The 71,547-nt window shown below is 46.3% G+C and overlaps 3 protein-coding genes across 8 annotated transcripts in view; all 3 read right to left on the bottom strand.

Moving 5' to 3' along the window:
* The window catches only part of LOC139049984 (zinc finger protein 28-like), a 16,498-nt gene extending 8,681 nt beyond the window's left edge, over positions 1-7,817 (bottom strand). Inside the window, exons 1-4 of one of the 3 annotated variants that reach the window (XM_070525958.1) lie at positions 7,496-7,804; positions 5,095-5,165; positions 3,549-3,684; positions 251-327 (exon numbers count right to left, since the gene is read on the bottom strand). In XM_070525958.1, the coding sequence (XP_070382059.1) occupies positions 251-327; positions 3,549-3,684; positions 5,095-5,165; positions 7,496-7,617 (406 nt within the window). In that variant the 5' untranslated portion in view covers positions 7,618-7,804. Of the gene's footprint in view, positions 1-250; positions 328-3,548; positions 3,685-5,094; positions 5,166-7,495 lie in introns of all 3 variants that reach the window. The other 2 variants (XM_070525960.1, XM_070525959.1) reach the window with 2 other exon arrangements.
* Positions 7,818-15,575: 7,758 nt separating this feature from the next.
* LOC139049985 (zinc finger protein 391-like) lies at positions 15,576-51,140 on the bottom strand. Of its 3 annotated transcripts, none has more exons than XM_070525962.1 (6): positions 50,929-51,140; positions 47,247-47,377; positions 38,252-38,378; positions 31,197-31,270; positions 27,209-27,335; positions 15,576-17,328 (listed from the first exon to the last, which is right to left on the bottom strand). In XM_070525962.1, the coding sequence occupies exons 1-6, from the start codon at positions 51,048-51,050 to the stop codon at positions 16,623-16,625; spliced, it is 1,287 nt and encodes a 428-aa protein (XP_070382063.1). In that variant the 5' UTR covers positions 51,051-51,140; the 3' UTR covers positions 15,576-16,622. The 3 variants fall into 3 exon arrangements, with proteins under 3 accessions (XP_070382063.1, XP_070382062.1, XP_070382064.1); XM_070525961.1 differs by having other exon boundaries at positions 31,197-31,273; positions 50,929-51,139; XM_070525963.1 differs by lacking the exon at positions 27,209-27,335 and having other exon boundaries at positions 31,197-31,273; positions 50,929-51,138.
* Positions 51,141-55,320: 4,180 nt separating this feature from the next.
* Positions 55,321-64,385, bottom strand: LOC139049979 (zinc finger protein 664-like). Of its 2 annotated transcripts, none has more exons than XM_070525926.1 (4): positions 64,253-64,385; positions 62,174-62,250; positions 59,552-59,678; positions 55,321-57,093 (listed from the first exon to the last, which is right to left on the bottom strand). In XM_070525926.1, the coding sequence occupies exons 1-4, from the start codon at positions 64,381-64,383 to the stop codon at positions 56,298-56,300; spliced, it is 1,131 nt and encodes a 376-aa protein (XP_070382027.1). In that variant the 5' UTR covers positions 64,384-64,385; the 3' UTR covers positions 55,321-56,297. The 2 variants fall into 2 exon arrangements, with proteins under 2 accessions (XP_070382027.1, XP_070382028.1); XM_070525927.1 differs by lacking the exon at positions 64,253-64,385 and adding an exon at positions 63,454-63,724.
* Positions 64,386-71,547: the final 7,162 nt, after the last annotated feature.

Raw genomic sequence — 71,547 nt, 5'->3', positions numbered from 1 at the left:
GCTTTATAAGCCCAAGAAAACAGCAAATTCATTCAAAAACTTCTACTTCATAGGGTACGTATGAATTTGCATATATTCAGAAGAGCACAAATTTCTTAGTAAGGACAGTTATAAGCTGGCTCATGCGGAAACCATTTTGGCCGCACTGGTAAACTGCATCTTTATACGCAATATAAGCACCACTACCAAGGTAACCTTAGGGGCTATCTGCCACGTTTGTGGTAAGGGCGAGGTACAATCACCTACATACCGTCGACGTTCCAAGTATCGTCGGTCATAGCCATGTGCTGCCTATTCTCCTGGTAATGCGAGGCGTCGTCAGAAATCCTAAAAATAATAAAGTATTGATTAGACAGTTAATATCTGTGACAGAAAGAAAGGTCACATTATGCTTTCTTAAAGCAAAGTACGGAAAAAGCAAAGTCGTCTTTTGTAAACGCGCTGCTCACAATGGCTCGTTCTCATTAAGTACCGATTATGCTGGCTGACATACGACGAATGGCACATCCGGGTCAATACATGGCGCTGAGCACTCATCCACCATAGACGAAACGGCGCATTCACTTGCACGAATACTGTCAGTTTAAGTGTTAAAGTACTTACAACATCTCGTATGTAGTTTGCTATATAAAATTCTTGCTCCACTTCCTACAGTTACAGAATCCCAACAACAATTTCGGAATAAAATCTTTTAAAGCGTGTAACATGTTTTTGCATCAATAAAACAGGTTGAAGTATAACAATGACACTGTGCAGATCCGAGCTTGCCCATGACCGTGCGCGAGATTTAACGCGCCGCGGCGTCATATAGGCAGTATGGGGACAGAATGAAGTCCAGCAGAGCGATCCGCTCCTTACTTTTCAGGAAATAATCTGACTATCGGCTTAGTAGAAGGGCCTATCCTGTTCTTCACCCGAAGTTAAACAGGGGTCAGTCAGTTACACTTAGAATGCTCCGAATAGGCTCATTTCCCTCGCGGGGCTTTCTCAGCCGTATCTCCACAGACATCGATTCAAGCTGCCCGGACTGTAATGAGATTTATTGTTCCTTAACGCACAGGCCCCGCGTTACCTCACGGCCCTCTATCCAGAGAAGCCGACTGTTAAGAGGCACTCCGGAGCCAATCGCTCGAGACACAACTACAGAGAATCCAGACGGCACTAGAAAGGGCAGTCGGTCGGTTGGTCGGTCGGTCTTTTGATTACTTACCAACAAAATGACGAGTTCGAAAGAAATAATGATGAACTAGAATGGAGTTCATAAATATTCGTATTCAAGAGATCTTAAGTTTGCTTCTACGGCACTCGCTTGAGCCAATCTAACAAGTAATTGAAGGATGTAGTTTATCGTGAGAACGTCATGAAAAATATCCTAAGAGTGATGCAATTCTTAGCAAGAAAATAGCTAAAATTTGAGGAGCAAATGCATTTGCTCACAAATGGTAAAGGGTACCCTAGAAGACCATGACATTTCATTTATTTATCGCTGTAGTATAAAGTCGCTCCCGCTTCCTCTTTTGAAAGAAAAGGCGATATAGAAACCAGTAATACGAATTTGTTGTAAAAAAACATTAAAAACATAAAGCAATACCTTCATTGGCCCCGAAACTCAAAGCGCGAAAAGTGTGTTTTCTTTTAATGCGTATTTGTTGCCCTTAAGCAACACATGCAAACAAGAAGGGAGATCATTTTAAACCAAGTTGTGGCTTTTCATGTACCGCGGTTACTTTTTAAGAAAAAGCACTGTGCAGACAGTACATCTAGGTCGCACCTTTGTGTTTTAATTGCTAATTCACAGCATTGTGGTGCAGTTTGACAAGTTGTCTTGAAAACACGGTCCGGCACAGCAAGTGTTCACGGAAGATAAAACTAATTCTGAGGCTTCTTGTGCAAGAACCACGGCTGTATAAAACGCATGTCACCGTAGTGATTTGAGCATAAAATTTTACAACCATAGGTTCGGCCACGAGCACGCAAATGCAAGGGAACAGAGGCCTTTTTGCAGTGTGCTTTCATCAAAATTCCACGGTCCCACCTGGGATTGAACCCGGGACTTCAACGGCTATATATCATGCCGTGGCGGGTGTGCAATGCAGTCTGCATACATAAACGAAACGTATTTGCTTCTGTAAGTATGTTCGCTTGATGTTCTGAAAAATCTTATACTAGGCGCTAAACAGCGCACTTTGCGCTGAACATGGAATACTTTCGCTCCGCCCATGCATCGACGCGTCTTGACCTAAGAAAGCCTCCGATTTCAAAGCTCTAGCTCGCTGTCAAAAAGACCCCTTTCAGGTGAGAACAATCGTACATATATTAAAGCCTATTATATGGATCGTGTCGAAGAGTAAATATATTCAATGACAAATTAACAAGCGGTAACGTACGCGTTTTGTAGGCGCCCAAAGTAGATGAAGCATCTTCGGTATCGTCACGGCTTGTACCTGTCACGGTAGTGCAGTTCTATACGTGTTTTCATTCCGCGATATATTGGCTGGCGCGGACAATCTGTCTCGTGTGGCACGTTGCAAACGGAGCCAAGCGTGGCGGGACTGCCTCGCTAAATGGGAGATCGCGAGAGGCAGCGCGTGGGTGACGCGGGGGCGCGATTCACAGCAGCCGCCACAGTTGTCACTTCAGTGTCGTAATCCCATTATCGTCATGCGGTCACACCACCCTCTTTGATGCGTCGACGTAATTTTTTTTCCTTATTCTGCGGCAGTTGTCACCATTGTGTCGGGATTAGGCCGTCGTTGTCATGCCATCGTTGTAATTGCGTCGTCGTCAAAGAGTCGCTATCATGCATTCCTTGTCATACCGTATAGTCATCACGTCACCTTAGCGGTGCGGTCGTCGTCATTATCGCTTTTTCATGCGGTGGTCTTACCGTCGTTGTCACGTCGTCCTTTTTGTACCATCATCGTGACTTAAGAATGCGCCTGTCATTGTCGTCATGCTGTCGCCATTGTACGACTTTATCATTACATCAATATCATTCCTTAAAATTAAAAGTAAGTTATGAGGTTTTGCGTGCCAAAACCGCTTTCCGATTATGAGGCACGCCGCTGTGGGGAACCCCAGAAATTTGGACCACCTCAGGTTTTTTAACGTGCACCTAAATCTAAGTACACGGGTGTTTTCGGATTTCACCCCCATCGAAATGGCCCAGGTGGTAGAAATTTACGAAGTCCTCCACTACGGTGTGTCTCAAAAAAAGAAAATGGTTTTGGCACGTAAAACCCTATATAATATAACTTAATTTTTTCTATAGACGGACGATTTTCTCTTTATTATCTTTGTAAACGAATATGGCGTAGTACGTACGCATTTCACAATCCTGCAAGAGTGCTGAGCATGACAAGCATGTTAGCACCACCTCCACCATACCGCGTGCTTAGAATAACGGTTGACATTGTGCGCGTTTCCCACATCAGAGCTCTCTTCCATAGAAAAATTTCGACAATGGAGGCATAGTTGCATCACAGGCTGCATTAAGCACCATCTGTGAGCAGCTTTGTGCAAGGAAATATTTGAAAACGTGGGCGCACCTAGCAAGGGTTTCCGGAATGGCCGATGCTTCCTCCATGCAAGCGCGGCTCGTACTGGGCTGTGCGTGATTGATGCTGCTGCTGGATGCCATAGGCGGCGATGTGGTGATTTCGCTTTCGGTGACATGTGTATGGCCTGAGAGAATCACAGAGGCGTTAATTCGTCACTGTGCAAGGGTAATTCAACGAGCGTCAACATTTCGTGCTAAGAAGAAACTCGAAGATTTAGTTGAGGTTTAGTGATAGGGCAACCTGACTTCAGTGCTTCCGCATGTGGTGCTCTTTCTGGAAATATGCCTCAAATACATAGGACAAATGAGCGGTGCGTGACGGAATTTATGCAATGTTGAATTTCCCCCAAAATATGTGCTGCATTTAGTACACCAGAATAGAACACCACAGTGTTCCATGCTGAAGGCGAGATTGCGCATTTCAAACGCGATAGCGTTACCGGCCCCATGTTGCAGAAAATGCGGTGTCTGCGTCCGGCGCCTGCGTTGATCGTCGTGTGAACAAAAAATCCTCCCGAACTACGCATACGGAACCACGCAGGCCTTCAGTGTAGCGCAAAGTTGGTACTGAACTTAACGAATTTCTCAACGTAAAATGCGTCAGAAACATCCTAAATTACGACTCGCACACAACATAAAGACATGATAGCACAAGATTGTAATATTAATATACGAGAAAGCATTCTATTACGCGGGGCCTAAACCACAAACCAATTTTACAGCGTTTGTACCACTCTTGTACCACAGGCAGTGACGTGCCCGACTCCGTGCAGAACCATCCAGGTGGCGCTCGCCATCGAGAACCCGCGGCCCCCGCAACCAGCCGCGCTTCTACCAGGAAGCTCGCCTTCGTGCATAGCGTTCGCCACCAACGTTTACCGGGAAACATTACGGTTACATAAGATGCAGTTACCGGGAAGCGAGAGAAGCAGCCAGGGAACTTTTACTGCTGTCGTGTTTCACTCTTAAAGGCGAAGCTAAAGCGTCCTGCAAATTTCGTTGTTTATGCAATCGCAGTCAAATCTTGGCTCTACATTTCCAGCAATAAGCATATTTCAGGCTATACTAAGGGGCCCAATGGAAAATACGCAAAATTGCGTGAGCAAGCTTTTGCACTAACGTACCTTGCCTTAACCATAAAGGCAATGAACCGAAACTTGAACCAAATTCATGAACCGAAACTGGTCGCCTTAGGTGTTATAGCACATGCATTTCTACAGAGCTGCGATATCTACTTTATTTCTCTAATTTCTTATTCTCTATCTCTAATTTCTAAACAATGCCCTTTTCAGTTGTGTTGTCGAAGTATGGCTTGCACGCTGTGTGACTTTCACGCACTAACTTACCCAATCAGCCATGCGGTTAATTCGCATAAGGAGTGTTCATACGGAAACCGACATGGTGACGCTCGTAAAGTGTGTCCCTTTGTGGAGTAAATGCACCGCTATGCTGCCTTATGTAAACGTTCTTTCCTTAGAGGATTGTTAAGAGTCTTCGCAAGTGGTATCGATGATCGAAGGCCATGCCGTACATACCAGTGACATCCGTGGCATCGTTCTGGCTGTTTATCGCGTTCCACAGGTCTTCGAAGGAGTCATCACAAATCCTAGAATTAGACATATGTATTGGTATCCTACTTCCAGGTAATGCGGGAAATATCTGAAGACTGTTTTGTCAAAGCACAATTTGTAACAAGCGAAGTGCTTTTTTGTTAATGAATGTGATGCATTTCATGTTTGATTTCATTCAAATGCTCACTTGCTTGCTGGCATAGGGCGAACCCGGCGTAACACGTGGAGTGGGGAGCGACCATCGACCGTAGAAGAATTTGCACGAAAGTTTTATGTACAGTTAATTTAGTACTTAAGTTTTAGTTCACTTTTAATAGTTTGGTTAGTGCTTTCTAGTTTGTTATATGCGCTGGTTTCCATTTGTCATGGCGTCAATAACTTGTGGGGCTGAATCGCAACGATATTTACCCATGGCTTCCATGAAACCTTATCTAATTATTCTATAAAATAGGCTGAGGCTAAAAGAAAAAGAGGCTGCGTGAACTTTTTAATGTTTTAATTCAAGGCAGAGCTGTAATGAAAAGAGATACTCCTTACGCGTCAGATTGGATTGGCAAACTTCGTGGTGCTACTAGGTTTCTGACAGCGATTTCAATCAATGACGAGTCATCGATCCATGACATTAGGAACCTATCTCAAATTATTAAAATTACAAGCAACATGGCTTTCACAGAATCGTAGAGAACCGACAGTTGCCACTGAGGGAAGACTCATTTTGAACACTTGAGAAGAGAAGGACGCAGTCGGTTGAACTTAAGCACATGTAAAAAAAAAATGTGTTCTTTTGAGTTTGCTTCACGTATGGCCCGTGCAGCTGCGTCTCCAAAAAAGTAAGTTACAGGGGCATGAACAACGCGCAATTGCAGACATAAGCCTCAGAAAAAAATACGGAAATGAAGGAACGTGCTTCTGCAGTTGCATACTGCAAATCATTCTTACTTGCGACTTCTTTACCGAGGCAGCAAAAAAAAAGTTTCTGAAGGTTAATCTTTAAATCCTGATATAGAACCTAAATATACTTATAAGTTTCACCTTAGCTAATTTAATATATGGGGTTTTACGTGCCAAAACCACTTTCTGATTATGAGGCACGCCGTAGTGGGGGACTCCGGAAATTTTGACCACCTGGGGTTCTTTAACGTGCACCTAAATCTAAGTACACGGGTGTTTTCGCATTTCGCCCCCATCGAAATGCAGCCGCCGTGGCCGGGATTCGATCCCGCGACCTCGTGCTCAGCAGCCTAACACCATAGCCACTGAGCAACCACGGCGGGTTCACCTTAGCTATAAAAAGAGACATCAAGGTGACAGCCGCGCGATGAGCGGCACGTGTGAACGGTTAAGAAGTGTTTTTAGGTTAGGCGTTAGACAAACTCTCGCACAGGTGGCGCATCAGTCGGCAGAGACAGTCACCCAGCACGAGATGACAATTCAGGAATCGCCCGACTTCTGCGCGCAGGCGCGAGTAAAAGCGGGTGCGAGAGAGAAAATCTGGCGACTTCTACTCCTTGAATATCTGATGTTGCCTAGATACTACGGAGGAGTAGTTTCTTCTCTCGTTTTGTATGCGTTTGTCCCTATAGTGCCGGCAATACGGAACGAGGTCGTGTGCGGGCCATGCCCATGCACTAGTTTGTTAACGCTCCGACACTAGAAGCCGGCGCGGTAAGTCAGGGGAAGCAGTGGGCACTGACGGGCCGTGTGGCGGTGGCTGTTTCTAAAGGTACGTCGGCCACAGCTGATTTCTTTCGTTTTCGATAGCTCTGCGGCTCCCGCTTACCGATTCTTTGCGCATGTTTTTGTGGAGGACGTTTACGTAGCTGAAACGGGACCACCAGAAAAATATGTGTTTGAAAAGTCACGGCGGGTATCATTCGAAAGGCCTTACACAAGCGAAATTACACATCACCGCCTGGATTTCTGTAACAGGCATGTAGACCCGGGGGGTTTTTGCATTCCAGCGTGAGGGATGATTAGCCATTGCTCCGAAAACTTCTTTAGGGGAGACCTCGAACTCTGGCAGCGCAAAGCCGTAGCCACTGGGCCACGGTAAAAGGTGGGCGATGCGATAACCGTACACGAGCGACAAACGTATTCTTCGATAAAAGCATTGCTTCCCGCAGGAACATTCATTTTGGCTTTAACGATAAACAGCCGCAGCTCTGCTTCCTGTGACGATATTTTCGCATGACACGTGCATCGACGTGCGAAAAAGCTAAGAACGTCGCCCACTTACCCTGGCTGAAGTTGGCCGTGAAAGGCCTGCTTTGAAGTAAGAACAAATCTATAGCTATCAAAGCCTGCGTTCCGGGTCATACCTACGGGGCAATATACATCTAGAATTTTTACAAGTGGCAAGACTCACGTAGTGCAAGAGTCGGAAGTCCATAAAGCGCCCTCGAAGAATTCCTGGCTTGTGCTCGGCGTTGCTTCGTCGCCGAATGTAAACGCAGGAGGCGTGTGTCCACTCTTACTTCCTTCAGTCATGGCTGTTTCGGCACCTCTGGAGAACTAGCGTCTCTTTCTTGACAGAAGCACGTGGAATCATAGAGCATGCGCAGTCAGTGCTGACGATGAAAGGGAACAAATAAAGCTTTTAGCTCTTTGGAAACAAGAAGGTAACCGTCGGGCTTATCTGAAAAAAAATAAATAAAGAGACGATAGCGTGCGCCACTACCTCGATGCTTAAGTGCTTATATTTTAACGCTAGAAGATGCGTCCGGTAGCCCGCGATGTCATCCCACCAAATGATCAAAGTAGTTTAACCCCCTCTCCCAGTTAAAAACCGTTAACATGAAATGCCGTTATTAAGGAGAAAGCCATAGATGGCTCACAGGTCGAAAATTTTTCCGTCCGGCGTTATGGCACCAAATTCAAGCGCACGCGCCAGTAGCTCTTTATCGATTATAAAAAAACAAAGAGATCGAACATCTTTCTTCGCGTTCAACGGATACCATTATAATTAAGCAATGTGGCACAAAAGTGTCTCCGTGTGGCTTCCACGGTTTTGTTTATGCCTGGGGAGTAAATGTACACGTGTCCTAAGACGTTTTGAGGAGTATCAGTACGTCTCTGTCAACTTGACATATATCTGTCTTATAAGGTTAGCGCTGTCTGGCTAATCTGCCTTTCCATGTAAATGCGCGTTAGATATCGTGATTCGTTAAATATTCGAGAACGCCTAAGCTCTTGTGAGTTGTGAATACGAAAACAGTGGTGCCCAGTTGAACGCTGTGGTGAGTGGTCCTTCGAGTTATCAATGCCACGCTGGAAGGCGAGTGCATTAAGACGCTTGGCCAACGCCTCCGAGATAGCCCAAGACCGAGGAACTTCGTTCCGTGACGTCATGTTACCTCGCCTGACGGCATAGAATCTAAAGTGCACGCCAACGAGTAAGCAGCAGTGATTTTCAAGTCCTCACATTAGTCATGCCGGGCTCGGCAAGGAAAATTTAGGTCCAAGTAGCCTGGTGTCATAATGCTGAGTGCACAGGCCTGTTACCTAGGAGGCGCTAGCATAACAGATTGGGTAAGACAGTCAACTTCGGAGCTTGGAGCCGTACTCTCGAAACTCATTATCTCGAACCCTTTTCCTTCGGATTTATTTTCTGTTTTTTTTTTTACCTTCACATTTTTTCCAGCGATTACCGAGGCGAACTTAGCACGCAGGCGAGAGCCTGACTTCGGAGAACGCAGGCACCGGAGAACGAGAATGACGTGGCATTTCGGTGATGCCCTCTCCCCTCACGCAACACCTGGCGCACCAGCGCGGCAGCAGGTGTTCCCTTCACCCGCTTTGCTCCATTGAGGCACGTACGTGACGCGCTGCTGCAGCAAATGGGAATATAGGTGTCGTTTCGCTGCTACAGACGCCGTCTATTTTCGTCAATGGGCTATTTGATGCTTTCGCATCAATATGCGATCAATCCTCTGAAAATAGTTCTAGCATATCGACATGCGGAAACGAGGCGTGTTGCTGCGTTGAAGTAAATGCTATTGGAATGTGGTCATTTCTTTAGGAATGTAACAACATTCCATTCCAAGTTGTTGAGAAGCGTGACTCAGAATCAGTTAGTCAGGAAGCGGGGATCAGGTAGGCAAGGAAAAGATGGGGTTCCGTATCCTTGTATTTTGTGTAAATAGCGATGGCAGCCTCCCAGCACGGGGTCCAACTAGGGGACGCTGCATGCAGTACTTGTAATGCAACAAGGCATACGCGAGCCGTTCATTGGTACTGTAACTCGATTAATTATACCCCAGACTAGCCACACTACAGCATGTTGAACTACGCCACCTGAGAAATACAGAACCATTGGGAAGAGAGGATATAAGAGGAAAGAAACGAAATACGAACAAAGAAACAGCAATCGCAGAGGAGGACAGGGAAAGGCGACCGCTGAATTGTTACGGATGGGTAAGTCCAAGGCATACGTGAGGCCTAAGACAAAAGCGGGTGATGGCTCCACCCACGGTCCTTGAAAAGCATTGGCACACTGAATGGGCTCCACGGTCCTCAGCTACTTTCGCCTGCACACGACTAAAGGCTGTTTCACTTGGCGCGATTGGGGCGAAAATATAGTTCTACCGCGCACGTCGCAGAGTGATTTTCGCTGACAGCTCTCACATGCGTTTGCGGCAGCGTGATTTCCGTCGCAGTGATGCGAAAGGTTGCCCCGTTCTCACGAAGTATCCGTGCCTGCATGGTTAAACAAAAACAAGGAAACTAGTGAAATATTCTAATTTTCTTATTATTATTTGATAAATAAGTACACAATAATTTAAAGTTTAAAAGGTGAGACTTTACGACAGCTTTCCGATGCGGTGAGTGAAACGCTCCACAACACCGCAAGTATAAGCGTGCTTCTTTTGCGGCTTCGGTGGGGCGGTTCTGTTAAGTACACTCAAGTTTCGTTGTTACTATGGAAACCACAACTTCTTTACTGGATGACTACTTGCTTTTGCAGAAGAACAAGCAACTATTGAGCTTGCATGTTTAAGCAGCTGGCACAATTTGCAGCGATGAAGAGGTTGACGACGCTGGCCACGCAAGCGGCGTCCTTCTATGGACCTGGATAGCGTGCAGCTTCTCCTTTCAAGCGAATTGTGCAAGCGGAAGAAAAAAATGTTTACGAAGCTCCTAAGCCACTGACGCTGGTGGGTACGCCTTACTAAAACATAACTAAAGCTGGCGTGCGACATTGGTCCAGAGAGCTACCAACGAGCGGTACGATAGGAAATCGCCAATTTTGATGGCGCTTTGTTTCGTAACACACTGCGCCTCCCAAGTCGCGCCGATCGCTGGGACTCGGCTACTGCGGAATGAACTTGCTGGAATGCAATCGCGGAGAGCGGACGACGTCAGAGCGGTCACTGAGCGACGGAATTCGCTGTGTCACCGACTGAAAATCACGCCATGGCAAACAGCCATCAGCCGCCCATGATGAGGCTCCGAAGGGTGCAATCTCCAGGTTCTAGAGTCCTTTGGTGTCACGGCACACCAAACACCTGCTGACACCTAAATACTTGCGGCGTCAACTGTGTGAAAATGAACGCTTTGTGTACACCCAGTGGAATAGAAAATTAAACGTGACGCTGAATACATGAGATACCTTTTTATGGTGGTCGAATAGCATCGAGATGCGAAGACTGCATGGCTGTTGGCGCTGCACTTCATAATTCCAGTTTTCCAAGACCTCCTCAGCCAGCGCTTTTACTTGTGTTCGCTTAGCATGACTCGCCGACGAACAAAAGTGCACGTCTTTTGACGTATTCTTTTAACACTTATATGTATTTCGTGCGCATGCGGTATCGCCGCAGTTTTAGTTCTTGGACTATAAGTGACGGTCTGCTACAAGGCTTTATATCTTATTGCGTAAAGCTGTAAATCACCTGTCTGGGGACACAAACTTCCCTTCAGTTTTGGACTCAATTTACTTTAAGGATTTGTTCTTTAAACCATCTTCTTATGGTGCTTTCTAATAACCAAGCTGGTGCGGCCCAATAGAAAAGTATTGGTTATTCCTCTAGTTAGATTGAAGTGCATTGACAGCACAAGAAAGATGCAGTTTCACTGTCACAGGCAGTATTAGAAGATTAAGTGGGCGCCGCGTAGTACGATATCAAGAAAGAGCTTTTAGTTTTCTTAGCAACTTGGCTTGGAGCCTCCAACCTATACAGTTCTTCGTAACACACGTCATGACGTTATTCATTTGGGCAGAATTATGTTGTCTGTTACAGTCTTGCAATTTAAACCCGATAAACATTGCTCAAACACATAACGATGACACTACATCACGGCACTTCCCCAGCACAAATTCGCAGCAATTCTACGATTCGTCTTTCCGTGCTTTGTACTATGCGGTATTCACATGACTGTTCGGTGCAATATTGAAGTGGTCAGTTATGTATTTCCCTCAGTTAGGATTCACAGCATGACCTCATACATATATAATACTGACAACCAAATCAACGAGTAGAATACGTATTCATCACTGAAACAAAATTTTCGGTCTGTCCGCATGCCATCCCGAGCTCTACTGGTGCTCTTCATGTTCCATGACATACTGCAGTGTGCCCGGTAGCATATGCGTAGGCATTTTCATTTCGCTGTACAAGTGGCGACCATCACAATCGCGGGAATGGTAAGCACGTGTTCTACAGAAAAATGTCCTTTAACCGTGAAATTCGACGTGAACGGTAGTCGCAAAACGTTTTTTTTTTTCGCTGATGAATGTTTCTAAATAGCATTATAACAATTCGCAAATCCAAGGAAAAGTTCTCGTTTTGTGCTTTACTGAGCATGCTTTCCAGATCCCAAAGTGTAGTGCAGCAAACTGAACAAAGCCTAGCTACGCGTCTCGTTGCCTTTCAGTCCATGTCCCGTATTCTCTCTTGCAGTAATGCGCTAAAATATTGTGCTACTGGCATAAAATGAGAGGCGAACAGTGGACAGCGCTTTCGAAGCATAACTGTAGGTATAGTGCGCGCCGTCGGCCAGTCACCACCTTTGACAGGTGCGCACACCCACTTGCACCACACTGCGCGATGACGCTCACCCTATACTGCAATATTGTCGCTTCTGTTTTCTTTGACGTTTTCTTTCTCGCTTGCAAATAAAAGCGGACACGCGCTCCGCCAGTCGCGCCTAATTTGACGAATGAAGCACTGCGACTGAACGTAGGCGCCTTCCACCTGGATTAGAGGTTTTTACGCGGAAGCGTACAAGCCCACTTGGTGAAATCAGCGAGGTCAAGTCGGGGGCTGCCGAGATGAGAGAGGGGACCGAGGGCAGGTAGAGGAGGGTGCTTGGAGGCAGAGAGGAGGAGCGCACAGTGGCGAGTGGAGGTACATGGAGGCGCGCTGGGTTGGTATTCTCTGGCTGTTGCTCCGGGCTTTGTGCGCGCTATTGACGTGTCTATTCGCCTGTCGATCGAGAGGCCGAGCGCCAAGCGGGAAGGGTGGACCAGCAGCGGAAGCGGCGGCAGGCCAAGCGTGAGTCGACCGACCCTGAAGGTGTCGGCAGGTGTCGGGCGCGAGCGAAAAATTACAGGCAAATGCGGGGGCTGGGCATGCTAATGAAAATCCCAAGAACGAGCCAATATGGTTTGTCTGGCAAGGCATCGTAGCCCCTTGAAACTCCAAGTAAACCAAATATATTTTCGCTGTGGTAAACGTTACACTCGGTATTGCCCCGTTGTAGGGCGGATGACGAACATGGTAGCAATAAGCGTGAGTCAGGGAACCAACTCTTTAATGAGCAAACGTGTGTCCACAAAAGAAGTCACACTCATGCAATAAGTAAGCGCCGAGCACATGAGCCGATCGTCGTAAAGCTGAATTGCGTCTAAACCACGTCGGCAATTTATAAATGATTAGTCGAAGATTCCAGCGTAATATCACGTGCTCGTGTGCGTTCCATAATGTACAACACTATTCGCGTCACGCATGGAATCGAACTACAAAAGGTGCCACTACAACATAGGCGACAGATACAATCACTGAGGATGACCGAGAATGTTCCGATACATGCGAGCGCTTGATACCTTTCCACTCAGTCCAGGTCGGTATATTGAGGTCCAAGCTCAAACACGAGAAATGGGCTGCTGCTTCTCATATCTTCGTCGAGTATTGTAGCTTCGGCTGTCCGTCCTTGGCTACTACGTGACGAGTAGGCAAGCAGGTTCTCGTGTTTCCTCGGCACGCTGCAGTAAGCTGGCCACGTCGAGATTTTCTTCTGCGGTGATGTGCGGTAGCATTGCATGTCGGTGTTAACAGCTGACCTTAAGCTGCCTGGTTCCGGAGGCCTTACCATATAATCATAACTATCACCCATGGCACGATGAACGATTCAGTCGTGACGGAGTAGTCGGCTCCTGTGTCTGCTAAAGCGGCCACAGTGTCTACATGGATGAACCCGCCGAGGTAGCTAGTTCTTGTTGCTGCGTTAGTTTTTTCGTGGCGTCGAATGAAGTGTGGATCGCATTGCCTCGCAGTTACGTCGAGTGCTCTGTAGGCGGCGTGTTTTTCCTTCGGAGGTTGGTTGAAATTGCAGCGTGTCGTTGCTACGTCGTGTAGATTGCTACGTCGTGCAGTCTGCTACGTCATGCAGTCTAGCGAATATGGGTTCATGAAAATAAAGGCCACGTATTGGGCCAGTGTACTGCGGGAACTGCAGTGAGAGGTAGTGCCGCGGCCAGGATAATCGGGTAGGTCTACGCTCTCCCTCCAGAAAATCAGCCAAGTATTTGGGAATTTAAGGTAGTCACTCGCCACGATGTGGACCTTAAGATTTAGCGTGCGAAACATCATAGAGCCATCTCACGGTACGGTTATCCACTGAATACGTGGCCTTGATTTCCGCTGTGACAGCAGAGCGGGCGGTGGTCGGGTGCACACCATACGTGTGTCTTCCTCGGGGAGTTGAGCGAGCAGGTGGGTGGCTGGGTTGGTGGCGGCAAGTGGCGACGGAATTAAAGAGCTCTGGTGCGACCTCGGAGGAGGACGCCGATGGCGGATTACAGCGACGTATGTCATCACATCCTCCATGAGATGCGAACACCAAGGGACTCATAATGACTGCAGGATATGCCCTCAGATGATGTACGCAATTAAGGCTACTTGAAGCAGTGTCGAACAGACCATCCTACACACGTATTCGCGTACAACGGCTACGATGGGTTTTGGGAGCTTGTCGGGGCCTAGTGACCGTATTTTTCACTTCAACGAAAGCAAAGATGGTTATGTTACAGAGTGGGCATTTCCAGCGTCTTGTCGATGGGGCTTGCGTTAGAAATTTCTCGATGGTCTTGGCTGGTTTACGAATCAGTCCGTCATAAATCTCTTGCCTCAAACCGCGCATGAGGAAACTCTCTTTCTGCTCTGACATATTTGGATCGGCGTGCTTAACAGACGGTTCATATGTTCCGTGAAGATCGAGACGTGCTCATTCGGTGGCTGCACGCAAGTTTTTGACCGGCTTCTTGCTTACGGCGCTCGTGAACGTTTGTAGGAAGCCCCTGCAAAACAGGTACCACGATCTTATCCCGGTGTCTTGCTTTTCGAGCCACGTCCTCGCGGTGTCTTTTATTGAAAAATAGTCATGACGCCACTAGTCGCACTTTCAGTTGTTAGACTTGGCTATTTATGCTTTGGTTTGCAGCCAGCTTTCCGGATCTTAAACGATGATCTGTGGAAGACCGGTGTCACCATTGGCTGTTGTAGCGTGATCGTTGCTGGCGCGCAAGGGTTCTTATGATGACTGCTGATTGGGCCATGATCTTCCTAGTATTCTTGGTCAAACGAGCGTACTCATGTGGTAGTCAGGCTGTAGCAAGTTCGCTGGCCGATGACAATGATTCCATTGTTTTCATCGCTTGCTGGGTGTATCCCGTCACGACAACTACCTCTACGAGATTCCACGTTGCAGTGACGGTGAACGATACACTAGCAAGAACCTTGAGTACCGCAACTAATTCTTTATTCAGGGAACGGGAAGGCACAAAACGAGTTACACTCGGGCAGAAAGGTGGTTGCGAGCGTAGACTTCAACGTATGTCGGATATTCATGCATGATTCGTTGAAGATTGTAGCGCAATCTTTGGTGCTTGCAAGCCCTCAAGAATGCATTTTCGTATTCGTATTGCCCGTGCAATTTGACTACGAAAGGTTCGACTACAGCATAGAAAAAATGTATAATTGGTGAGAAAGATCCAGGAGGTTCTGTTACAAGCAGGCGCGTCATGCGCTGAGTGGTGACATAACATTTGTTAGCCGGTGAAACGCGTTCACAGGAAAAATATATACTAGTAGGCGTGTAAACATGTACGAAAACTTGCTTGTTATGACAAACCTTTGTAGTCATTTTTGCACAGAAATTTTTGTCACATCAGGATAAAAAGATTTTACAGCTACAACTAGATAACTGTGCGAATAAAAACACACAACATCCAAGTGGATAAAAAACTGTCTATTAAACTTCAGAAGTTCTGCCACAATAAAACATAACTAAAAATTTTCTAGTGGGACACCTTGTTGTATAGTGAAGTTCCAAATGATTTCAATCTAGTACTGTCTCAGTACGGTCATCAGCTTATCTTATGGCATAGATCAAACATCTGCTGTGTGAATACATGCGTCAAATAACCGTCAATGCATTGAACGAAATTTCAAGCAAATACTTTTCATGCGCGTACAATGTAGTTATCTATTGCCGTAAGAGTATCTGGAAGTGCTTTCTCTCGAAGGCCACTTGGCCTTTGGACCTTATATAATGGACCTCAGAAATTACTTTTTAGTTGTCTAGAATACAGTACCTCCTTTCTCAAATGCTTCTTAAAGAGATATTCCATCCTGTTTACGCTGAAAAATCACTACGAATATGTTTCATTAAAGCTTGTTTGGTGGTACACTGTAAAAAGACCTGCGCAAGAGCTTTCTCTAACCAAGTAGGTGTTAAGAATCTTTTTGTGGGCATTTCAGTGCTTCACTCTTAGGCAAAGTTACTCCCTGTGGCTTGCCCCTTCTGCCACACAACAATAATCGTTATCTGCCTTGATGCGTTTCCTTTCTTTAAGGTTGCGAGCCCGGAACTTTCCAGTAACGAACGGCACGCGCGTTATCAGAAGGGGCACTCCAAAGACTGTAAAGTGTTCTATGCTGATAACGCGCGTGCCGCTCGTTACTGGAAAGTACCGGGCTCACAGCGTTAAAGAAAGGAAACGCATCAAGGCAGATAACGATTATTGTTGTGTGGCAGAAGGGGCAAGCCAAAGGGCGTAACTTTTCCGAAGAGTGTTGAAATACACAAAGCAGAATCTTGCAGCCCATTAGGGCTGGTCTTGAAATGAGTTTGATACAGCAACGTTCACCAACAACATAGTTCACGGAAAAGTGAGCGCTGGCCAGAACGTGCAGTGTTTTTCGACATTGAAGCACCCCAAATACTTTTGGCGACGAGGTCTTATCGCGCAATTTCAAAAAACCAAACGGCACCGTTCACATCCTTCGTTGCTTCTGGCACACATGCCTATCGTATGTTTCTTTGTCTGCAAAACGACATCCGCACTGCGTGCACTCATACGGTGTTTTATCCACGTGGTTTGTTCGGCGGTGACGAAGAAGACTTGAACTGTGCATAAAGAATCGATCACAGATTTCGCAAGTGTATGCGCTGTTTCCACATTGCGAGGATACATGTCTCTTGAGGTCACATTTGTTTTCAAATAATTTAGCACATTTTTGACATGCATGGTGGTTCTCTTTTGCGTGAGAGCGCTCATGTCTACGGAGACTCGCCTGGAACTTGTATGCTTTTCCGCATGTTTTGCAAAGGTAGGGTTTCCCACCTGTATGCGTGCGCTTATTGTCATCTTGCTGACCAGCTTGCCGGAACAATTTTTCACATATTTCTAACTTGTAGGGTGTCTCGTCTGCGTGCGTGCGCTGATGTTCAGCTAGATCATAAGCCCGGTGGAACTGTTTGCCACAGGTTTCGCATTTGGCTTTTTTGCCAGTGGGGTTGCGGAAATGTTCTACAGACTTAGACATCTTCACAGACGATTGATCCCAGGCTTTACAAATCTGGGCTTTGTCATCCATGTGTTCCTTGGCGTGCCCGTGTAAGGCATCCGGTCGACTAGAAACATTGCCACAGGCACCACGCATCTCTCGCTGTTCCCCTCCTCCGGTTCCAGCAGCATTCCTGCAAGGACATGGACATAGAAGCTGAAAACGGCCGACTCTTGTTACGAAAGGACAAATACACATCCTGCCAATTGTGAGGTTGCCAAACAATCCTGCGGTAATCATAAGCCGACTTTCTAAAGCTTAGCGTTAACTTGCAGTACTTAATTTTGGCGCTCGATTGAGGCTCTAGGCTGGCGTAAACTGAACACTGCTGCCTCTGATGGTATATCTGTGTGGCTAAACTTGAAAATATGAAACAGCCGTACCTATCTCACATAGGCTACACATAATGTAATAAGTAAAGTGTGGTTTTGGTATTTCTTGCTACTCGAACGGAAAGGAAATGCTTGGTAAGGGTGGTTACAAAAGAATGCTTGCAAGTTTAAACACAATGATATTTTTCTTTCACTGCACTGTAGAGCTGCTTTCTTGCCGGTATAAGCTATTGCAATTAGCCATTTGAGGCTCCAATTTAGGAAATGGAAATGGCGCAAAGGCGAACTATTCCCTTTAATTCTGACAAGTGTAGGTGGAATAAAGTCCTTCATATCGAATACAATGAAAAAATTCCAGGCTCAAGTTTGCCTTCAATGTTTGTACGAAGTCATTTAATATTTGAATCGCATTAGAATGGCACACCATTCCTACCGAAGGTATCGTGAGAACGATACACACGCAATCATTTCCCCCTAATGCTACCGGAGATGCTACTGGAGATGTTAGTACATTCTTTTGTTTTTCTCGGTAGGATAATGAACACTGCTAGCGTTGAGTTAAGGCATTGCTGGTACGACATCGCTTCTACCGGTAAGTGAAGAAAAATACAACGGGCAGAAGAGCAGAGACAGTGCGTATGGTGTATGTCTTTTGTGCAGCCTGTTGCTCATTTAAATAGCTACGCTAAGGACAAGATGAACATTGGTCGCTATTTTTCCGTTAATGGCTTTTTACTGGTATACTTTTGTTTATTCTTGTAATGGTTGTTTACATGACTCAGCATGCAAGCTGAGTCATGACTCAGCTTGAGGTGTTACCGTGTACGTCGTTTGTAATCATGCCAGCTTGGCCGCCATCAAGACAAGATTATTTATAGACGAGATTAGAACTATCAAACAATCAAATTTCGTTTGATAGAGCCATTAAATGCCGGCAAATTATCCATCATACCATTTTTTCCGGGCTAAATCACTAAATCACTAAATTTTAGAAGAATAGAAGCTTAGAATTTACGAGGTTAGCTAGATCAAAGATATATATATATATATATATATATGTCGCAGTTTTATTAGCTGCATCTCGTGGAGCATGCTAAGCTAACAACTTTCTTGATATTCATTTGCAGTTTGCTTGAAATCGGTACAATGTGGGCGAGGAGGGGCGATTGATCTACCATTAAAACAGTATATTTCAGAGCGCTGTGTAATACATGAACTCTGAGCGGTTTAAATATGATACTTGGTTTAGTTATTGCATCGTTCCGGTGTTTTCATTGAGTTATAAAAATGTGATTTTGTGCATGTGTTTGCCAACGCTTTCTTAAATATTTCACGGATCTAAAATGTAACTGCTTCAGTTACGATACTATCACATTTCTTTAAGTGCCGCAAGCTTCAATACTCGTACATTGTGTTGCCATGCACATACATTTCACTTTTCCAATGTATTTATGTACAAGGTCCTCAGCTAAAGGTTTTTGTTTACGCCGACACCATATTATCTGAACAGCAGTTGATATTTGTCATTTAAGTCATCACACCGTTTATCCCTCGCGCAAGTGCGTCACTGCAACTTTGAGCGTATGATTGACACCATCCTTAGAGGCCACAAATGGACAATATGTTTATGTTACCTCGACGACATCGGCAGCGACCGCTTGTGACATTGGTTTTTTTCATCCTTCGGAATTTTGTTCTTCGCCACGGCGCTCCCCCAGAACTACTTAGTGATAGGGGCCGTGTATTCCTATTGGAGGGCGTCCAAGCTCTCCTCCCTGAGTTCAGGATAATTCACCGCAAATCGACCGCGTACCATCCCCAAACCAACGTACTGACCGAATGGTTCAACCGCACACTTGGCGACATGTTGCGGATGAATATTGCAACCGGCCACTCCAACTGGGACACAGTACTCCCCTTTGTTACGTTCGCATACAGCACCGCGACACATGCGACCACCGGTTTTCCCCCCTTTTCCCTTGTGTATGGCCGTGAGCCTTCATGCCCTTTGTACACCATAGTGCGGTACCAACCTGACGCTACAGAGTATACTCCGCTTTCCGAAGCCGCCAAATATGCTGTAGATTGCCGTCAGCTGGCACGTGCCCTGACAAGTGAGACTGAAGAACGTCAGAAGACAAGACATGACCGTAGTCATCAACCACCGCACGACTTTTCTCCTGGTTCGCTTGTGTTGCTTTGGATACCAGCCCGCATTGCCGGCCTTTCTTCCAAATACCTGGCGCATTATCATGGTCGATACCGTATCATCGAGGCTTCCTCACCTGTCAACTACATCGTCGAGCCACTAACAATGTCACCAGACCTGCGTCGTCGTGGGCAAGAGACAGTACATGTCAACCGCCTGAAACCACATTACGACCTGCTCATCTTATCCGCGCCTTGAGTCGCCACGATGGCTACATTTTGCTCCCGGGCCATTGTAATGAAGCAGCCGCGCCCCTGTGTATGCACCGACTGAAGAGGAAGAGGAAGGACCGTGCAGAGATCGTGAGCGACCCCCTTGCTACGGACAGCCCTTGCAGTGCCTTGATATACCTAGCGTTCCACGACGTTGTCAACGACAATAAACCTCGTCGCAATCCTATCATCTCAAAGCTCGTCGTACGTAACGGCGACGCCCGTCATTTAGCGGTTGTTCATGGCGGGCACAGGCACAGAAATTTAACTATATGGGAGACGAAGAAAAGTCATTTCTCAAGCGTCCCGGCCAACCGGCTACAGCCGGTTTTGTCGCTCTAGGGCAAGCTTTCTTTTTTGAGCATCCGCTACATTCGCTCGGTAAACTTAGATACATTGTTTCATGTTATGAACCTTGATTTCGATTAACGTCTTTCTCCTCACTACCCGCCGTGTTCGATCAGTGACTATGGTATTGGGCTGTGGAGTACGAAGTAGCGGGGTCGAATCCCGGCCTCGGCGGCCGCATTTCGATGGGCGCGAAATGCGAAAACACCCGTGTACTTAGATTTGGGTACAAATTAAAGAACCCGAGGAGGTCGAAATTTTGGGAGTCCTCCTCTACGGCGTGCCTCATAATCAGAAAGTGGTTTGGGCACGTAAAACCTCACAATTTATGAATGAATGAATGAATGAATGAATGAATGTGTGTTGTTTAGGGGCGCAAAGGCCAGGTATGGCGAAAGAGCCCCAAGACAGCGTTAGTGATTTCGCGGTGGAATGATGAGTTATGTCAAGAAGATGTGTCTTGGCTGTATAGGGGCCTAAAAATAGTCTGTAATGTCCATAAAATATACGTGATATAAGACTATGGCAATGTGTAATGACGAGTACTATGAACCTTACACTGCATTGTGGAAAAATGATGTGATATGCAGAGCATGTAAGATGCAAAAATTGGCTACAGCACAACTGTCTCACCAGAGCCCTTGAAACACAAGGGCCTTGAGGCCTGTGCTATACAGTACAACTATCCCAGCGGCATCCTCTAAAGAGAGGAAGCGGTACGATTGTATGGGACTAATAACATGTTGGACCACATCTCTGAGGAAACCTAGGACTGTGTCTATAATAAAAAGCGGTTCTGGACCGAGAAACATTGCAGGATCTAGAGGAATGTGCTGCCGGTATGCTAACGAAGGATGTCTCTTTCTCTCAGATTCGCCTTCCCGACACAAAAGGAGGACGTGGAGTACGGTCCGCCTCTCCCCGCATGTACCACAGGTTGGAGGCTCACTTTCGGTGAGTAGAAAGTTATGGGTGTCAAATGTGTGTCCTATTCAGAGACGACCGCATAGGACATCTGTTTGGCGCGATTTTGTAGTAGAGGGCCAGAATTCTAACTGTGGTTTTATCAAGTGGTGCTTATTATCCGTTTCCGCGTCCCACATGCGTTGCCAGTGGTCTCACGGCCTTCTTCGCAAGAAAGGCCGCAGATCTGTGACAGGCACCTCAGCGGTAGGGTTAACAGCTTGCGATGCGATTGACGTGGCCATCTCGTCAGCCAGACCGTTACCCTCGATGCTCCTATGGCCAGGCACCCAGCATATAATGATATGCTGTTTAGATATGTACGCTTTGCACAAGATTGAATAGAGTTCATTAAGTACTCGATTTTTGTGTGCATAGAGTGATATCAAGGCCTTCACGATGCTTAAGGAGTCTGTATATATTGCTGATTTTTTAAGTTTTGATTTTCTTATATGCTTCACAGCAGACAGTATTGCGTAGGCCTCGGCCGCAAAGATACTTGTTTCCGGATGCAGTACATCGAATTCTGAGAACGATGGTCCAACAGCACCATAGGACACACTGGCATTTGACTTCGAAGCATTTGTGTAGAACTCTGCGAAGGAGTGCTTGTGCTGGAGTTCTAGGAAATGCGTCCGGATTTCAATCTCTGGAGGATGTTTCGTCACCTCTAAAAAGCATATGTCAGATTCTACGACCTGCCACTCCTAAGGTGGTAACAATTTGGTTTGATGCATTAGGCGAAGCTTGAGCAACGGGACATGCATTTCATTGCTAAGCTGCCTCACACGAAGCGAGAAAGGCTGTCTTAATGAGGGACGATTATAGAAAAGCGTAGTACACGTCATACCGTTAACGGTACTAAACCATAGACGTAGATGTTTGGAGTGTATTTTCAGGAAATATGTAAGGCTGATGTAAGTTCTTTGTAGATGGAGGGACCATTCATTTGATTCCGCGTATAAGCTTTCAATCGGGTTTGTTCTGAAAGCACCCGTGGCTAAGTGAATAACTAGATGGTGAACAGGATCTAGCATCTTCAGCGCGCTCGGAGCGGCAGAGTAGTATACTACGGCACCATAATCCAATCGAGATCGAATTAGGCTCTTGTACAGTTTCATGAAACGCTTCCTGTCACTACCCCATATAGTCTGGGATAGAAGTTTCATTAGGTTGATTGTTTTTAGACACTTTGCTTTCAGATATTTATTGTGTGGTATGAAGGTAAGTATATAGTCAAGTATAATACCTAGGGATTTGTGATCTTTGTTGATAGGTACTCGTTGTCCACACAGTTCTAAGCAAGTATCCGGGGCCAGGCCTGTCTTTCATGTAAAAAGTACACAATGACTTTTGTTAGGATTGATTTTAAATCCGTTTTATCTGCCCATTTCGATACTTTGTTCAAGCCATGCTGTACCTGTCTCTCACACGCTGCGAGGCTACAGGATTTGAAAGCTATTTTAATGCCGTCCACATAGAGAAAATAAAAGATGGTCCGTGGTAACGAAGCACGAAGCGCGTTCATCTTCACGATAAAGAGAGTGCAGCTGCGCACGCCTTCCTGGGGTACACCAGTTTCTTGCGTAAAAGCACATGACAGTACTTTGCCGACTTTTACCGGGAAGTTACGATTGGACAAATAGCTTTCTATTAGGTTTAGCATATTACCATGAATGCCCATTTCTGACAAGTCTCTCAAGATTCTGTAGCGCCACAATGTGTCGTGCGCCTTCTCTATATCGAAGAATGTTGATAGGAAAAAGTGTTTGTGTACAAATGCGTCACAGATGTTTGCTTTTGCTTGAATACGTACAAGATGATCAGTTGTGAAGTGCCCTTCCCGGAAGCCACACTGATAGGGATCAAGCATTTAGCTCAGTTCAAGGAAATGAATGAGTCGCCGAATAATCATTTTTTCAAATACCTTACACAGGGAACTTGTGAGGGCAGTCGGGCGATAACTTTCCACTGAGGAAGGGTCTTTGCCATGTTTCAAAACAGGGACCACAATGGCTTCTTTCCATGCGGTTGTAAGGCTGCAAAGTGCGAGTAGTGTAACTTGGGTGTCATTGTGTAAGTTTTTGATCATTTCATACATGATTTTGTCAGATGCCGGTGCAGAGCTCTTGCATGCGCTCAAGGCAGCTTTGAACTCGGCAATACTAGAAGGATGGTTGTATGGATCATTCTGTCGACATTTTATGATGAATGGCTTACATTCTTCTATTTGTTTGTATTTGAGAAAGGATTGCGAATAATTTGTTGAACTCAACATGCTCTCCAAGTGCTTCCCAAGTGCGTCTGCCTTGTCTTGCAGAGTATGGCCTTGTGTGTTTACCAAAGGGAGTGAATACGTTTGTCCATCTCTTATCCTAATAACCCTGTTCCAGACATTGGCCTCATCTGCATACGAGTTGATACTCGATAATAACTTCTGCCAACTCTCTCGTCTGGCCTGTCAGTGAGTTCTCCTTTCTTGGGACTTTACCTTCTTAAAGTTGATAAGATTCTGTGCAGTGGGGGACGCGGGTAGCAACCCCCACGCTTTGTTCTGTTTCCTGCGAGCGATCCTACATTCGTCGTTTCACCATGGGAGACGGCGTTTGCATGCCAAGCCTTTTACTTTTGATATGAATTTAGATGCGGCATCTATTGTGAAGGCTGCAAAATACTCAACAGCAGCATCCATTCCTAGCGTGGACATGTGATCGCTTGAAATACTAGTGTGAGTTCGGAACTTCTCCCAGTCGGTTGTACCAATCTTCCACCTAGGAGCCTGTGGTGGAAATTAGTTTTCTTTAGATGTTCTTAGTAGTATAAGGAAGTGGTCGCTCCCGCAAGGATTGCTGGTAACTTCCCATTCAAGTTCAGGCAGTATAGACGGGGAAACTATGCCGAGGTAAATTCAAGAAAATGTTCTTCGAAGCCCTGTAAGGGGAGTTTTGCCCTTTCTGGAGGGTTCCAGGGAGCCTCGCCACTCCTTAGACGCTTGGTGCGCCTTGAGGACAGGTGTAGTGTCCATTGCCTCTTGTGAGGCGCCGGACACGCGCTCCTGCGAGGGAGAAGTTACCCGAGAGTCCTGCCTCGGAAGGCAAGGCCCCTGCGCCCATCAGCCCAGAGGTCGATGGGGTTCCCTGAGGGATTTGGCTGTGCTGGCTGTTGCCAGCGCTGAATGAAGGCCTGGGAGGTTGGGGCAGCCTTGGCAGCGCCCGCCCTCGGGGACGATGGTCTCTTGTGCTGAGTTGATGGAGCAGCGCTAGCTGCACCGTCATCATTGCGGGGACAGATGGCGTAACTGCTGACTAACTGCTTATGGGTCGGACAGCCGCCGGAGGCCGTTGCTAAGCTGCTCCCTGACGCACCACATCGGCAAAGCTGCTTTTAGACAGGTATGACACACGCCTACGTGATTCCTCGAAAGATATGTTTTCTTTGATTTTGATTGTCACAATTTCTTTTTCCCTTTTCCAAGGTGGGCCGGACCGTTAGTATGCGGCATGCTCACCATCACAGTTGACACAATGTGGAGCGTTCTGGCACGTTTCAGAGGAATGTTCATTGTTACTGCACTTAGCACATGTCAGCTGGCCTCAAGAGTTCTGTGAACTGTCGCCGAACCTTTGGCACTTAAGGCATCTAAGAGGATTGGACACGTATGGCCTAACACGAAGTTTGATATAACCCGCCTCGATGGACTCAGGAAGGACACTTGAGCCGGAGGTGAGTATCAGGTGCTTTGTCTTGATCTCTTTACCATCTCACCTCATCTTACTTCGTTTAACATTTATGATATTCTGTTCACTGTAGCCCTCCAAGAGTTCAGCTTCAGTGAGCTCTAACAAATGATCATCTGAGACAACACCGCGGGTGGTGTTCATAGTACAGTACGGGGTTACTGTTACTTGAATCTCCCTAAATGACACAAGTTCCGACAGTCTTTCATACTAGTTCTGATCTTGGAGTTTCAGAGACCACCACTTGATATTCTCGACACCTTATATCCTGTACTTAGAATTGGAAACAAAGAACGGTGAAATGGTTCGCACTAGTTTGTCTGATTTTTTTGAGTGAATTACGTAGAATCGAGCGAAGTTGTGGACTTGTCGCCCGGAAAGCTGAAAAACTTCTTCGGTGCGCCCTCGTTTCTGAGGGCGATCAAGTAGTTTACGAGAAGCATTTTCCATAAGTATTGTTTGGTTTTCGGCTGCGATGCCAACCACCCACCCTGGAGCCCATCAGGGGGACGTGACAAAAGTTCCTGCAAGAGAAACCCTGCCCATGCCAGCCGTACATCGCTGCTTTAACCAAATACAGCATAACGAAGGCTGGCTAGCTACACAAGGTTAACCCTTGCCGTCGGGAAACTAGGAAGTGAGGAGAAGTGATGAGAAGACAGGAAAGATGAAAAAGACGAGAGAGAAAGACGAAGATTGGAGAGGAGGACAGGAAAGGCGACTGCCGATTTCCCCGGTCTGGGTCAGTCCGGGGGTGCCGTCTACGTGAAGTCGGGGCCAAATGGGTGTGTTGCCTTCGCTGGGGGGCCTTAAAGGTCCGAACACCCGGCCTCGGCTCAACCCAGAGGATCCCCCCTTTCCCCAGACATGGCTAAGCCACGCACGGCTACACGCGGGAGGGTCCAACCCTCGTGTGCTCGGTTACGTGGTGTCGCAACACACAAAGCTCCTGCTGATGCAGACGCCCCTGCGGGGCCTCAGAATTTAATCTTTCGCATCACTATCAATATGAATTCCTTCAGCTGTAGTGAGTAAGCAGGTAACGAGCATTCAACTGCGCCGCATATTGCAGCGTGCTAACAGGATGGAATATCGGGCGAGTTGTTGTAGCTTCATGATTGTGCCATTTGGTGTTCCCCTCCTTTTTGCCATAGTTTCATACAATAACCAGTAGAGGGAAATCTGGGGCTAGTTTCTACGGGAGCATGGGTATTAGGGGAGGTACATGGATTTGCCTAAACTTTCTCCTTGTGGCTTCAAACGGCGTAGTGACTTTGTAAACTCGTTATGTTGAACATTGTTCTGAAAAATAAATATTTGAATAAAAAATATTAAAATTTTCCGACGGCAGTTCGAACACAGGACCTCTAAGCAAACAGGTCGAATATTGAAAATATTACGCCACAGACGCATGCATCGACAAGCGATGTGAAACGTCCTCATATAATTATCGTGGGCAAGCCAGTGCCTTGATACGCTTGGCGCGTTTCCATTTGGCCAACTCGACAAGCTCAGTCGTTTCCATTAGTACCTATTGTACGTGTTTGCAGCGTCTCCTGCACTTCGAAGTGAAAAGGTTGTTCTTAAATCTACGACAATGAAGGCAGGCAAAGCTTAATAAATGGACCCATAACAACGTGCCAATATTCAGACATATCTATGTGCTTCCTATCATTCCGATGGTGGCTCAACGATTGCAGTGCTAGAGTACTCTCAAGTATATTCTGGGAAACCTTTAAAAAAGTATGGTGTTTTACGTGCCAAAAGCACTTTCTGATTATGAGGCGCGCCGTAGCGGAGGACTTCGGGAATTTCGACCACCTGGGGTTCTTTAACGTGCACCTAAATCTAAGTACACGGGTGTGTTCGCATTTTGCCTCCATCGAAATGAGGCCGCCATGGCCGGGATTCGATCCCGCGACCTCGTGCTCAGCAGCCCAACACCATAGCCACTGAGCAACCACGGCGGGTTATTGTGGGAAACCCTATGCTTTCTGCTCTGTCCATGTCGAGTCGTTCTCTTGCAACAAGGAAGTATGTTAACGCCAGCTCCGCCGGCCGAATGTTCAAAACTGCTGATGCTGTTCCTGTTGCAGACATCCGAGGTTGCGCTCCATTTGAACATATATAGGGAGCCGGCATAGATGCACTCCGGTGAGCATTCCTTGTAGTCTTCGAGTTGTTTAGCAATGAAAGTTTTCTTCCGGCTTACCTGGCTCCGTATGGTAAACTTGCTGATGCTTCCACCATTCCAGTGCGGCTTGTGCTGTGCTTTGTGGGATCGGTGCTGCTTGTGGGCTCCAGGTGAAGGTGACTAGGGCTACCGCTGGAATATGCACCTGTATGTATCAAAGTACATAAAAAGTGTCAATTCCCAGCTCTGCAAGGCTAATTCATAAGAAAGGAATTTTTTATCGTCGAACCAAAAGCTGTTAGTGGTAGAGGAATCCTATTGCAGTGCTTGCATAAGCGATGCACTTTTCCTTATCAAACTCGGTCTTGAATGCATACAAGACTTCATGGCCATAAGGGAGCTGACCACTCAAGATTCTGCAATGTTGGTTTCTTGGGAAGATTATTACGCTCCATCACAAAGTGCGGGCAAAACACGATAGTGTTCGCAGCGAAAATGAACATGTCTGTTTCTTCAGCGTGCCACCCTGGACCCAACATATTTGCGGCATCATCTAGTGATAGGCAGATCAGATGCCTCACAATGTTCTTTCTCTTTTTCATCTATTACAAGCAGCAGACGTAGCCCGTTGCAGACAAGGACAAAGAAAAGCGAGAGGACGTATTTCAGACAATGTATTATAAACTTTTCATCGAAGATTGTCCAGGAATTGTTCACCTGCTACGATTCATACATGCGTCTGTCAATGACATACTCGCATTTCAGAAGCCCGTTATCTGAAACCTATTTGAGCACACCTATATAGGGAGGGGGGGGGGGAGTTGTTAAGGAAACACAGGCTACAAGCGGTGGATTGTTAGAAGCTCATTACGAAAAGAGTAATTGCTGATGGTCATGGAATCACGAGTATATGCCCCTATGAAATGTGCACTATGCCACTATGTACTTCAGCGTACAAGAAATTACAACTTAAGTGATGCTTCAAGCAGGCAGGAGTAAGAAGTAGGAGGGAGTGAGTGAAAACATTATTCAATATGGCCGGTGATTAGGGCCGGGTAGGGCTATAACCACCCGAACCTAGGTGCCAGCTCGAGTCCTTCGACGCGGGCAACATCCTCGGCGTGCCGGACGCCCCAAAGTTGATCGGTGAGGTCGTGGCTGAGAAGCGCCACCTGTGATAGCGCCCAGCGGTTAGAGACTGGCATGTGTACCCCTTTAATCGGGGTCTCCTGCTCGCTACCGGCACGATAGGAAGCAATATTTTTTTAACTTCTTTGGGCAGTAACTACCCTATGTAATGCGGTCCTCTAGAAGGAGTTGCAGGCAGGAGACTGCATTTTCTGACGTTTTGACTGGTTCCGCGGATGATATCGTTTTGCTCTCCCCACGATGCCTATTTGTTCTCATTTTTTTCTCGCCCCATTCACGTCCCATTCTCGTCTTGATTTCCTGGATAACAGCTCCGCAGGTTTGCTCAAGGTCTCCTGAAGGTTGTCGACAACGGGAGCTACATGTATTTCATACTTCAAACGACTGTCGTCTCTTACATCCGTGTGTAGGCCATCGATAGACCACCAGGCAACATTAAAAAATCCACTGCATCCTATGCCCTGTGGGAAGCGGTGTTACGCGAAATAGTGTGCGCGGAGCCTACCATGTTAATAAAATGACTGTGAGAGCAAGATGTAGGCGGATGTTTGATGACCTACAAGACAAGCATTTCATGAAATTCACTCATGACATGACCAAAGACTTCGAGCAGAGCTGTTAAGCACTAGTTCGTCCAGGATCGTGTCCATGTGTAGACGCCAAATCCTGAAGACCGGCAGCTGAGGTGAAGCTGGAGGCGTTGAGAGCTGCCCATACGTGGGCCAATCACGAAGATAGTGCAAACCAGGCAGTCGTACGGCGGAGGTGCAGTTCGCCATTAAGGGGCCCACATACGCTGCTTCCTTGGCCATCCTTCCTAACTGAGTGCAAGGGCACTGATCTTTTATGTTCGTCATACACTCTTGGGATATTATGGTAATATTGGTACATATACCAAGACGTAGGCGGCTGTTTGATGACCTATATGACACACATATCATTATTTTCATATCAGGACCTGTCATTTATGTTCGTCATGCAGTCTTGTCATACTATGCCAATTGTGGTAGATACCAAGCTAAAGAAACGACCATGAGAGCACCAAGATGAAGGGAGGCTGTTTCACGACCTTCCTGACGTTCATGCCATGGTATACATATTATGCCCTATCATTGATGTTGCTCATACATTCTTGTCATACTATGCCAATTTTGATGCCTACCATGTTGACGAAGGTACCATGAGAGCACCAAGACGTAGGCGGCTGTTTGATAACCTACACTAAACGCATGTCATGATATTCATGTCATTACCAATACCTTTTGTTCTTCGTACACTCTTGTCAGACTATGCGTATTTTGGTACATACGAAGCGAACGAAACTACCACGAGACCACCAATGTGAATGGCGAATAGATAGACGGATAGCTGCTGTGAAAGTAGCAAATTTTGACTTAAAATGCTTTCTATTTAAAAGATTACTCGGTGCGCATATGTAAGGGTCGTGTTGCAGAAATCATATTAGCTAGAAAATAATGAATTGTTAATTTGCGAGGCAATGACACTTACCTATGCAGCAGAAAGCATAAATACCGGTTTGCTGAATGCCGGTACTAAAGTTTCTAGTTTTAGCATCTCTGAATTTTAATGAACTATAGTGTTCTTGCACACGTGAAAATTTAAGGCAGATTCATTTTCGAACGGTATTACTTTTAAGAGTAGCACCAATAAAATCGCAACTAATATCAGTCAGAGCAGCGAAGGAAGTTGCACGGATACTGCAAGAACGAAAAATGCTTCATGGAAGCAAACAGTGCTAATCACCTTACGAAAAAGATAACGTATTTAGTTTGGGAAGCAGTGGTATATTCATGTTGTGGACTTTTTGTTACCAACACGTTACAATTTCGAGGTAGGGGTACACTTATAGGAGGCCGCTGAGTACTGTGATTGTTAATATGGGCATGGGGTTAGAGTTCTTTGAGAAGCGTATTGTTATGATATTTTGAGTAGATTCATAGCCTTAGAGCATAAGCAACTTACCCACAATTTTGTATCTCATTGCGCGAAATTTTCATTAAAATTCTAAGGTTCTATATGTCGTTGTTGGTCGGCTTGTTAGAATCTAGAGATTCAATATAAACTTTCTTGGGTAGCCCTAAATCATATGCGTAACTTTTGCAGTCAGTCGTAGCGGGTTACGTCATCTGCTTGTAGCATGCTACAGTTGAGCGATTCGCCCGTGTAGTACCACTTCGATTCTCCGGTATTACCCATCTGAAACATAACCCTAAGTACACATCTTTCTCTGCATTTGATTCAAAACATATTAAACTGCAATTGTGGAGCATTACGTGCCGAAACCATCCGAATAATGTGGTCACCTGGGGCTCTTTAACGTTCGCCCAATGTACTGTACGCAGATATTTTTGTATTTCGCCCCGATTGAAATGCAGCCGCTGCAACCGCCATTTTACTCCTTGACATTGTGCTTAGCTGCGCAACGGCAAAGTCACTAAGCAACCACGGTGCATATCTAAGCATTATCTTTGTCAACAACATACAGTCGGTTTCAGAGACAAATTACGGTGCCAGCACGACGAACTCACAGATTCTACTTGACAAATAATACATATACATTTGGTGAAGCGCCGAATCGAATTGTGAATCAGTTGATGACTACGTAGAATGTATAGTCTCGGTTTCTGCCTCGATAACTCACGAGGGTGCCTTGGCTACTTTAATTATGTGATACTAATTTTCTTCAAAAGTGGAGCTACATAGATTGTGTGTGAATTTGCACGCATATCCACAAATCGCCTACTGAGGAGAGTGATAAGGTGGCTCCTGCGGAAACCGTCTTGGCGGCTTTAGTGAATCGCATCTTTATGCGCAATAAATGGCACCACTGCCACGGTAGACGTAGGGCATCTCTCCCATATTTTGTTGTAAAGGCGAAAGACCATCGCTTACGTACCGTCGAGCTTGTAAATCTGGTCGGTTATCGGCCTGCGCTCCGTGTTCAACTGGTAACGCCAGGCGTCATCAGAGCTGCTGCAAATAATAAAATTATTGATATAAGATACTTGCAGCTGTGACAAAAGGTGGAAGTTATCTTTTAATAAAAGCAATTTCCAAAAAACAATGTTCTGCTTAATAAACGCGCTACTTTCAATGTTTCGGACTTACTAACGACACTCTGCGCTGCCCGGCATAGGACGCACAACACACTTAGGGCAATGTCTGATGCACATGGCTCATACGCTATATTCACAACAGCAACTTGATTTGCACGAACACTGTCAGCTTAACTGTTAGAGTACTTACAACGGGTCAGCTGGTTGGCTAGGTGATTGGCAGGATCCAGCACACTGACACTCCATGGCACGGTAATGCAGGTGTGTTTCAATGAGACTTTTGTAGAAGTTTGAGGAGCTTCCCGTCGCAGCCCCACGTTGTTTGTGATAGAAGTTCAAGAACCGTCATTATTTTTTGGCATTTCTTTATAAGGTACTTCAGGATTGAATGACTATTAGTGGTATAGAGCAGATAACTCAGCTAGGTCAGCGATATCCACAGCAGTCTCTTTTCTTATACGTTCTCTCCCTTCTTCCTTTCGTCCAGTGGAGGTTATACAACTTGACTGAATGTTGAGTGACCTTCCTGTCTATCAGTTTTAAATTTCCCGCGACTCTCTCAGGCGTGTAGTGAAGGCTAACTTCGTGCCTATAATGACGCCTTAAAATTTAGTGCCCCCTTTTTTTTTCACTGGTATGTATTTACATGCACCTCAACATGGCAACATGGAGGTCTTGGACCACGCCTCTCTCGAAAAAAAAGCAGGGAGGAGCTTTCCAAGAAATGTAATTCTAATAAATTTTAGAGCGCAGCTCTTTGGCGTCCGTTCCTGGGTTTCGCGTCGTCGTCGTCGTCGGCGTTGTTGTCGTCGGCCTCGTAACCAGCTCGCCGACGAATCTGGTGCTCCGCCGCCGCGCATGCGCGCTGTCGGCTCTCCGGGCGAGGGACGATGATGGAAGGGAGGAGGAGAGACTGTGGAGGAGGGCTGGCTACACAAATGGCTCTTTGGCGTACGTTCCTGGGTTTCGCGTCGTCGTCGGCGTTATCGTCGGCCTCGTAACCAGCTCCGCCCCCCTTTCATCCCCCCAGCGCTAGCAGCGACCGACTGATACCGCTTTCGTGAGTCCGCTACCGCACTCACGAAAGACGTCGTGCACTTCCTGCAACTCGCATTAACCGTCCATCGATCCACACCGATGTTAGTAGTGGGGGACTTTAATGTTGACATAAAGACAAACAGCAATTTCCTAACACTTATGCGGGAGAACATCCCGTTCCTCTCGCTCGTAACGCGTCCCACGGCTGTGACAACCTCGCGAGGCACTTGTATAGATCTCGTCTTTGAGAATCAAGCATTGGTGTACCAAGTCGAACATATATCAGTCAATTTCTCCGACCACAAAGCTTCCTTCATGACTGTCAAGAACTGTTAGTGCAGTCTTTGTTAAAGGAATACGTGTGAAAAATAAAAAAAAATTCTGTGATAGCGCATACATGTGTTGCTCGATTTCTTTGCATCAATCTATCGAAAAGGTGAAACAGCTTATTTGCTGCGCTCAAATTTCGCATTAGGAAGTAACGTAATCGTCGGTAATTTTTTTCTGTGCTTCTGTCGACGCTTTGTTCAAGCCAATTTTAACTACGCATTCGTAGATTGCGAGGTTACTTCATTTATGTTCAATCTGCTCGTCATCGACACAAGCGGAATAAAACATACGTTGTGGAGTAAATAATAGCACAAAAATTATTTTTTATGATAACAATGGTACAAATAAGTGCTCGAGCCTCTTGTAACCCAATATCCTGGAATAATTGCACGGAGAGAGCATTGCCAGCTCTGTAAATACCTTTCTACTAAGCTAAGCATGTTGCCTCGAATACCCCTTTCCGAGAGATGTCGCAAACTTCCGTGGGGCCATGTGGGGTGTCAAGCGTTTTCCATATCAAGGAACACTGACAGAAAGAACTGTTTCTAAACAGAAGCTTCCCGGATGTAAGCCTGAATCCACATGAGATGGTCAGCTAGCTCATGGTTGATAAAGGTCAAGGAATTGGTGTCATTCAAGAAAGTAATTGCCCAGATTTGATCAATGGATGGATGAATAACTTTCTTGACGTCTGTTGGTGCGCTCGATTAGTGCGCAGCAGTCCGCCCCCACGTTGGGACAGAGAGGCCATGCCCCTCCTCCGCGTCGCGGGCCCGATGGACAGCCCAGAGCTGTGCTTCAAGGTCCGAGCTACGTAGAGCTCGGTCCCACTCTTCCTTCAGGGTCCTGGCCCCCTGCACCAGGGGACAACCCCTGTGCATGTGGACAAGGCTAGCTATATTCTTACAGTAGCGACACGCATTGTGAGGGTGCGCGTCCGGAAAGATTTTGTGCAGGAAGGCTGGGCATGGGTAGCTTCCCGTCTAAAGCCGCCTGTACGTTACTTCTTGTGCTTTATTGAGTGCTTTGTGCGGTAGCGGCATGGTTCTCTTGACTAACTTATAATGCTGGGTGAGATCGTTGTAAGTGACGAGAGGGTTGAGCTGGCTTTTCGATCCTGTCGCACGATGAGTTAGGTCACGTGTGGCCTCGTGTGCCGTCTTGTTGAGCTTGGGGAGTAGCCCCTCCAGTGGTCCCATGTGTGCCGGCAACCAATTGTTGTATTTTGGGGTGAGAGGATGACTAAAGTATTCTGCCGACGGTCGCGGATATGCTCCCTGTTTTGAAAGACAGAATCCCCTCTTGGAGTCGCAGTATACCAAGCTTTTATCGTCTTCTGGTCATGCAAGGCTGATGGCCGCCTGCTCGCCCTCCTCAGGACTATCAGTGCGGACCGTGCACGCGTTAATGACCGTGCCATATTTGTCGACCACCGCTGCTACATAGGCTCGTCTGCCAGGCTATTTGGCTGCGTCCGTAAAGCAGCGTACTTTCCTGTAGGCGGCTGCCTGTTTGAAGAGTGCTTTGGCTCGAGCAAATCTGTCGATGTGGTGCTCTGGGTTCATATTCCTGGGCAGAGGGGCTGCCCTGATCTTTTTCTTCTGGTCGGGTGTTAGCCCATGGCTGTTACACTATCTCCCGAGGCGCGACGCTGATTTCTCGCAGGATCCATCTGCCCGCAGGTGTGCAGGACTGTCTGGTGATCTGTGCCCGTTCCTGTGCCTCCGCAATCTCGCTCAGCGTGTTGTACATGCCTAATGCGTCCGGTGCCTCCGTGCTCCTGTGCATGGGTAGACCCATGGCTCTCTTGGCAACCTTGCGCAGGAGCGTGTCAAGCTTGTCTCTCACCACTTTGGACCATTCGTGTATAGCCGCGATGTATACGAAGTGACTGATTACGGAAGCCTGTGCCAGTCTAAGCAGGTAGTCCTCCTTGAGCCCGTGATGCCGGTTGGCCACCCATCTCAGTAGGCGTGTGGCGTTGCTGGCCTTCGTGCTGAGCTTCGCGACTGCGAGGGTGTTACAGCCGTTCACCTCTATTGTCATGCCCAACATCTTGATGTGACCACCCACCGGAATCGTGTTGCCTTTAGCGGTGTACAGGCAGACGCATGGGTTGGGACCTGTGTTCCATCCCTTCGGTTTGGGACTTTGTGTCTTGGGTTTATATATCAGCAGCTCAGACTTGCTCGGTGGGCACCGCAGGCCTGTTGGTTTGAGGTACTTACTCATCAATGGTTCGGATCGCATTTTGTAAAGTGTGCTCGACTTGTGCTTCGCTCCACTTTGCCATTCCCATGGTCATATCATCTGCATAGATGACATGTTGGAGGTTCTCTAATCGAGTGAACTGCCTGGACAGTCCTATCATGGCCAGATTAAAGAGGGTAGGGGATATAGCCGAGCCCTGCGGGGTGCCCCTGTCGCCCTGTACGACTGGCTCCGACTGCGGGGACCCGACTCGTAGCGAGGCCTGCCTTCCCCTCAGGAACTCACAGACGTAGTCATGGAGACATTGACAAACTCCGAGTGTTGAGATTTGTTTAAGAATAAAGGAGTGACGTATGTTATCAAATGCCTTTTCTAGGTCTAGGCCTAGGATGTCCTTGACGCCTGTTGTTGCGTTGTCTAGTATTTGGCTTTTAACCAGCTTCATAGCGTGTTGCATCGCCAACCCCTGATGAAAGCCAATGATGTTCTGAGGATATATCTCGTTCTCTTCCAGGTAAGGCTTCATACGGTTAAGCACCGCACGCTCCATGGTCTTACCCACGCACGATGTAAGCGAGATTGAGTGCAGATTTTCCATTCTGAGATGATTGCCGGGTTTTGGTATTGACCATTCAGGTCATCTTTCCTTCTATGGTAGCTTTCCCTGGACTCTCACTATCACAACGAGATGTTCCGCGCCGCTCTCGCCCATATTGTGGAGGGCCTTGTTCGTGATGTTATCCGCCCCTGGTTCGGAAAGGCGGTTGAGACCTCCGAGCGCTTGTCTGATCTCTTCCGTGGTGAAGTGCGCGTAAATTCCGCGTTAGGTCGACCCGAGTATAGGGAGGTCGCGTCCTCGGTAGCTGCCGCCTCTGCGTTTCTGCCGGTCAGTCACGTTGCAGATCTTGTCCTATCATTGCCTAGCTAGTGTGGAGCAGTGCTGCTCGATGCTCCAGTTCAGCTCCGCAATCTTCTCCCGCAGCCGATGGTTCAAGCGTTGGCCTTTCCATCTTTAAAGTGACGATTGCTTGGCTTTTAGCATGTGGGCGAGTCTACTGTCCGCCCTCTCGTTTGATCATTTTTTCAAATAGCTTACACAAGCAGCCTCTTGACGCTGTAGTAAGGTAACGTGCAACAGAAGATGTATCCTTACCGTGCCTCAAGATAGACACATAAATAGCCCCTTTTCATGCTAAAGAAATGTATGTTGCTGGCCACATGGCGTTCAAAAGGGGCCCCATAGTGATTTGTGTATCAAGGTGAAGGTGTTTTATTATTGCGTACATAGGCTCATCAGTTCCCGGAACAGACTTCCAACACGTTCTTTAGGACGTTCAACTTTAGGTAGGGCAGGAGTATACAAGATAATATGCTTATGCCTATCGAGTTAATGCTTTATCTGAAGCGAAAAAAATGTTGGCTCGTTATTAATAAAGAGGTGTTAACAGCAGAAACAATTACAGCGAGTATTACAACGAGAATGTCCCCAGAGGGTACTATGCACAGTTGAATCTCGCAAGACTATAGAGATTAAGGGATGTTTATCATAAGGCTCGGAAACTGTTCTTTGAAGTTGATGGTTGGGAGGGATGCTGGAAATGATTCTCACCAGCTTATCGAGCAGAAGTGCTCCAACAGCGTCTGCTTCAAAGGTCATTTGGAGTTGTAATTGATGGCAAGGAACCCCTTTGTCTACTGTTATAGCCACACCACCATAGAGATGAGACCATCGTCGTGGTCTTTTGTGAACAATAACATTGTCCATGAGAGTGTGTGTAGTTATTCGGTGTGTTTCCTCAACACACAATAGTTAAAAATTGCTGAATTATAGGGTTTTATGCGCCAAAACCACGACTTCTTTATGAGGCACGTTGCAGTTGGGGACTCCGGCATAATTGGATTACCAGGGGCTCTCATTATGGACCTAAATCAAAGTACTCAGCTATTTTCGCAGTTCGTCCCCAACCGTCGGAGATTAATCTCACGACCTCGTACTTAGCTGCCGAACAATTTAGCCACTACGCAGCGACGGCGGGTCACATCACTTTAGGACTAGATTTTAAATAGGTTTTTTAAATATAATCTAGAATGCGTAGAAGTCCCCTTACATTCATGTACAATATTTGTGTATACATATTGCAGAAGACGTTTGTGCTGCATGTGAAATATGAGACAGCTGACTTAGCTTACAAAGTTTCTTTCATTCCATATGACGCAGGGTTTGTGTGGCTTACAGGGCCGCAAATAAAACGGTGATGCCGTTCAACTAGGAATCGTGTTCAGCGCCCTACTTGCAAGCGGTGCTTTGGCAACGGCATGCCTTGAGTGACAGTATCTTTAAATGCAACGAACCTAGAAGTTGATGAGCTCTTCTTGGATGGCCGAGCAATGCTGCCTGCAGCCGCCAAAAGGGCTGGTTGCTAAACATTTGTCACACTCTTCATCGGCGAATCTGCTGCAGAACTGCCCATTTGCACGCGGCGTCAGCATACCCTACGGCATGGAAAAATGAGAGCGGTTTCGCGCATCCTTGAAGCGTCCTCACGCGTCCTTCAAACGTCCCGACGCGTCCTTTAAACGTTCCCACTGCGTCTGTGAAACGTCTCCACTGCGTCGGTGAACCGTCTCCACTGCGTCGGTGAACAGTCTCCACTGCGTCGGTGAAACTTCTCCACTGTGTCGGTGAAACGTCTCCACTGCGTCGGTGAAACGTCTCCACTGCGTCGGTGAAACGTCTCCACTGCGTCGGTGAAACGTCTCCACTGCGTCGGTGAAACGTCTCCACTGTGCCGGTGAAACGTGTCCACTGCGTCAGTGAAGCGTGTCCACTGCGTCAGTGAAACGTGTCCACTGCGTCGGTGAAACGTTTCCACTGCGTCTGCGAAACGTGTCCACTGCGTCGGTGAAACGTGTCCACTGCGTCGGTGAAACGTTTCCACTGCGTCTGCGAAACGTCTCCACTGCGTCGGTGAAACGTCTCCACTGCGTCGGTGAAACGTCTCCACTGCGTCGGTGAAACATCACCGCGCGTCTGGTAAACGTGTATCCACGCTTCTTTGAAACGCATTCACGTTTCTTTTAAACATCTGCACACGTCCTTCGAGCGTCTTCAGGAGCCTTTGAAGCATCATAAGGCGTCCTTGAAGTGTTTTCACACGCATTTGGCGCAGGTGTTTTCTGTTGCTTTTATAGTTATGACCTATTCTTCTATTTATTACGCGAGATAACATCCCGTGTGAGTGGTACGGTTGCTGTCGCAGTTCCCTAAATGGGTAGGCTGTTTTATGTCAAGAAATACTTCGTAATCTTGGCTCACCTTGCCATGTCTTTCGTAGTGGACGATACTTTCTCGATGCCAGCACGACTCGTACTGGGCCAGGCGTGATCGGCCCTGCCGGTGGTAACTACAGGCGTGTAATTGGTGCTTCCGCTGTCACTGGCATCTGTATGGCCCAAAAGAACAGCAGAGGTGTTCAAGAGCAAGAAAATTTCACGCCGAGACTGGTGGCATGAAAACGTTTAAGTTGGGCTTTAGTGGTAGGGAAAACTGGAGGCTGTGTTGGCACATGCAGTACTTTTTCTTTCAGAAATTCTGAAATTAGGTACCAAATGCAAGCAAGAGATTCGTATTGACGAAGGGCCAAGCTCAATAAAATTTGCAGAATGTGGATTTTTTTTAAGTAGATACGCTGTAATTATGGCGGCAAAAAAGAACACCACCAGGTTCTAAGCAAATGACGACAAATCATTATTTTTAGTGCGCTACAAAGGTCAAATTCGTGTTTCTAATTTGCAGCAAGAAGCGTATTTCATGCTTCACTAAGGTCACAAAGAAACGTTTAGTAAGTTCAATAAGGAGACTTTGGCAGTCACCAAACTTGCCTTCACCAAGAGGGACGCGTTCTCGTTGTAGTAAAGTTGCTTAGTTAGTAACGTGCAAAAAGAAACTTCAGCGCGGAGGCTTCTGTCTAAGTACTTGGGAGCAGGGATATTGTTTTTCTCTGTAACACTTGCATCGAATTTGATGAAGGCTATCGAATGTGAAGAAAAATGACGAAATCTTGCGACTGCCGTAAACGAACTTCATGATCCAGCTGTGAATGTCCTTCTAAAGAGTATTGAGTCAGCCAAAATTTGTAAAAAACAACATCAAGCTTGCAACTCTGTAATTGAGCAATAGAAGCGATACCATAATTTTGAAAAGAACATTTAATAATACTTGTAAATCGACAAAATAATACGCAGCGGTCTGACATTTCCAGAATGTTGTAGCCACGACTTTAGAAAAACGCTTGGAGACATTCGTCATTTTTGTAAATTGTAAATTCTTAAATCAAACTTGGCCACTTTAGATATTCTAAAGCATGCGGTTCACAGGGCTACGATATTTGTTTTAGGATTGGAGTTACTAAATTACAGGCGTTGTGTTTCAAATTTTTAGAAACTCGCCAATTCCCGACAATTTCAGCCTACCATCCAGGCCCTAATTACGCAATTCCCTGACTACCGTAGCTAGAACTTTCTCCAATCCAACGAACATCGTTCACGTCAGTCTAAGAATTGTTCTTCAAGGCATTTATGCATTTTACAAATTGAGCAAAAAAATCGGAAATGTTCCCGAGCCGAATCCTATTCAAAGGAAATTGTTTTGAAAGCTTGGGGGGGTGGGGGGGTGCAGCGAAAGCATGATGCCGAATGATATCACCAACTCGCATGTCGACTCTAATTACTTTGTACCCCGATATCAACAACCTTGTATAGGTCAACGGGTCGAGTGAAAAAGTGCACGTGCAGGTTTTGCATACCACCTATTCATTGCGTGTCGTAGACAGCCTAATCGGGTCGTGTACAAAGGGAAAGGTGACAGGACAAGGGCAAAAACTGCATTAAAGCTAGAGGAATACCCAGGAGAACCTTGCCTTGATGTGACAGATGCAAGCTCAAATGGATAGTGGACTGTTCTCTAAAAGCCTGACTATCCAATGCATATATTGTCACGGGGTAGTGACGGTAAAGAAAGCAAGAATACGGTGGAATACAAAATTAGCTTTTATTGGGCGACCCTGTGCCCACAAAAACAGGCTACACTTATAGCACAACGATAGCGGCGAACACGGTCGGCGATCGTCGGAAATCTGATCAGCGGGTCAAGCGCGTCGGCTTTTATAGATCAATCGTCGAATGTTCCAGATTAACTGATGGGACCCGCGTGTTTTCCACAAAGTTCTACACCAGTCGTGTCACGCGATGAAATCTGATAACACAAGGTTCGGCGACAACAGACACGCGGATAGAAGCATCGATAACTTTCCAGAAACGTCGGGTACATGCAGGCGCGTCCCTCGCTGTGTGATTACAGTTGTTAAGCGGCGAAACGTGGTTGCCCGATAAAGATAAGTACACGTGTCATTACCCCCCTCTTAAAAAGCATCGACCCGATGCTGCTAACAAACAAAATTAACAAATAAAAGCACTCGTAGCAAAGAAAACAACAAACTAAGGAAGTTCATCAGTGTCCGTAAAATGGTTTGAGGCGCACCACGTGGACCACTTCAGATCGTGCGCGGCGCCGCTGTGAGTGCGAAATGCCGTCTGGCACGACCTCATAGTCTAGTGCGCCAATACGTCAGAGGACCTTGTAGGGTCCGAAATAGCGTCGCAGCAGCTTCTCACTGAGTCCTCGCCGGCATATCGGGGTCCATACCCAAACACGGTCGCCGGGCTGGTACTCGATGAAGCGTCGTCGGAGGTTGTAGTGTCGGCTGTCGGTACGCTGCTGGGTCTTGGTCCGTAGGCGGGCGAGCTGTCGGGCTTCTTCGGCGCGCTGGAGATAGGTAGCGACGTCAAGATTCTCCTCGTCAGTGACTTGAGCAGCATGGCGTCAAGCGTCGTCGTCGGGTTCCTCCCGTAGACCAGCTTGAACGGCGTGATCTGTGTTGTTTCTTGCACCGCCGTGTTGTACGCAACGGTTACGTACGGCAGGACCGCGTCCCACGTCTTGTGCTCGACGTCGACGTACATTGCTAGCATGTCGGCGAGGGTCTTGTTCAGGCGCTCCGTGAGACCATTCGTCTGCGGATGGTAGGCAGTTGTCCTCCTGTGGATCGTCTGGCTGTACTGCAGAATGGTTTGGGTGAGCTCTGCTGTAAAAGCCGTTCCTCTGTCGGTGATGAGGACTTCTGGGGCACCATGTCGCAGCAGGATGTTCTCGACGAAAAATTTCGCCACTTCGGCTGCGCTGCCTTTTGGTAGAGCTTTGGTTTCAGCAAAGCGGGTGAGATAGTCCGTCGCGACGATGATCCACTTATTCCTGGATGTTGACATCGGAAACGGCCCCAACAAATCCATCCCAATCTGCTGGAATGGTCGACGAGGAGGTTCGATCGGCTGTAGTAATCCTGCTGGCCTTGTCGGTGGCGTCTTCCGTCGTTGACAGTCTCTGCATTTCTTGACGTAACAGGCGACGTCGGCGGTCAGACGCGGCCAGTAATACTTTTCCTGTATCCTCGACAGCGTCCGGGAGAATCCGAGGTGCCCAGCGGTTGGATCGTCGTGTAGGGCGTGCAGTATTTCTGGACGGAGCGCTGACGGCACCACAAGAAGATAGCTGGCGTGGACTGGTGAGAAGTTCTTCTTCACGAGCAGGTTGTTTCGTAGCGTGAACGAAGACAACAAGCGCTTAAATGCCCTAGGGACAACGTCGGTGGCCCCTTTCCAATACTCAACGAGGCCTTTTAGCTCCGGGTCTGCTCGTTGCTGTTTAGTGAAGTCTTCCGCGCTTATTATCCCAAGGAAGGCGTCGTCGTCCACGTCGTCTTGCGGCGGGGGATCGATTGGGGAGCGTGATAAGCAGTCGGCGTCGGAGTGTTTTCTTCCGGACTTGTATATTACCGTTACGTCATATTCTTGTAGTCTGAGGCTCCACCGCGCCAGCCGTCCTGAAGGGTCCTTTAAGTTAGCTAGCCAACACAACGCGTGGTAGTCGCTGACGACTTTGAATGGCCTGCCATAGATGTAAGGGCGAAATTTAGCTGTAGCCCAAATGATGGCGAGGCATTCCTTTTCAGTCGTAGAATAATTGCTTTCCGCTTTTGTCAGCGACCGGCTTGCATACGATATCACCCGTTCAAGTCCTTCTTTCCTCTAGACTAGGACGGCACCGAGGCCTAGGCTACTGGCGTCAGTGTGGATTTCGGTATCGGCGTCCTCGTCGAAGTGTGCAAGTACCGGCGGCGACTGCATGCGTCGTTTGAGTTCTTGAAATGCCTTGGCCTTCGGTATTTCCCACTTAAACGCAACATCACATTTGGTTAGATGTGTTAGCGGCTCCACGATGCGTGAGAAGTCCTTGACAAAGCGCCTATAGTAGGCACACACGCCAAGGAATCTGCGCACTGCCTTCTTGTCGGTTGGCTGCGGGAACTTTGCGATGGCAGCTGTCTTCTGTGGGTCGGGGCGTACTCCTGATTTGATGATCACGTGGTCTAGGAACAAAAGCTCATCGTAAGCGAAGCGGCACTTTTCCGGCTTCAGAGTGAGCCCTGATGACTTGACGGCTTCTGACACTGTCCCAAGCCGCCTAAGGTTATCGTCGAAATTTCCGGCGAAGACAACGACGTCATCCAGGTAAACAAGGCACGTCTACCGCTTCAGTCCGACTAACACCGTGTCCATGACGCGCTGAAACGTTGCAGGCGCCGAGCACAGTCCGAATGGCATGACCTTGAACTCGTAGAGGCCGTCTGGCGTGATGAAGGCAGTCTTTTCGCGATCTCTCTCGTCGACTTCTATTTGCCAGTAGCCAGACTTGAGGTCCATCGATGAGAAGTATTTAGCGTTGCAGAGGCGATCCAATGCGTCGTCTATCCATGGAAGGGGGTACACATCCTTCTTCGTGATCTTGTTCAGTCGACGATAGTCGACGCAGAAGCGTAGGGTTCCGTCCTTTTTCTTTACCAGGACTACAGGAGAGGCCCACGGGCTTTTCGACGGCTGGATGATGTCGTCGCGCAGCATTTCGTCGACTTGGTGCCTAATAGCTTCACGTTCTCGCGTCGAAACTCGCTAAGGGCTCTGGCGGAGTGGTCGAGCGCTCTCTTCGGTTATTATGCGATGCTTTGCAACTGGTGTTTGTCGAATCCTCGATGACGTCGAAAAGCAGTCTTTGTATCGTCGGAGAAGACTTCTGATCTGTTGCTGCTTACTCATAGGAACACTTGGATTCACGTCGAAGTCTGGTTCGGGGACAATGCTCATCGGGGTAGATGCGGCTGAATCCGAGAGGACAAAGGCATTGCTGGTTTCCACAATTTCCTCGATGTATGCGATTGTCGTGCCCTTGCTGATGTGCTTGAACTCTTGGCTGAAGTTGGTGAGCATAAGTTCCACCTGCCCTCCGTGGAGTCGAGCGATCCCTCTTGCGACGCAAATTTCACGGTCGAGCAATAGATGTTGGTCGCCCTCGATGACGCCTTCTATGTCAGCGGGTGTTTCAGTGCCGACGGAAATAATAATGCTGGCGCGCGGCGGGATGCTCACTTGATCTTCGAGCACACTCAAGGCGTGGTGACTACGACAGCTCTCCGGCGGTATCGCTTGATCTTGTGACAGCGTTATCGACTTCGACTTCAGGTCGATGACTGCGTCATGTTGATTCAGGAAGTCCATGCCGAGAATGACGTCTCGTGAACACTGTTGGAGGACAACGAAGGTGGCAGGGTAAGTCCGGTCATGAACGGTAATTCTTGCTGTGCAGATCCCAGTCGGCGTAATCAGGTGTCCTCCAGCGGTGCGTATTTGAGGGCCTTCCCATGCAGTCTTAACTTTCCTCAACTGGGTGGCGATGGATCCACTCATGACGGAGTAATCGGCTCCTGTGTCTACTAAGGCGGTGACTGCGTGGCCGTCGAGAAGCACGTCGAGGTCGGTGGTTCTTTGTCTTGCGTTACAGTTAGGTCTCGGCGTCGGATCACGGCTGCGTCGTGTTGAACTGAAGCTGGAACGTTGCGTCGTCAAGTCGTCGTTCGTCGGTGTAGTCTTCGCTTCCTGACTTCGTCGGGACGGCGGCGTGTCGTTATTATGTCGTCGAGATGGTTTCTTCGTCGTCTTCGTCGGCGGCGGAGGATCTTCGTCAGTTCGACGAACAGCAACCGCACCTCCATCGGTTGCTGCTTTTAGTTTTCCGGATATGGGCTCGCAGAGCAGCCCCGGGCTGGGCCGGTGTATGGTCGGCGCTGCGGTGACAGGTAGCGGCCTGGTGACGGCGAACGGGATGGTCGTCGAGGGTTGCACTGAGTGGCGGCGAGGTAGTCGGCGATATCGCGAGGTCGTTCGCCAATTTGTGGTCGCGGCGCGTTAACGGCGAACCCTCGGAGTCCCATATCCCGTTATGGGCATCGGCGGTAGATGTGCCCGGCTTCTCCGCAGTGATAGCAGAGCGGACGGTGGTCGGGGGCTCGCCAAATGTCCGTCTTCCTCGCGTAGGTGCGCTGGGCGACGGGTGGGCGGGCTGGCGGCGGCGGCGGCGGACGACGGAATTGCGTCGTTACAGGGCCCTGGCGTGGTCGCGGAGGCGGACCTTGACGGCGTGCGACGGCGGCGTAGGTCATCGCTTCTGGCTGGGGCTGCAGTAATTGAGGTTGCACCTCAGGAACCCCAAGCGATCGCTGAACCTCATCTTTCACGATGTCAGCGATCGAAGGTACTTGAGGCTGCGACGAAGGCAGGACCTTGCGCAGTTTTTCGCGCACAATGGCCCTGATGGTCTCTTGAAGGTCGTCCGAACATAGTCCTTGGATGGCATACTGCGGCGTGTGCCCCTGGCGGTTATATTGCCGGGTGCGCATCTCCAGAGTTTTCTCGATCGTCGATGCCTCTGCAGAACACTCAGCCACAGTCTTCGGTGGATTACGAATAAGTCCGGCGAAAAGGTCTTGCTTGACGCCGCGCATCAGGAAGCGAACTTTTTTCTCCTCCGACATTTCCGGGTCGGCGTGCCGGAAAAGACGGGCCATCTCCTCCGTGAAGATTGAGATCGTCTCGTTTGGCAGGTGCACTCTTGTTTCTACTAGAGCTTGGGCTCGCTCTTTTCGCACGACGCTTGTAAACGTGTGCAAGAAGCCGCTTCGGGAAAGGTCCCACGTCTTTAAGGTGGCTTCCCGATTCTCGAACCACGTCCTGGCGGCGTCTTCCAATGCGAAATAGACATGCCGCAGCTTGTCGTCGCTGTCCCAACTGTTAAACTTAGCTACCCTCTCATACGTTTCGAGCCAGGTTTCCGGGTCCTCGAATGTTGATCCGCGGAACGCCGGAGGTTCCCTGGGCTGCTGCAGCACGATGGGGGACGCTGGGGCTGCCATTGGGGTTGCCTTGTCCACAATCTTCTTGGTCTTTTCAGTTAGAAGTCCGTGCTCCGGTGGCAGCTGTTGAAGACGGCGGCTTGCTCGATGCTCCGGGACTACGTTGGTGTTCTCTTTGTGCTCCGGGCTTGGATCACGGCTTGTCGGGGGCGTCCGGTACATGAACGAAAGGCACCTTCACCAGATGTCACGGGGTAGTGACGGTGAAGAAAGCAAGAATACGGTGGAATACAAAACTAGCTTTTATTGGGCGAACCTGTGCCCACAAAAACAGGCTACACTTATAGCACAACGATAGCGGCGAACACGGTCGGCGATCGTCGGAAATCTGATCAGCGGGTCAAGCGCGTCGGCTTTTATAGATCAATCGTCGAATGTTCCAGATTAACTGATGGGACCCGCGTGTTTTCCACAAAGTTCTACACCATTCGTGTCACGCGATGAAATCTGATAACACAAGGTTCGGCGACAACAGACACGCGGATATAAGCGTCGATAACTTTCCAGAAACGTCGGGTACATGCAGGCGTGTCCCTCGCTGTGCGATTACAGTTGTTAAGCGGCGAAACGTAGTTGCCCGATAAAGATAAGTACACGTGTCAATATTCACACAGATCGGTAACTGAAGTTCCTAGGAATGAATTTACAGTTAGGAGAGCATGTTTAACAACACAGTATAAAAATATGGCTGAGATGCTCTGCAAGCCTTCGATAACTATCACACTGATTAAAATAGGTCGCCCAATGCGCATATGTGAGGGTGGTGTTGGCGGCATCTGAGACTTGCAGAATTACAAGCGGACAAGGCAGTGTCACAGTGTCATATGACAATGCAACAACAGCAATCTCGGCACGCTGCGTTAAATATAACGACCGCATGTTTGAGAGAATATTAATATGGCAGAGCTGCTATTCCGTAAGGTAGACAGAGAGTCGTCTCGAAGGTTCCCTCACCAGGTTTGGCTGTTGTAAATACATAAGCGCGGCTCCTAGATTAAGTGGTGGCTACTGCGCCTCCAGCGTATAAGCGGCTGCGTGGCAGGAAACAATTGCAATTTTCAACAGTAGGACATGCGCTATTTCTCTAGAAGGAGCCGCGCTTCGAGAGAGCCATTCAAGGTCCCACGAACAAATGCATCTGTGCAATGCCAATTGCATGCAACGGAACCGACCACTGCACGGGAATTTGGTTGATCATACAATGACAGAATGCGCACAAGTGGATGTGCTGTACGTCAGAAGTGTACCGAAATAAAAATGGGGGCAGGGCTCGTCACGTTGACATGACGTAGGGCCTTTGTTCCTGTAGGGGAGAAGGCAAGCAAGGAACGCCGCTTGAGGACGGAATTCGAGGCAGAGGGGGAGAGTGTCTGTAGAAACTGACACTCGTCTGCATATCGCACCGTAGCAAGACAGCTCGACGTCATCTATCATCTACAATAGCGAGTGCTCTACAAAAATTTTATTACCAAAACGCTCCCTGGACGGTGCCTTTGCAATTTCTAGCGCATAATTTGAATTTGCAATTCCGCCTGGCAAAGGGCCCTTATACGACAGGCTCCTCTATCAAGCATTAGGCGCGAAAAATAAAACATGCGGTTGGCTTGCTACGCATTTCAAAGCTGTGTACTCTGACCCCATTCCAACACGAAATCCAAGACAAATCTAGAAGCGTCGATTGCAATTAGGTATGAATTCATTGCGTTGAAAATAAATTCATTCAAAACTTGAGCCATGTAGAACATGCGTAGTGTTATGTCTATAAGCGCTCAATTCATCTGCATTAATTTCACGCTGACTGCATCAGTAGCAAACGACATGGTGACGCTAATAAGGTGTCCGTGCGACCAATAAAGGCGCCGCTGTCATGATCGATGGAAATGCTGCCTCCTCTGTGGGTTGTTCACCATCTTCGCTAGTGGTATAGATGCTTAAAGGCCATGCAGTACATACCATTGACATCAGTAGCATCGGTCCGGCTGTTCAACGCCTTCCACGCGTCATTGATGTATCCGTCACAAATCGTAGGATCATGCATGTGTATTGGCTTTTCACTCTCTGCTTCCAGGTAGAGCCGAAGACATCTGAAGAATGTTTTAAAAACAGAATTTGGAACAAGGAAACTACTCTTTCGTTAATGAAGGTAATACCTGTAAGGAATCATTTTATGAAAATGATCCCTTGCTGGCTGGCATAGGGTGAACAGCACACCATTAAATTGCGCAATTTCTTAAATCATTGCATCAAGCAAGAAATATGTGAAGGCGAGAAATGGTGCTGGAACGAAGTTAAGAAAGTGCTAAGTAGCAAGATTACGAGATATTTATTTATTTATTTATTTACTTATTTATTTATTTATTTATTTATTTACATTGCCCCTAGGGCCCTCATGCGAGGGTATTACATAGTGGGGGGACACAAACATGAAATATACACAAGAAATCAAACTACCTGAAACAAACACCCAGACACAAGGAACATAAAATAAATAGATATGAACAGGGGGTATTTGCACTAATTCATTCAATCACAAGAGCTTTTTCACACATTATGTTATTATGTACATATAACAATAAGTAATAGCTAATCTGCTACCACTAACCGTTTTCTTGCAACAAGGTTTCGAAAGATGGTAAGCTAACATTAGTAGCTATGCGTGATGGTATGTTGTTACATTCTATTAAATTGCGAAGAATAAACGACCTTGCGTAGAGTGATGAGCGGCACGTTATACGTTGTACTTTGTTAGCGTGATCAAGGCGTGGGGACATTGCAGGAGGTGGTGAAAAGAAGTCGTCGTGAAGCGCCGAATGGTGATAAAATTTATGAAATAAGGTTACGCGAGCAGATTGGCGTTGACGTGATAGTGGTTCCAACTCGGCACGTTGTTTTAGAGATGTGACGCTGGTGAAGTGTGAATAATCGGAAAAGATGAAGCGAACAGCACGGTTTTGCACAGATTCCATGCTGTAGATATTGTAGGCTTAATCGGGATCCTATATGGCATTAGCATATTCAATTTTTGGATGGATCAGCATAATATAAGCAATTTTTTAAGTGTGAAGGTGCGGGCTTAATGTTACGCTTAAGAGGACCGAATTCTCGGTTAGCTGATGCTAAGACGGTGTTAATATGGTAGTGCCAAGTGAAATCAGATTGAAGATGAAGGCTAAGATAATTGTAAGTTGGCGCAAGCTCTACGCTAGCATTATAGAGAAAGTAGGCAGTAGGAAGTCGAGTGGAATGATTGGTAAATTACATTAGCTCGGTTCTAGACGTATTTGAAGACAAGCCACGAGGAGTACCAAGCACTCACCGCATCAAGATCAATATGTAGCGAAAGGCGGTCAGCGTCAGTATTAATATTATGATATATAACACAATCATCTGCTAATAATTGAATTCGAGATGAGACACATTTAGGTAGATCATTAATAAAAATTAAGAAAAGTAGGGGACCAAGTACGCTGCCCTGGGCGATGCCAGATGTTAAAGGAACAAAAGGAGAATTACATCCATTAGCATAGGTGAATTGTTGTCTGTGGGAGAGGAAATTTTTAATCCATGCAAGAGCGTTTAGGTGAATATTTAAGTGTGTCAATTTGATTAGAAGCCTGTGATGAGGAACGCGATCAAAAACTTTAGAGAAGTCAATAAACACTGCGTCAACTTAGAATCCTTCGTTCAATGCGGAAAATATGTAGTCAGTGAGTCTGGCGAGTTGAGTGTCGCATGAATAACCCCTGCGAAAACCATGTTGGAACTTGAAAATGATATAATTATTTACATATAATTGTTTACATAAAGTTAACATATGTTGCTAGTTCATGAGATAGGACCACAGTTTGGTATTACTTTACTTTATTACTTATTATTAGTACTTTATTACTTTATTACTGACAGAATTGGTATTACTTTGGCTATTGGCCAGTCATCAGGAATACAGCCAGATGATAATGATTCTGAAAACAGGGTGATAACACAGGGGTTTAGAGAAGCGCTTTTAAGTATCTTATCATTGTAACCAAGGTGATCAGGGCTAGTAGTAATTTTGAGGTTATTTAACAGGGCAGGAATACCACATTCACTGATGACAATTTCTGGGATGGAAATGTTAGGCAATGGCTTTAATACTGGTGAGGAAGTTATATTTTCATTGGTGAAAACTGATGAGAATACATTGTTCAGAACCTGCGAACACTCAGTTTCAGTGACTGGTTGTCCGTCAGCATTAATAATTACAATATCAGGATAGGAACTCGGATTGATGATGCGCCAGAATCGATGAGAACTGTTGGTTAACATAGTAGACCGGTTATGACTGACGAAATTACGATGGGTCGTTCTAAGCAGGGACTGATACTCTTTGTCGCAAATAGTGTACTTGTTTCGTGATGACAGAAGACCTGTACACTGCCATCCCCTCTGTGGCGCTCATTTTGGACTACGTGCGTATAGCTCTACGACGTGATTCGAGTCGACTGGAAAGGGCTAGTCATACACATTGCGACGTGACGGCCGTACCATGAGTGGTGAGCGTGAACATTGCACAAGGGCTTAAAATCACGCGTTTTGTAACGCAAGGTTATGTTAGGTTGGGCTACGTTATAATAGCTCTCGTACAGGGGCCACGCCAGAAAGCCGAATCGGTCGTGCAACCACGTCCGCAGCAGCTCTGCTAGACTGCGACCACGCATCTTAAGATTGGCGGTCGGCAACTGTTCTCGCCATTTCACGATTACGTTCGCACACGCTGTCAACGCGGCTGTTCGCAGTTGCGCCAAAGTGACGCGGCCATCGCGGCGCCCAGTTAGTACGTTCCGATTGACCCGAACATGCCTTAAAAATATACAGCGCTCATTTAGAGCCGTATTGCGTTTTTCTTCAATCGCACCTTTTGTATTTCCTGCAAAACACGCAACAGCAAGGATTTGAAAGGAAATGTGCTGAGTTGATCACACAATTTTTTTTGCGTTTTGTATAAGTTGTACTATTTCTGTGATATTTCCTGAGCCTCCTGAAGTATGCTCACTCGAACGCCAAAGGAAGAATAACGTACTGGTCTATTTATTTATATCCTTGGGTTTCACATTTCAAAACCTCGATATCACTACGACAGCGTCTTCGAGGAATCTCGGAATTAAATTTATTCACCTGAGTTTCTGTAATGTACACCTGTATGAAAGTATCGGTGCGTTATTCGCACATCACAATCACTGGTGGAAGATCATTGCACCTGGAATATTACCCGTGATGTCGAGCTAACCAGCGCAACATCCGAGGCAATGGGCTACTATTACAAGTGTGCGATGCGTTGATCAAACGTAATCTAACATATATATATATGTATATATGTATATATATATATATATATATATATATATATATATATATATATATATATATATATATATATATATATATATATATATATATATATATATATATACATTGATAAAACCAGGCACCTCTCTTTACTATGACCATAAGCAATCGCACCTACGCTACCTGTAAGTTGTCCTCGAAAATGCCCCCTTCGATGTGGGAACAAATGTATAGCTTTCAAAATCTGTATTCCGGGTTGTTTCCGTGGCTAACAATATCCACCGAGAATTTCACAAGCGGAAATACTCACGTAGTGTAATCGTCCGAAGTGCCCGAGACGTCCTCGCCGCCTTCCCGGCTTGTACCCGGGGTTGGTTCGTCGATGAAGGCAAACGCGGGAGGCGTGTGTCCACCGTTTCTTTGTTCAGTCATGCCTGATGCTGACGCTCCCGAGTACTAGCGTCTCTCAGAGACAGAACGCTGTTTAATGATCGCGCATGCGCACTCCGTGCCAAAGACGAAAGGGAACCAATAAGACGTTGGGCATTTGGGCAACTCGAATGAAATCGTAAAGTCCATCTGGATAAAAGAGATGATAGAGTGCGCCACTATGTCGACGCTAAAGTGCTAATATTCGAACACTAGAAGAGGTGCACCAGTCTTTTCTGGAAGAGCATATTCATTATTTACGAACACCTAGCTTTCTAAAAGACACTAGCAAGACCTTCGGTTGAAAGTGCAGAATTTGTTAACTGTGGCTCACCTGTACAACTAAACAACCGTTTCGTTTGGCGTGGCTCGAGCAGTGTAATGCATATTTCGGATCGTTTTCCAAACGATGTTTGCCTGATTGTATGTGTACGCTGAATGCGCCTGGCCCGGTTCGCAAGTGCCACGTTTACTTGACGCGTTGTTAGTCATCATTAAAACATCCTTCTTGTAGTTTGCGTCTGGCTGTGTCTATCAAGTGTTTGAACCAGCATTTCATTCTGTTCATTTCCCTACGTAAAGAATAAACATTTTCGCATGCACCGACTGCTTCCTATTGTACGCAACTGAGTAATGCAACTAATTTTCTCGAGCACTTGACAAGGCTAACATTAAATACAAGTTTCAGTACACGTCACAGAGAAACTTGGCATTTTCCACACTCAAGAATTAACTACGGGAATCAAATGCTGTGCCATGAACTACCATCCCAACTTAACTCTCTTCATTAATCGCCATACTTATTATCATTTCAATTAGATGCCCAAACTTGGCACTCATATTGGCATTCATGTGAATGCTTAGTGCTTTTCTTTGTGTTTTGTTAACCCGCCGTGGTTGCTCAGTGGCTATGGTGTTGGGCTGCTGAGCACGAGGTCGCGGGATCAAATCCCGGCCACGGCGGCCGCATTTCGATGGGGGCGAAATGCGAAAACACCCGTGTACTTAGATTTAGGTGCACGGTAAAGAACCCCAGGTGGTCAAAATTTCCGGAGTCCTCCACTACGGCGTGCCTCATAATCAGAAAGTGGTTTCAGCACGTAAAACCCCAAATATTATTATTTGTGTTTTGTTCTGATGTACACGCATTGTAAGCTGTAAATGCACAGTGACCTATTTAATTTTTATTTCTATGAATGTTACCCGTAAATGAAAAGTGATTCATGTTGTCTACAGTTTGTTATTTTCCTGCTCCTGTTTTTCGTAACTTGTAAGACAATTACAAACTTTGCAATAATGTCAATTTTTCGTCGCAGTGCGAAATACGTAGTACAAATAGCCCCATTTATCCACACATTGTTTATATTTATATTGTTTTTCCAATCCATCTGTTCGTCTTGTATTTATGCACACATTGCTACGCGATGCCAAAGAAACTAATAAGGGACACAGACCTAGTCAAGCCGATTTTATGGCTTTCTGTCTGTGCCCCTCTCATCAGTACGTTGTATATATACAAAAATAAAGTTTATTAAAGCGGCTTCAAATAGGCTGTGGGATCATGTCGGAGCCCAGTGCCCCCATTTTTCACTTCAGCGAAAGCGCTAGGCTGCTATGCCGCATAGGTGAATCCCCGCATTGCTGTAATTGGCGGTTTTCGAGCAGACGCTCTTTCGACGCAATCTCCAAGGTTCCCTTCAGTTACGGCTCTAACAGGAGGGCGATGCTCTAGCAAAATGGCGGCGCAAACGATTGTTTACATTGTCTTGGCAACAGCAACAGCAGCCACATGGCGCCTCCTCTCCCTAGGGTTTTCTGTTTTTATTATGCGGACCCGTTTCCCTCCCTTTCCCACTTGCCACGCACGCCACTTACTTTTATTTTTGCCTGTACGCGGCGCATTCCGTTTTTTTAAATTTTGCCAATGCCAATGCGGGCGCTACGAAACATCGCGGAGCAGAAGCATAGAGCTATCCAGCACCACCAAACTGAAGAAACTACCCACGCCGTTCAATGGACAGCAGCGCACGCTTCCCGATGACATCAGATAGTGAAACATGAATAGTCATGCCGCGGGCTAAGCAGGCAGCGGGCCGCCGAGCGCGCGCGGCGACAGCCGAAGGCGAGGGTGTTGCGAGAGATTCTGTACGATCTCCTGGATCGGCGAGCGCGGGCGCGCGCCGATCCAGGAGGTCGTGCAAGGGAAGCCGATATGCTTTCCCGCCCTCCCGATGGATGGCGCCAATTACCTCTGCCACCGGAGCGGCCGAGTTTCCTAGGCCGGGCTATGTTGTCGAAGGGCCATTTCAGGCGTCTTGTCGATGTGGCTTCTGTTGGAAATTTTGCGACGGTTTCGAACGGTTTACGAATCAGTCCGACATAAATCTCTTGCCTCAAACGGCACACGAGGAAACACGCTTTCTTCTCCGACATGTCTGAGTGGGCGTGCCTAACAGACGGTTCATATCTTGCGTGAAGATCGCGATAAGCTCATTTTGTTGCTGCGCACAAGTTTATATCGTAGCTTTGACCGGCTCCTTGCACATGGCCATCGTGAACGTTTGTAGGAAGCCCCTCCAATACAGCTCCTACCCGCCGTGGTTGCTCAGTGGCTATGGTGTTGGGCTGCTGAGCACGAGGTCGCGGGATCGAATCCCGGCCACGGCGGCCACATTTCGATGGGGGCGAAATGCGAAAACACCCGTGTGCTTAGATTTAGGTGCACGTTAAAGAACCCCAGGTGGTCAAAAATTTCCGGAGTCCCCCACTACGGCGTGCCTCATAATCAGAAAGTGGTTTTGGCACGTAAAACCCCAAATATATTATTATTTTTACAGCGCCGACGCTTTTATGCCGGAGTCTCGTTTTTCAAATCACGCCCTGACGTTGTATTTTATTGAAAAACAGCCATGACGCAGCTAGTTGCACTTTCTTTTGCGAAATGTGGCGATTTATGCTTCGGTTTCCAGCCAGCTTTCCGTATCTTAGACGATGATCTCCGCAAGAACGGTGGCTCCATTGGCTGTTGCTGGCGACGCAGCAATTATGATTGGGACTGCTGGTTAGGCCATGATCTTCTCAGTTTTCTCGGTCAGATGGGCATACTCAGGTGGTAGTCATAGGTTTTGGCGAGCTCACTGGCCGATAAAAATGTTTACGTTGTAGTTATGGCTTACTGGGTGTATCCGGTCAGAACAAGTACCTCTACGAGATACCACGTGGTATTGACGGTGAATAATACACTAGCAAGAACCATGAGTCACGCAACTAACTCTAATTGGGGAACGGGAAAGCACAAAACGAGTTACACTCCAGCAGACAGGTAGTTCCGATCGTAGACATCGATCGTTCATTAAGTGATTTACGGCTAACGATTGACGGATATTCATGCATGATTTGTTGTAAATTGTAGCGTAATTTTTGGCGATGCAAGCATTTCAAGATCGCACATGTATATTCGGATTGCGCGTACAATTTGATTACACACGATTCAACAACAGCAAAACAACATGTGTAATTGGTGAGGAAGATCGAGAAGGTTCTGATAGACACAGGCACGTCATGCGTTGAGCGGTAACCTAACCTTTGTTACCCGGTGAAACGTGTTCATAGGACAAATATATACAAGTAACCATGTAAACAGCAATGAAAGCTTATAAATTTGTCACACGGGAAGATTTAATGACATTCGAATCGAATGGCATTCACAGATTATCTCACTAATCGCGATTTACTCGAGAAAATATGTCATTCAAATGAAATGACATTTGCCATCCAATGAGATAGGGCAACTCATTCGCATTCGAGTACGAGCCGAATGTATACTTTTCATCCCAAATGGACAACAGCGACACGCCACGCGAAAGAATAATGCGTGCATCAGCAAAGTCAGAAGATATTTTTTACTTACAAAAAGGAATTATTTTTGCCGCGACATTTTCACCATGGGCTGTGCTGAAGCGCTACTACTCTGCATCAGTAGTTTGTTGCGGAGGTCGGCAATATTGGATGCGCTGATAGAGGTGCTTTTAGTTGTGAATAATTGGCGCCAAAATGTTTTCGTCCGTTTTAAAAGTACTCGCAAAAGCTTTTACCCGCGAATTATAGGCTCAAAATTTCTTTGAATCCCACAAATTTTGTTCCATATCATCATTGCTATCAGTTACGCATGCCATTCTGTCTTACTGTGTAGTACCGCAACAGATCGAATGACATTCGTGGCATCGAATGCCATTCGATTCGAATGACAATAAATCTTCCCGTGCGACAGGGATATAACTTGTCAGGTCGATCCTTTATTGTCAATATTACACATTAAGACTAAAGTACCATAAGACTAAAAGATTTTACAGCGTCCGTGTGGATAAAAAAACTCCATTGAACTTCCGCCACAATAAAACACAACTAAGCTTACCAATACAGTCTCACGTATAACTAATACAGTCTCACTAATAACTAATACAGTCTCACTACCATCATCAGCTCATTTTATGGTATATAACAAACACCGGCAGTATGAATACACGGGCCAAAGAGCAGTCAATGCATTGAGCGAAATTTCATGCAAATAATTTTCATACGCGTACAATGTTCTTATGCATTGTCGTAAAAGCATCTGCAAGTGCTGTCTCTCGAAGGCAACTTGGCTTTCGGACCTCATATAATGGCAGAAATTACTTTTAAGTTGACAAGAATTCAGTAACATTCTTTCTCAAGTGCTTCCCAATGAGATATTCTTTTCTGTTTACCCTGCAATATCGCTACGAATATGACTCATTAAAGCTTCTTTGCTGGTACACTGTGCAAAGAACTGCACAAGAAGTTTCTCTAACCAAACGGGGGTCAAAAAGTTTGTGGATATTTCAGCACTTTAGTTACACAAAACACAATTTTGCAGCCTATTAGGCTTTGTCTCGAAGTCACTTTGATAAAACAATGTACACCAACAACATATTTGATGGAACACTGAGCGCTTGCCAGGACCTGCAGTATTTTGTCACGCAATTGCGAAGACCCAGGAGGCATCGTTCCCATCCTACATTCCTTCTGGCACGCATGCCTATCGCCTGTTTCTTTGTCTACAAAACTACATCCGCACTGCGTGCACTCATACGGTGTTTTATCCACGTGCTTTGCTCAGCGGCGACGAAGAAGACTTGATAGGTCTGAAAGGATCGATCACAGATTTCGCAAACGAAAGCGCTTTTTCCACAGTGCGAGTCTACATGTCTTAGTAGTTAGCACATTTTGTCATATCTTACATTTCTCCTCTGCGTGAGCATGCTCATGTTTACGGAGATGCGCCGCCCGTGTGTATGATTTACCGCATGTTCTGCAAATGTATGGTTTCTCGCCTGTGTGCTGGCGGTTATGGTGATCTAGATGACTAGACTGCCGGAACGATTTATTGCACACTTGGCATTGGTAGGGTCTCTCGCCTGTATGAGTGCGCTCGTGGTTATCTAGATGAGTAGACTGCCGGAAGGATTTATTGCACACGTGGCATTGGTAGGGTCTCTCGCCTGTATGAGTGCGCTCGTGGTTATGTAGATGAGTATACTGCCGGAAGGATTTATTGCACACGGGGCATTGGAAGGGTCTCTCGCCTGTATGAGTGCGCTCGTGGTAAGCTAGATGACCTGACTGCCGGAACGATTTATTGCACACTTGGCATTGGTGGGGTCTCTCGCCTGTATGCGTCCGCTTATGGTCATCTAGGTGATTAGACTGCCGGAAGGATATATCACTGGCTTTGCATTTGTAAGGTCTCTCGTCTGTGTGCATGCGGTAATGTTGAACTAGATGATAAGCCCGGGGGAACTGTTTACCACAGGTTTCGCATTTGTGGTTTTTGCCAGTTCGGTTGCGGCAATGTTCTACAAACTTAAACACCTTCACAGACGATTGATCACATGCTTTGCAAATGTGGGCTGTGTCATCCGTGCTTTCCTTGGCGTGCCCGTGTAAGGCTTCACGTTTGCTCGAAGCATTGCCACATACAGCGCACAACTCTCGCTGTGCTCTTCTTCCGGTGCTAGGAGAATTCCTGAAAAGGACACAGACAAAGGAGCTCTAAACGGCCGACTCTTGTTACGAGAGGAGAATAACACACCTTGACAATTGTGAGGTGGACACACAATCGTGGGTAAATGATAAGGCGACTTTGTGAACCTTAGCGCCAACTTGCGGCATTTAATTCTCGCGCTCGAATATGGATTTAGTTTGGCGTAAATTGAACACTGCTGCCTTTGATGGTGTGTGTGGCTAAAGTTGAAAGCAAGAAATACCCGCACGTGTCTCACATAGGATATACATAATGTAATAAGTAAAGCGTTGTTTTGGTATTTCTTGAATTCAAACGCAGAAGAAATGCGTGGTAGTGGTGGATAGATAAGCAATTTACCCGATCTAAACGTAATATTTTTCTCACATGGCACTACACCTGCTTTTCTGCAGGTATAAGCTACTGCAATTAGCCACTTGATCATCTTGCTTTAAAAAACGGAAATGGTGCAAAGGCGAACTATTCGTTTATTTCTGACATGTAGGTACACTGAATCCCCGTCGGACATTATTCGTGTTAACTCAAGCCCTTCATATCGAATACCAAGAAAAGCTTCCGGGTTTAAGTTTTTCTGTAGTGTTTGTATGAAATCATTTAACATTTGACTCGCATTCGAACGGCATACCGTTCCTGCCGAAGGCATCCCAAGAACTCTAGAAGAGTTGACTGTTGGACTAGTTGGTTGTCCATATTTGAAGTAGTAGCTTAGCGCAAATAAAACCACGGACACAAGGAAGACCGACATTGTCTTTGTCTGTCTTCCTTGTGTCCGTAGTTTTATGTGCGCTAAGCTACTTCACATCCCAAGAACGACACACAATCATTTCGCCCCATACGTAGCAAACACAGATACGTCAAATACTTCAGTGCCTCAATGCACAATGAATCAAGTATGCTTCCGCAAAAGTTAATATTTACTTTTCTCGGTACGGTAAGGGACGCTGCCAGCGTTGAGTTAAGGCATTGCTGGTGCGACATCTTTTCAAATGTTTAACGATGAAAAATACGACGGGCATTAGAGCAGAGATAGCGTATATGGTGTGTGTATTTTGTACAGCCTGTTGCTCGTTTGAAATGTCTACGCTAAGCACTAGATGAAGATTGGTCGCTATTCTTACGGTAATGTACTTTTACTTGTATACTTGTATTTATTCTTCTTGTGGTTGTTCACATGGCTCATGCAATGTTATGGTTTGGTTAGAGTCATATGGAGTTACATTCCACGCGGTATCTAATCATGCCAGCTTGGTCGGCATCGAGACCGGATTATTTAATGTAGAAATTGGCACTAATAAACAAAAAATTTTCATTTGATCAATCCAGTTATATTCCGGAAATAATTTACTTAGGTTTCCGGCAAATAACTTTCAGCAAATAATTATTTCTGCAAATAACTTATTCAGGCTTGCCAATAGGAAAAATTATGAAATTGCTAAGCTTAAAAAGAATAGAAGCTTAGAATTTACAAAGTTAACTACATGAAAAAATATATATATCCCAGTTTTATTAGCTGCATGTATTGGAGCATCCAAAGAGGTAGTTTCCTATATATTCATTTCCAATTTGCCAGAAGTCGCTACAACTTTTCCGAGGTCTGGTGAATGCTCTAGCCATAAAACAGTAAATTTGAGGGTTCTGTGCAATACATGAATTTTGAGTACTTTAAACGTGTTTTTTCTGCAGTTGATTGAATCGTGGCGGTTATAAAAATTTAGTATTGTTACTTGAGTTTCTCAATCTCTTCTTAAGTATTTGACGAATCTAAAGTGCAGCTGCTTCAGTTACGATATTGCCACATTTCTTTGAATGCCACAAGATTCAATACTCCTACAGTGTGTTGCCAAGCACATTGATTTCATCTTTCCCAATGTACTTAGGTAGTAGATCTTTAGCTAAAGGTTTTGATTTACGCCGACACTATGTTGTCTGTACAGCAGCTCATATTTGGCATTTGGGTCATCAGAACTTTTCTCTCGTGCAAGTGCGTCAGTGCCAGCTTAATTTTTGCCTGAATTTTACAGGAAAACAGGAAAACCCTGTTTCACTTCATGAGCCTCGATTCCAGTGAACATCTTTCCTTCAAAATCTTTACATATTCCATAATGGGGAGTGCGTAAGCAGGCTAAAACCTGCTAGAGTACCGCACATTGCGGCATGCTGACAGGCTGGAAATTTGGGCGAGCTTGTGTAGCTTCGTGGTTGCGGAATGGAATGGGAATACTGCCGCGTGGTGTCCGGTAGCGCTGTTGTAACCATAAAGTATGTCAAGGGCAGTCACGTCATCCGAACGCTCAAAACTGCTGTCGCTGTATCTGTTTCAGCCATCAGAGCTAGCCCTCCCAAGGAGAAATTACCGAGTAGAGACATTAATGTTACTCGGTAACCATCCCTGTCATCTCTCAATTGCCTTTTAGTGAAACTTTTCTGAATGTGAACCTACGTGGCGCCGTCTTTAGAATCGGCTGATGCTTCCTCCATGCCAGCCCGGCTCGTGCTGGGCCTTGTGGTATTGATGCTCTTGATGGGCCCCAGGGGCTGGTACCTTACGCTGCCATTGTCAATGACACCTGTATGACACAAAAGTATGATAAAGGTGCTCATTCGCCGTAGTGCAAAGTCGATTCGTGAGAAATAGATATTTCATGCTTATGGTGCAAGGCAAGAAGCTTTTAGTCGCATAGGAACATCACTGTTGTGCATCCGTACGCGGTACTTTGTCTTACTGCAACTTTGTCTTTATTGCATGCAACAATATTGTGGCGATGGGGAAGCCGAGCACGATAACATTGTCCAGTGTTGCATTCTTCTGAAGCTTATGTTTTACCTCAAACCACTTGCAGAAAACGACAGTGCTCGAAGTGAAAAACGACATGTCTTTCTCTTGTGCGCGAAACCCTTGACCCTATATATTTGCTGTGTTATCCACTAATAAGCGCGTTAGATGCTTCATGAAGTTCTTGCTCATTGTCCATCTATTACGAGCAGAAGCCATATCTCGACACACACGACGACAATAAATAAAGAAAAGTGAGAGGAGCATTTCCACCGAGGGATTTAAAACTGTTGTTTGACGTATACGCTAAATTTATTGACCTTAAGTGACACACGTGCGTCATCGAAATACCTACTCGCCTTTCAGAAACTGATTATCCGAACCCCATTTGCTGCCTCTTGTAGGTGAAATTCATAAGCACCAGCTGTAGCACTGCAGGTTCACCAGCTCACTACGACCACTAAAACGGCTGTCCTCGCTAATGATCCTGTGTAGGCCATCAACGGACTATAGGACAACTTTAAAAAAAGATTCCTCAATGCGCATATGTTAGAGTCGTATTGCAGGCAGCAGATAAGCTTCGAAAAGAAATGAAGGGGTAATTCACGAGGCACTATCACTAAGCTATGCAACGGCAAGCCTCAAAGCCCGCTAAAAGTGTGGGCTGTAGGAATAGCGCTGCGAGTATTGTAGCTAGGTCCACATCTTCCCTATAACAGCGCAGAAATTGCGTGAAACTGAACGGAAAACGCGAGAGATCTGAAAGGCGAAAATTACGGCAGAATCCTTCTCAGGAGGACCATCGACGACACTGCATATAGCATCAAAACTGCAGGGACACGCCGCATTTTTGAATGCACCTTTATTTACGCTATGAAGGGACGGGTGCGGCGGAGTTCGCTAAGAATGTGTATGGCATGACTACAGCCACATGCCTTACGGTCAATGCCTTCGTACGCTAGAGAAAACACTCAACGCGGATTACAAGCCAGCGGAACTAAAGACCTCAATTTCATCTTTGAATTCGTATGAACTACAGTGTCATATCATAGGCGTACTTTAAGGAACCTATTTTTTATTGTCTGGTATTCTCTACTTTATTAGTCGCACCGAGTGGGACTGTACATTCCATGCAATTAATAATTCGCTCCTAAATGAAATCATCGCATGAGCAGGTCAAACCATGACCGTGGCTTTGACCTGCTAACACCGTGATGATGTTTTCCTTAAAATAATCACGCTCGTTGACAAGTCCCAACGTTGGTCAGGCCTGCGGAAGAGGTTGCATAGGTACTGGCAGAACAAATAATGCTTGACGTATCCAAGGAAAGCTAATGCCGTTATAAAAAAGAATGTTCAGTTTAGAAGGCCGGCGTTTCTGCCGAGGTAGATTTTCAAGTTAACAAAGCATTAGAATTTCAAAGCAGTGGCACACTCACTGGAAATCATTGGGTACTGTCATTGTTACTCTCTCAATACGAATAATGTTTACGTTTGAGAAGCGCATAGTTGCAATATTTGGTTAGAATTTATGGCAACAGAGCGCAAACAACTACCCAATTATTTTGTTACTCCTTGTGTTGCATTTTCACATAACTATTTAAGGCTGTTTATGCTGCGCATATGGCTTGGCACGTGTGGCATGAAAGAACCGAGAGCTCCAATATAAACTGCATTGGGGTGCCGCAAATTGTGCGCTGTAACCTCTGCATTCGGCCGCATCGCGAGACGTCTGCTTCTTGGGACATGCTCTTGGTGAGCAATTCCGAACCTCTGCCTAAAACCTCACAGTACCGTTACAACCTTCCCGTAAAGACATCTGAAGCGCCGGACAAATTACATATCACACGCGGTATCGGAATCATAGCACTTGCTTTGCCAACGAGCGTGATCGGTTTAAGGAAAACATCATCACGGTGTTAGCAGGTAAAACCCACGGTCATGGTTTGACGTGCTCATGCGATGATTCCTATTAGGAGTGAAATATTCATTCCATGCAATGTACAGTCTCGGGGGCTTCTGCCCTCAACATTTTGTGGTTTACCAGCCCGCCGATACAAGAATGAATTCATTTAAAATCTTCTACTGAATAGGTTATGTATGAAACTGCATATATTAAGGTAAGCACAAATTTTTAGTAAGGACAGCTATAAACTGGTTAATGCGGGAACCGTCTTGGCCACGCTAGAAATGTGCGTCTTTCTACGCAATAAATGTAAAGCTGCCAAGGTAACCGTAGGGGCTATCTGCCATGTTTGTTCTAAAGGCAAGTGATAATCGCCTACGTACCGTCCACGTTGTAAGTCTCGTCGGTCGTCGGCATGTGCAGCGTGTTCCTCTGGTAACGCACGGCCTCGTCGGGAATACTGCAAGTAATAAAGTATTGGTCAGACCGTTACTAGCTATGACAAAAGAAAAGGTGAAATTGTGTTTAACGAAGCAAAGTTCGAAAAAAGCAAACCCTTGTTTTGTAAATGCACGACTCGCAAGTTAAGTTTATCATTCTCATCAAACACCGACTATGCTGGCTGGCATAGGACGAACAGCACAGTCGGGCCAATGCATGGTGCAGATCACTCATCCATCATAGACGGAACGGCGCCTTGACTTGCGCGAATACTGTCATCTTCACTCTTAAAGTACTTACGAGGTGTACTATGTAGTTTGCTATATAAAACTCTTGGTCCACTTGCTACGCTGAAAGAATCCTAAGAATAATTTCGGACTAAAGTATTTTTAAGCATGGCACATGTATCTTTGCATCTACAAAACAGGTTGAAGTATAATAACAACACTATGCAGATGGTTTCTGTGATTATGATGGACACCTGTGCTGATATTAGAATAATTAGTATTGGTGCCCCGTGATGCACTTCGTCAACGCCGTGGTGAATGCGGCGTTTTCACGCCAATCACAATCATGACACACAGATCTGTCAGCTGTGAGGTAATATTTGCAATTATGGGCTGAAATGTCTTGCTCTGGCAGATACTAGCAGATTTCTGCCTCTTGGCCAAGTAATCATTTGAATACTTACGAACAAAATGACGAGTTCGAATGAAATAATGATGAACTAGAATGTCGCTCTTAAATGTTTGTTTTAATATGTGTTAAGTTTGCTTCTATGTCACTCGCTGGAGCCTGTATAGGAATTCTTCGAATTGTCGCGTGGTAGTGACGGTAAAAAACACAGTAGCAGTAGCAGCGGACAGAAGCATCGATAACTTTCCAGAAACTTCGGATACATGCAGGCGCGTCCCGCGCTGTGCGATAACATTTGTTCGGCGGCGAAACGTGGTCGCCACGTGCCAGAATGATGAAGATTATTGTGAGAACGCATGAAAAATATCCTAAGGCTGATGCAATGCTTAGGAAGAAAATAGCTGAAATGCGACGTGCAACTGCTTTCGTTCACAAATGGTAAAGGTTACGGTAGTATACCATGACTTCCCACTTCTTTATCACTGTAGTATTACCTCACCCCAGTTTGCTATTTGGAAAAAAAATAAACGGTTCAGAACTAAATAGTCTAAATTTAAGCTGTCAAAAAAGAAACAGAAACAAATACCTTCATTGGCCACACCACCCGAAGCCGGGAAACTGTGTTCGCTTGCGCACTTGTTTTCCTTAAGCAACACATTCAAATGAGAGAACAATCGTCTTAAACGAAGTTGTGGCTTTTCTTGCATGGGGCTTGCTTTTTATTAATGCAACCTTTAGGCGGGCAGTACCAACTTGCTCACATTTTTTTGTTAATTGGCAAATGGCAGTATTCTTCTGCACTTTGACGAATTGTCTAAAAAGCACGTATGGATCGGCTCACCAATTGTACAGTTCCGATAAAATTAATTCCGAGGTTTATCGTGCAATGGCCCTGACCTGACAAAACGCGCACCAAATTTAGGTGGACTGCGCACTAATTTTGACCATTGGGGTTTCTGCAACAAGCACCTAAATGCAAGTAATCAAGAACTTTTTACAGTGAGCTTTCATCGAAATAGGGTGGTGCCATCCGGAATTTTACCCGGGACTTCGAGCTATAGCACACTCATCACGTGTGTTCAGTGCAAGGATTTTACATCGATGAAAAATATTTTCTTCTGTAAATATACGTTCGCTTCATGTTCTGAAAAATCCTATACTCAGCGCTAAGCAGTGAACTTTGCTCTGAGCATGGCAATATATTCGCACCACCCTTGCGTCGACGCGTATTGATTTAAGAAAGCCTACGATTTCGAAGCTCTGGCTGGCTGTAAAAAAACCCGTTCCAGGTGGGAACAAATGTACAGATGTTAAAGGCTAATATATGGGTCCTGTCTAAGGGTAACACTATTCAAAGAAAAAAATTGACAAGTGGTAAAGCTCACGTGGTGTAGGCACCCAAAGTAGATGAAGCGTCCTGGGTGCTGTCACGGCTTGTACTTGTTGCTTTTCCCTTCATGCTTAAGTCAAGAGGCGTGTATTCCAAGGTAAATGTACCTGGTAGCGAAGCTTCCATAGGAGCCCATACGTTCAAAACATGGCGGTCCATCGGCGGTCCATGGGGCTTAGCGCCATCTGTATGTGGTGGGAACACTTCCGGCGGAAGGAAAAATAATGTGACGCCATGTCCGTTAAAAGCAGAAGTGACGTCATTTTGTTTTTCGAAGGCGCGAAATTTGTTTTGTTGTTCTTCCTTTGGAGCTATATATTCAAATGCCCTGCCATTCGACTGGATGGGCGTTTCGAGCTTTCAGCGTGGAAAGCGATGCAGGAAAAGGCCAGCCGTACGGTTGTCGAAATCGCATCCCTGCACAGAACATACTTTCTTTGGAGGTGGACGAAAGCTTTAGGTGTAGAGTGCTGATCCTATTGTTGGATGCCAAGCCCGTCGGCCAGCGCGGTCGCACGAAAACAACTACACAATTATCTGGCGGTCGTAACTCACTACATTTGACTGAACAGATTCAGAAGCAATGAAGCTACCCACGTCACCAAATTCAGACAAACTTTGACAAGCAAGAAAGTACAAACTGTGAGGGGGGCGTATTTCAACAGGTGATACGAGTGCGCCTTTCTGCCCATTTCAAGACGTGCGTTGCATTGCGAGTGATAGTGGCGCCAACGCCCCCTGTAGCGATGGGCGCTTAAAGGAAATGCATTTATTATTAATAATAAATTTTAACTTGTATTTTCTTAACTCGTCAAGAATGTATAAAATTGTCTAGGAATTTTATTTTCGTTGAATGAATCTAACTGTGTCTCGTTTGAATTAAAAACCGCGTTTTTCTTTCCCAATGTTTGTTCCCTCCAAACATAGTCGCGCTTCAATCGCTGCTCCCATAACCCCCCATGCTGATGTCGGTGACAATCTGTACTGAACCGCTTTTCGCCCGAAGCTTCGCGACCTATTTGGATCGACCTTGTGTATTCGTTGCTGCTTTCTTCAGCCATGCCTGATGTTTCAATGTGATACAACTGACGTGTATTGTCGACAGCGCGTAGTTGAATCGCCACGCTTGCGCCCTCAGTGCCAAAAAAAGAAGAACGTTAACAAATAAACCGTTTGTCACCTCACGGTTTCGTATAAAATGATACCGCATATCCGAAAAAAAAAGTACACGTTTGAGTGCGCCACTAGCTTGATACTCATGTACAAATTTTGTGAACGCCCGCAGAGGCGCCCCAATTACCAGTGCTATCTATCCGCCAAATTATCTAACTAAACTGAAGCTTACTTATTACGAAAACAAGTACATTTATCGGATGATATAACTACTTTTCTTTCGTGCTCCTCTCACAGTAAAGTACACATCTTGCTGGGAGGAAATTGTTGCTAGAATAAGTGCTCGTGGAAGCGCAGGAGGTATACAAACTTCCATTGTTTCATGAAAATGGTTGCGGTACAGAAGTTTCCGCCACTGCAAATGCGAATAAATATTGAGAACAAATCGAGGAAAGTTAAGATGTCTATCGATTTCGAGTTTGTTCTGCATCGTGGACGCTTCAGTGTGCTATTTGCACCTGCTGTAGCTTTGCCAGTTGGAAATACATTATACTGAGCAGCACCAGGTGATTTCAATGGGCTAATGCTTCAGACAGCGTTAATTTATTGTAGCAACTTATCTCTCTTTTTATTGTGTAAGCAAGAGTGAAAAGTCTTGCCAACAGAGTGATTGCAGGGCAAGAGCAGACGCAGCTTCTCAGAAGGACATCAGTCTACATACGCAATTCATTGACGTCACAATTATAGCCCACAGGCGCTCATTAGGTGATAAAAATGGAGTGCAGTAACTTATTTCTTCGTGAACACAGACAGGCGGGCTAGTTGGTACTGCATGACTTCAGAAGGGAAGCGTTGTGTCTTTGCTAACTTCTGTTGTCCTACATGCCTTCCTGCTCATTGCCTCAAGTAATTTCTTTCTTGCTACTACCAGATACCAGTCATTCTTTTTTGGTTTTTCGTATCTTTCTGAAACGGCACACGTGACAGTGTGTAGACTTGGAAGAGGAATATGTGCTCTAAATGCTAAACGGAAGGGCATTTATTTCCGTATTTGGTATATTCAATGCTTTCTAAGTAAATCTGTCAATAAACAATGATATCAAGTGCTAGCATAGCTGGACATTGTTCACGTAACAACATAATTCTCGTAAGTAAATTTTAACTAAATATAAGCAAAATGAGTTTGTGAGTGAGCAAAGTGAGTTTGTCTAGCATATACTTTTATTTATGCAATATCCCTCTTGGCAAATGAATCATAACAGTGTTTCTCCGTTTGCCACTATGTTGATGCTTGTTAATTGTGTTAAACACAGATCATGCAAACCTAGGTAAAAAATTTTTGCTTATCAAGCAAAACGCACAGCACCCAAAGTTGCCGTTATGATGACCGGCCCGTATCTATGAAAATATAAAATCTGATAAACCTTCGCGTTCCAAACATTCCCCAGCTTGCTCTTCAGCCTGCCACTGCGTCGGGTACTGTGTGATCTACATTTTTTATTAGATAAAATTTTTCGTGCTTCGTTATCGACGAAGTATGCCCAGTGCTTTTTTGTGTTTCTTTCGCATCTTCCTGCAATCTCCATTCCCCCAGGTCACGGATATTTTGCGTCTATTGTATTTCATTTGTGGAATGATAAATCTTTACACGAAAGCGTCAAGGGCGCCGTACATATGACAGAGAATCCGGTGTCGGCGTCGGCGTCCTGCGACGGCATCCCCGTGAGCGGAAATTCTCGTATGTTATAGGGAATCGCAAGCGCATTGCGAGGACGTGGGATCCTCCCCCACCTACGGCAAGTCGTTCTTTATCATTCACTTTCTATTTCAATAATTTATCACTTCTTTAATTCTATTAGTGAGAATGTTTCTGGGAAAGATTCTGGGCGTGTGCGTGTGTTTGCTAGCAGCAATTGCCTTTCATTCCTTTCCCAATTTTTTCCTTGTCGCAATATGCTGAAATGTTCTGCTATCGGTACCGAATGAGACGCAAACACCACGTGCGTTTCGGAAGCGGAACACAAAAGTTTATTGTGCACCGTCTGCCAGTCATCAGCTTACGGAAGCGGACACGTCCGGTTTGACCTCACCAGTTGATGAAGCTTGCCCTTTACTGCGACACATTCTCTTCTATTTCGTTTCGCTTTAATTTCATAGCTAGAAAACAAAAATCCAAGAAAGCAGCTGCGAAAATATCGCACTATAAGGCGGGCATCATCGCCCAGTGCAGCAAGACTAAATGACGGCGCCCACATTTCATTCAGCTATAATTCGGATCGACACGGGCTCCGCTGTTCGCGTTTCGTTTGCCAGAGATGGAATATCGGCAACGGAAGTAACGCGAGACAACGTAGATACCTTCCACTTGGATAAGTGGTTTGTCTTTTACTATCGACTCAGGTTCCGCCAAGATGCGAGCAAAACGTCGGTATTTTCACCTTGCATTGACGGTGAGGAACACCGTAGAAAGAACAGGGCGTCACGAAACCAATTCTTTTTCTCAGCGAAACTGTGCTCACAAAACAAGTTTCGCTCGGGCTGAATGATAGCACGGAGCATTTACGTCGATTGTCAGAAAACTCATCTGCCACTCAAGCACGTCGGTTATTCTTCAATGCTTACTCGAAAATTCCAGCGTTATCGCATGTGCTCAAGCACCTTACAGAATGTGGATCTATATTCTCGTCACGCATGCAATCTGTTTATCGCACGGCTCACGACAGGCTTGCCTTTATCAGAACGATCATGGTCACCCGCGCTGATTTTATCTGCTGTCTATGCTGTAGTGGAACCATGTGGTTCCACTACAGCATAGACAGCAGATAAAATCAGCGCGGGTGACCATGATCGTTCTGATAAAGGCAAGCCTGTCATGAGCCGTGCGATAATTTAGAGTTTGTTAACCGATGAAACACGTACGCAGAAGGAAGAATAATAGTACATGTGTTCTTGCGCCCATATTAAATTTATCGTCCGATTGCTATGAGCACCTCACGAGAGCGAAAAACAAAATACGCAATAAAGAAAAATAGCGAAATTACAAAGTTCGTTGGCTACAGGCCTGAGCTTGGCTTGACTTGACTGCATGCTTGACTGCGTGATTGCGTGCCGCCCAGCACTACATCTAAGTGAGGTGCAGATATTTGGTGAATTTTCGTGTAGAGTCCGTAATAACATCAAAGAAGCTTTTCACTTGGTCAATGTCGGCTTATAGGGGACCAAGGCGCAGTCGCACCACCGGTGTTCCGCAAAGCGTCGTCGAAGATTGTAGCGTTGGCTGTCAGTCCTCGGCTGGTGCTTGATGTTTATATAGACGGGTGAGTTGTCGCGATTTTTCCACACGCTGCAGAAAGTTGGCGTCATTGATAATTTCTTCGGCGGTAAAGTGTGACGGCGTGCCGTTGAGAGGGCAGTTACGTTCTTTGCCCTGAACTGGCTTGAACGCCGTGAGCTCAGTTGATTCTTTCACTGCTGTGTTGTAAGCGCAGGCTACGTACGGAAGGGTGGCACCGTAGGTCTTGCCTTCGACCTATACGCACATTCCAGTCATCTCATCAGGGGACCTCCAGCTGCTCGGATTTGGGGGTCTTGAAGCGTAGTCATAACTCCACCCCCCCCCCCCCCCCCTCTGCCCGGTTAATTGTTCACTCATGGTGGCGCAGGCGGCTGCTGTGCCCAATAAAGCGGCTACTGCGGGGCCATAAAAAAGAACCTCGAAGTTTGTGGTTCGTGGTATTGCCGTAGTTCTTTCGCGACGTCGGATCATGGCTGTACTGTATTGTTCCGCTGTAGCGTCACGAGAGAGAGAGCGAAATTTATTTACAGAAAGGCAGATAGGTCGGCCTGAGCTATAACTTGCTCTGGCCTGCTACTCTACACTGAGAAAAAGGGACGGCGAGGGAAAGGGCTGATGAATGATGATTGTATAAGAAAGAGATGCGTATATACGAATTCACAGCATTGTGGCATCTCTAACGTCATCCGACCAGCCCAGTGGCTCGGAGAAAGGCTATAGCGGCTCTTGTTACCAGGGCTGCGCTGGTTGCATTAGGCCAAGGACCTAAAGGAAACTCGTCCGATAGCGGTCTCTCATGTATCTTTGGAATGGCAGAGACAAGTTGCTGTCGTTCTTGCGCGTACGTGCGACACACGCAAAATATATGTTCAAATGTTTCAGCAGCATTCACAGTTTGGGCTGGTATCACTGGTACCTATCATATGTCTATAAAGCTTGGTGAATACGACACCAAGGCAAATCTGGTGCACCATGCTCCTTTGGCTTCTTTTGAACTTGCGAGGCATACGAAATTTCATTTCTTGGTCCCATTTCTGTAATCGCTTGTGTCGTCAATCACGTTAGGTCCAGTGTTCCAACGTAGAGTGGCGGTTTACGCGACGAAGTAGGGCGTTTGTGTCTGTTCATGAGAACGGAGTGCGTACTTCACATGCATTATATAAAGCAGTTGTTGCTTTAGCGACTGCCTGTCCGTTCCCAATCAGGCCACAGTGTGAGGGTATCGACTGAAACGTGACATTGTGGCCATTTCTAGTTGTGTGGTCAAGACTCTCTGTAATTTCTATAGCCGTATAATATTACGGGCCCCATCTGAGGACACACTCAATCGTTTGAAGAGCTGGCTTGCAATCGCAGGATATCGTCCACGCGTGAGGAGGCTGCTCGAAGAGAAATCGAAGTGCCTCCGGATAGCAACAAGTTCTGCGGCAGTTGATGTTGATCTATGGTCTAGGGTAAACCACCGAGCGATGATCATATGTGGAATGGCGAAGGCTGCAGTGGAGGCATATCGTGTGACTGAGCCATCGCTATACACGTGTACAGTATCTGTATACTCTGCAGAAATGTGCTACAGGGTGAGTTTCCTGAGGCCAATAGATGCCACGGATGACTTTTTAGTATTTCCAGGGACCTACAATGTAACGACATGTTTAGGCAGAACCCACGGGGTTATCGCGGCATCAGTTATTCCTTAGGCAGCGTTGTTTTTCTGCGGAGCTTTGTCGAAATGGCAAGGTGTCGTCGATCATCGTGGAGACTGATCTGGCATGGGCGGCGGATGGTTTTCGGCATTTCGGCGAACTGCGACCACACACTGCCATCGGTTGTGGCTTCTACTTTACCGGATATGGGGTCAGACAAGGTCCACACATCGGCCCAGGTTGCTGTGGGTACTACAGGCAGAGGCAGTGTCCCGGCGACGGTGATCGGCAAAGTGCTCGGAGTCTCCACTGAGTTGCAGCCAAGCAGTGAGCAATTTCGCCGGGTCGTTCACTTTGCTGTGCCCACATAGATTTGGCGGCGAAGCCACTCCGAAAGATACCTACGTAATAGCTGACACTCAAGCCGTTTCTTGGCCGAGCAAGTAAGGATCTGACCACCCGTTAGGTGGCGTAGCGAGGTCCGCTTCTAGTTGACTTCAAGGGTGGGCAGCTTATCATACATCTACGGGATTACGTCCATACATACTGTTTCAAGAGAGACGTTGATGCTACGCACGTCATGTGCCTTTGGTTACACCCACCCCACCACGCTTTTCCGTGCGTCACCTCACGCGTATGTGAAAGCCTTTTTATTGCAGATATAATTTTGCTGTTTTTGGGGTTGACAACATTGTTAGAAAGACATTTGTTATGCTTGGTGAGCGTACTCTGCACGTGTAGCAAAGGCCCTGCGCCGTGGAAGCCCTTTACTTTCCACCCGCCTTTTTGTTTTTGAACCAGTCTTTTCTGGAAAAGCATATTCATTACTTCCAACGCACTATCTTCCAAAAGTCACTGGCAACATCTTCGGTTTAAAGCACAGAATTTTTTTTCTGTCGCTTACCCGTACCTTTACACAAACATTTCATTTGGAGTGGCTCGAGCAGTGTAATGGGCATTTCATATCGCTTTGCGTAGGATGTTTGACTGACATTATGTGCACGCTGCATGCGCCTGGCCCGTTTGCCATGTGCCACGTTTACTTGACGCGTTGCTTGTCCTGGCTAAAACATTCTTCTTTCAATCTGCGTCTTTCTGTGTCTGTGTTTATCAAGCGTGTAAAGCAGCATTTCTTCTGTTGAGTTTCCTATGTAAACAATGAACTTTTTTGAATGAATCAACTGTTTCCTATTGTACGCAACTGAGTAATGCAACTAATTTTCTCGGGCACTTGTCAAG

This window comes from Dermacentor albipictus, chromosome 9 (assembly GCF_038994185.2).
Source record: "Dermacentor albipictus isolate Rhodes 1998 colony chromosome 9, USDA_Dalb.pri_finalv2, whole genome shotgun sequence".
Lineage (NCBI taxonomy): Eukaryota > Metazoa > Arthropoda > Arachnida > Ixodida > Ixodidae > Dermacentor > Dermacentor albipictus.
This window is presented reverse-complemented; position numbering and strand designations above follow the sequence as displayed.

Coding starts and splice junctions, on each gene's coding strand:
- LOC139049985 (XM_070525961.1), bottom strand. CDS start 51,050: ATGACTGAACAAAGAAACGGTGGACACACGCCTCCCGCGTTTGCCTTC. Junction 38,379..47,246: donor CGATGCTACTGATGTCAATG/GTATGTACTGCA, acceptor TGGGCCATACAG/ATGCCAGTGACAGCGGAAGC. Junction 27,336..31,196: donor CCAGATTTACAAGCTCGACG/GTACGTAAGCGA, acceptor TGATACATACAG/GTGCATATTCCAGCGGTAGC.
- LOC139049979 (XM_070525926.1), bottom strand. CDS start 64,383: ATGGAAGCTTCGCTACCAGGTACATTTACCTTGGAATACACGCCTCTT. Junction 62,251..64,252: donor ACTTTGGGTGCCTACACCAC/GTGAGCTTTACC, acceptor TATTACTTGCAG/TATTCCCGACGAGGCCGTGC. Junction 59,679..62,173: donor CGAGACTTACAACGTGGACG/GTACGTAGGCGA, acceptor TGTGTCATACAG/GTGTCATTGACAATGGCAGC.